At 43.9% G+C, this 71,582-nt stretch overlaps 3 long non-coding RNA genes across 4 annotated transcripts; 1 reads left to right on the plus strand and 2 right to left on the minus strand.

Moving 5' to 3' along the window:
• Positions 1 to 28,412: 28,412 nt before the first annotated feature.
• LOC135176819 (uncharacterized) lies at positions 28,413 to 41,379 on the plus strand. 2 transcript variants are annotated; one of them, XR_010302833.1, is made up of 3 exons: positions 28,413 to 28,515; positions 35,144 to 35,341; positions 41,237 to 41,379. It is a non-coding gene; the product is annotated as an uncharacterized LOC135176819 (long non-coding RNA). The 2 variants fall into 2 exon arrangements; XR_010302832.1 differs by lacking the exon at positions 41,237 to 41,379 and adding an exon at positions 36,397 to 36,666.
• LOC135176818 (uncharacterized) lies at positions 31,765 to 35,798 on the minus strand. Its single transcript, XR_010302831.1, has 3 exons — positions 35,702 to 35,798; positions 33,769 to 33,885; positions 31,765 to 31,991 (listed from the first exon to the last, which is right to left on the minus strand). It is a non-coding gene; the product is annotated as an uncharacterized LOC135176818 (long non-coding RNA).
• A 1,844-nt stretch (positions 41,380 to 43,223) lies between the features above and the next one.
• On the minus strand, positions 43,224 to 49,029 carry LOC135176817 (uncharacterized). The gene is made up of 4 exons (XR_010302830.1): positions 48,954 to 49,029; positions 45,879 to 46,061; positions 45,442 to 45,494; positions 43,224 to 43,242 (listed from the first exon to the last, which is right to left on the minus strand). It is a non-coding gene; the product is annotated as an uncharacterized LOC135176817 (long non-coding RNA).
• Positions 49,030 to 71,582: the final 22,553 nt, after the last annotated feature.

Consider the following 71,582-nt stretch of genomic DNA (forward strand, 5'->3'; position numbering starts at 1 on the left):
ATGATATTTTACTAATTGCTCCAAAATCTGACTTGTAGCAAATAAACAAATGAGGGGGAGAATGAACCAGCAGAAAGATTAGCCCCAGGCCTCTATTTTTAAGTTCTCTGAATCTTTTTGCAACCACTTCACTTTTTGGCTCTGGCAGCCTAGGGTTGTGTCCCAGTCTCCCCATCACTCTTCTCAGGCCTGTTCTCTACCTGCAGACCCCTAATTTTTCCTAGTAAGTGGGTTTCTTCTGAAAGGAGCCTCTCTTGGAGTCCTAGTGCCCTTCTTTAGTCTACAGTTCTGCTTTGTCCACTTTCTTCTATCTTGCTGGATCATAGAATAGAATCATAGAATCAAGCAGATTGGAAGAGACCTCCAAGATCATCCAGTCCAACCTATCATCCAGCCCTAGCCAGTCAACTAGACCATGGCACTGAGTGCCTCATCCAGGCTTTTCTTGAACACCTCCAGGGACGATGACTCCACCACCTCCCTGGGCAGCCCATTCCAATGCCAATCACTCTCTCTGGGAAGAATTCTCTCTCCTAACATCCAGCCTATACTTCCCCTGGCACAACTTGAGACTGTGTCCTCTTGTTCTGTTGCTGGTTGCCTGGGAGAAGAGACCAACCCCACCTGGCTACGACCTCCCTTCAGGTAGTTGTAGACAGCAATGAGGTCCTCCCTGGGCCTCCTCTTCTCCAGGCTAAACAACCCCAGCTCCTTCATCCTCTCCTCATAGGATTTGTGTTCCAGGCCCCTCACTAGCTGTAGTCAACAAGCTGAATTTCCTATCATTCACTAGATGATCCTTGAAGTCCCTTCCAACCCAAACCATTCTATTCTACAAATTTCCTTAAGCGTTCTGGGGAAATACTTTGCTATTTACCTAGCTCAAGTGGTGTTTTTTTCTGTAGCCAGGAACACAGGCTTGGGTTCTTTCAACCTTCTCTTACGCATTTTGAGTTACAGCAGTGAGACTCGAGTTGTAGTTGCTGATTGTTATGACATTATTTGATGTCAAGTCTATTTATTTGCCCTCCTGGAAAAGAGTCTCTGTTTTGAGATGTCAAAATATTTTGTTTGCCTTCATTGGATTGCAAGAGGTAAGAAAAGTGTGTTTATCAAAATCTGGATGCATGGTGGATGGTTACACGCTTGTATATTTCTTACTCCCATATTGAAGGAATGCTGAGGGTGCAAAAAAGCAGTGGGAAGTTAGCAAAGGTCAGAATTAAAACTGATACATCTTATACAGCAGTCCCATTGACTACAGGAGGAAGTGAGCTGCAGCCCTGGAAAGAGAAGTCATTGGTTTCACACTATAGCTGCTTTTTGCCCAAGGTACTGAAGGATATAGACACAGAGAGTGCCTCTTAATGCGCCTCCTGTCAGTCACAGTAGGTGGATATGAAATGTACTTTTTTACATGGCCTCTAGAAGCAAAAGGAAATTTTTTAAGCATCTGAGCCTTTAAAATTCCAAATCACATTTGAAGTCCTATCCTCAACTCTGAAAATATTCTCTGTTACAAATTGGATTATAGAGGAGAATCTGGTAGGCTTGGAGGGAGAATGTACAGCCACTGTTTGGACAATTCATTGCCTAAGCAGGTCAGTGAGGGTTACCAAAACTCAAATGCTCACTCACTGGTGATGCAAACCTTGCTTTCTTCCAGTGCAAAGCCAGGGCAGAGGGTTTAAACCTGCAAATTAAGTTGCTGGGCTTTGCTCAAGTGTTGCTGTCCCTAGGGAAGCAGGGAGCTACAATCCGCCCATCACCACCGCTTATGCATGGACAGCAGGCTGATTTGGTTGGGGCATTCCTCAAGTCCTGGTATCCACCCTGCTGTGGGATGCACACCTCCTCTTAGCTCATATAATATGCGCTTGCAGGATCCTGCTTTTCATCTGGTCAGCATTTGTATTTTAGCCATCATTTTCCTGGTGGTTGTGAGGTGTAGGTAGATGGGAACACTGAACTAAATGCACAAGCAGACACTGAGGACTCCATATATAATGGATCCCAAGTTATCCACCAAGCTTTTGATCAAGTAATTCCATTGAGACAGTTATTCTCTAACCTGAGTTTTTCTGACTTGGAGCAATCAAGGTAAAGCAACCTGTATGTTAGCTGTTTGAACAGTAAAAACAAAGGAGTGAGCAGGACATCGTTGTCATTGTTATTATTTTGTTGTTTGTTGTTTGGTGATTGTTATGATTATTATTATAAGAGGGGATTTCCATCCCTGAAGTTTAGATTTTAACCTCATTAAAATCACAGAATCATAGAATCAGAATCAACCAGGTTGGAAGATACCTCCAAGATCATCCAGTCCAACCTAGCACCCAGCCCTAGCCAGTCATCTAGACCATGGCACTAAGTGCCTCATCCAGGCTTTTCTTGAACACTTCCAGGGACAGAGACTCCACCACCTCTCTGGGCAGCCCATTCCAATGTCAATCACTCTCTCTGGCAAGAACTTCCTCTTAACATCCGACCTATACCTCCCCTGGCACAACTTAAGACTGTGTCCCCTTGTTCTATTGCTGGTTGCCTGGCAGAAGAGACCAACCCCACCCGGCTACAGCCTCCCTTTAGGTAGTTGTAGAAAGCAATGAGGTCACCCCTGAGCCTTCTCTTCTCCAGGCTAAACAACCCCAGCTCCCTCAGCCTCTCCGCACAGGGCTGTGCCACAGGCCCCTCACCAGCTTCGTCACCCTTCTCTGGATATGTTCCAGTACCTCAAAATGTCTCTTGAATTGAGGGAGCCAGAACATGACCCAGTAATTAGATAGAATGCTGGTGAAGGTCTCTTCCAACCTGCTTGATTCTATGATTCTATGATAAGAATAGAATGGCATGGGTTGAAAGAAACCTCTGGAAATTGAGTCAGATCTCCCTGGAAAGGCACCTAAAGGAGGTCACACAGGAGCACATACAGGTGGGTTTTGAATGTCTCCAGAGATGGAGACTCCACCACCTCTCTGGGCAGCCTAATTCCAGTGCTCCATCACTAAGAAATTCCTCCTCATGTGTAGATGGAACTTCTTATGTTCAAGTTTGTGTCCATTACCACTTGTCCTGTTGCTGGGTGCCTCTGAAAAAAAGACTGGTCCCATCCTCCTGACGCCCACCCTTTAAGTACTGAAGTCTTTCTTCAGCAGCTCCCACCTGCAGGTGAGGTCAGGAATATGTAAAAAAAAAAACCTGTTTATTTAACTGAGCTGAACAAATTAGATGGAACACATCCATGCCATTATATAACATTTCTTAAATTAAATTACAGAACCCAGCATCACTTTTTTTTTTTTTCCTCCACCCTCCTTGGTCTTTTATTTCACTGGAAAGAGCCCAAAGTATAATATTATTGCAGGAAGTATAAATTGTATTGCTGGAAGTAATAGCCTTCTCCTCAGCAAAATCCCATAGGACTCACGCTCCTCTGCTTTCTGAGAAGCTGCATTCAGGCACAGCCAGTGCCGCCTCTTACCGGCAGGCATCCCAAGCACTGTGCTCATGGTTGTGCATGGGGAGCTGTGGATGATGCCAAAGCAATTGGATATTTTTGCATTAAATTGTTTGGTTTTTTTTCCCTGGTGTTTTGACCTTTATGGGCAGTCCAACCATCCTATTTTTGCACCCTCTTCTCCATATGAGTGTGTAACTCCCACGAATGCAAAAGTTATGTACGTTGATGGAGAGCAAAATAGATGCATTTATCTTGGCTCAAGACAAGCAGCATCTCCCCAGGGAGCTACTTAAGGGGGTTATTGAGAAGCCAAACAAGCAAAGTGCAGTGGGCTTGATACCTTCCTCCATGTGTGTCTCAGAAATTATTGGCACGTCGCTGGTGTTTATGGCAAACAAATAGTTATTTCTGGGCTAAGAAAGACTCCAGTGCAAATATTCAACTGGCAGCTAGCTGGATGCTTGCCACTTGAAGTTAAAAGGCCCGGACCATTGGTGTCAGATTAACATTTCAAGTTGGACAATGTACAAATGGTGTTCTTGGACTGGAATAGAAATTAGATGAAAGTGGTCTACTGCGATTGCAAATAACAAACTGGCAACCAGCTGGTCATGGAAAGAGAACATGCTATGGAATATGCTTTTTGCAGAAATACCTTTAGTTTGGAGATAAGCAGTGAACATTGGGAAGGATGAGGCTCGTTTAACAAGAACCATAATGGTTTCATCCTGCTTTTATTCCGCTCCATGGCCGAAGCCCTGGTCGTCTTTTCGTGGGTGCAGATGTGGATTACTGATAGTTAAATAGAAGTACAACAAGTTGCCTGATCCATAGTTGCCCTTCAAGAGGTGTAACCAGATTATTTTTAACCCGTGCGTTGATATTTCCGCAGGAGATTGCTGAAAGGAAGCAGAATTTAAAGGTGCTTGTTGAAAAACAACTTCTTCTGACAAAATAAGCCAAGACAAAGAGCCATTCAAGGCAAAGTTATCAGACTGTGTGAACCCAGTGGAGCAGCATTTCCAAGCGATAAGTGGAGAAGTAGTGGATGGGTTCATTCAAGAAAAAAAAAAGCAGCAGCTGGATTTTTGTGGTGAGAAAACAATGGCCTGTAAAAATGAGCTTACGTGCATATGGGGGAGCAAGGCAAGGGCTTTGCCGAGGTTTAAGCAGCTACACAATTTCTGCTGTTAGCAATGTAGTTAAAGGTAACAGAATTTACCATTGCGGTTTCAGTGGAGTCTCAAAATTGGTTGTGCTACAATTAAAAAAATAAAAAGGAAAATAAAAGGAAAATGCAAGGCAAGGGAGTTGCAGTGGAAAATCCTCTTTGGGGGACTTTGCAAGGATGCAAAACATCCGTCTGAATTGTTTACTTTTATGGGTAAGAAGTGAAAAGAACTGGAGAGTGAAATGACATTTTTTACCACAGCTGGAAAGTAAACCCAATACAACTCAGCATTGCAAACTTGTTCTTGGTTGGGCTCTTCTCTTTCTTTCTTTTTTTTTTCTTTCTTCTCTTTCTCTTTCTTTCTTCTTTTTCTTTTCTTTCCTTTCTTTCTTTCTTTCTTTCTTTCTTCTTTCTTTCTTTCTTTCTTTCTTTCTCCTTCTCTCCCTCTTTCTCTCTTTCTCTCTTTCTCCCCCTCTTTCTCTCTTTCTCCTCCCTCTCTTTCTCTTTCTCTCTTCTCTCCTCTTTCTCTCTTTCTCCTCTTCTCTCTTCTCTCTTTCTTCTCTCTTTCTCTCTTTCTCTCTTTCTTCTCTCTCTTCTTCTTTCTTCTCTCGTTCTCTCTTTCTCTCTTTCTCTTTCTCTCTTTCTCTTTTCCTCTCTCTTTCTTTCTATTTCTTTCTTTCATTCTTTCTTTAACTCTCTCTCTTTCTCTCTTTCTTTTTCTTTCTCTTTCCTTCCTTCCTTCCTTCCTTCCTTCCTTCCTTCCTTCCTTCCTTCCTTCCTTCCTTCCTTCCTTCCTTCCTTCCTTCCTTCCTTCCTTCCTTCCTTCCTTCCTTCCTTCCTTCCTTCCTTCTCTCTTCTCTTCTCTCTTTCTCTCTCTCTTTCTTTTTCTCTTTTCTCCTTTCCCTCTCTCTTTTTCTTTCTTTATCTTCTCTCTTTCTCTCTTTCTTTCTCTTTCTCTTTCTCTTTTTCTTTCTCTCTCTTTCTCTCTCTCCTTTCTGTCTTTTCTTTTTCTCCCATTTATCCTTTCTTCCTTTCCTTCTTCCTTCTTCTCTTTCTTCCCCTTCTTTTTTTTTTTTTCTTCCTTTCTTTTCTTTCTCCTTTTAATTTTTTTTACAGTGGCTAAGATACGTTATTTTGGTCACAAAAAGACCCTACTGGAAACTCTCTCCATCATCAAGAAAAAGTATCAAGATTTGGACTTGAAAAACTATGGATTGTGTGTAGGGAGGGTTGTGTCTGCCTTTGAGTGTAGGTGAGGTCTCCTCCACCTTTACTCTGCCTGGTGAGGCTACATCTGGAATATTGTGCCCAGTTCTTGGCCCTCCAGTTCAAGAGGGCAGGAAACTATTGGAAGAGTTCAATAGAAGCTATGAGGATGATGAAGGGACTGGAATATCTGTTTTATGAGGAAAAGATGAGAGACCTAGTCTGGAAGCGAGAAGACTGAGAGGAGATCTTATGAATGTTTCTAAATATCTGACTGGTGGATGTCAAGAAGGTACCAGCCTCCTTTCAGGACAATGGCAACAAACCAGAACACAGAAAGTTCCACCTCAACATAAGGAAAAAAAGTCTTTCCTGTAAGGGTGACAGAAACCCCAGACCAGGCGTGTTGCCCAGAGAACTTGTGGACTCTCATTCTCTGGAGACCATCCCAAGATCTGCCCATGTGCATTCTCATATACCCTGCCCTAGGTGATCCTGCTTTGGCAGTGGGGTTTGAACCGATGATCCTTGGGGCTTCCTTTCTACCCCTAAAATTCTTCAATTCTCAGTCCCATTGGTTCCCATGTCTGGTGCATGCTTTGTCACAGTTATTTTTCTATACAATCTGAGGTTTCAGAATGTGCTTGCTCTACTTCTTGCTTGCCTGTTTTTCCCCACTGCTTCTCTCCCATTTTTTAGGCTATTGGTAAGGACTGAGAGCAAGAAAGAGATAATATTGTCTTAGCTGTTGACAGCCCTCTAGACTTTTGTCCCAGAGGAGTCTGGTTTGTCAGAGGAGGTCCCCTGATGCTTTGTGCTGGAAGTAGACTGTGCTTGTTGTCTAATTGTATATGTATCTAGCATTTGCATATGTTTATTACTTTTATCTTTAGCCAACTTTGTAAATAATAATTTCATTTGACTTCCAAAATTCTCAGTAGTGTGGTAATAGACCTTTAGAGGGGGTAAATCCTGAACCCTTAGTGGTGTAAACCCACCACATAAACAATTTTGACACCCCTCATTGGGATAAAAAGCCTGGGGGGGATCAGTTGGGCTACTGTTTGATAATATATATATATATACACACATATATATATATATATTTAACCTTTTTTTTAATTATTTATTTATTTGCTTATTTATTTGTATGTGGTTATTACTTTTTGTATTTAACCAACTTTGTAAACAGTAATTTCATTTTATGTCAGAAGTTCTCAGTAGTGTGAAAATTTACTTCTGGGAGCATAAATTCCATACTCTAAGTGGATTATCAAAGTAATTGTCTTAAATATTTAAACACATCACTTTTGTAACTTTGCTAGTTTGCTCCCAAAGTTTCTTTTTCCTCTTGAATTTTTGCTTTAAAGAGAGCAAATATTAGAAGTGGAGGGAAGTGATACGAATTTGGAAGTGTGTGAAGATTTGGGTGCGGCCATTCAGAGAGACCTGACAGACTGGAGAGCTGGTGCAGAGGAACCAGATGAAGTTCAACAAGGATAAGTGCAGAGCTCTGCATCTGGAGAAGAATAATAAAACTCCATCAGTACAGGCTGGGAGGTCATCTGCTGGAAAGCAGCCCTGTGAAGAGGAGACCCGGGGGTCCTGGTGGATAACAAGGTTAACCATGGCACAGCAATGTGCCCTTGTGGCCAAGAAGGCCAATGGGATCCTGGGATGTATTAGGAGGAGTGTGTCCAGCAGATCGAAGGAGATTCTCCTCCCCCTCTACTCTGTCCTGGTGAGACCTCATCTCGATATACTGTGTTCAATTTTGAGCTCCCCATTTTAAGAGGGACAGGGATCTGCTGGAGAGGGTCCAACAAAGGGCTACGAGGGACGATTAGGGGACTGGAGGGCATGGCTGATGACGAGAGGCTGAGTGACCTGGGCTGTTTAGTCTGGGAGAAAAGAAGACTTAGAGGGGGATTTGATAAATGTTTATAAGTATCTGAAGGCTGGCCAGGAGCGGGGGTACAGGCTCTGCTCACTTGCTCCCTGGGATAGGACAAGAGCAATGGGTGCAAGTTGCAGCAAAAGAGATTCCACCTCAACACAAGGGAGAACTTTTTTACTGCAGGGTCCCAGAGCACTGGAACAGGCTCCCCAGGGAGGTCACCTGAGTCCAACCTCTCTGCCAGAGCAGGACAATAGAATCTAGTGCAGCATACACAGAAATGCATCCAGATGGATCTTGAAAATCTCCAGAGAAGAAGACTCTACAACTTCTCTGGGCAGCCTGTAACATTAACAGTGTTCTGGTACCCTTACAGTGAAAAAGTTCTTCCTCATAGAATCACAGAGTCATAGAATGGTTAGGTTGGAAGGGACCTCAAAGATCCTCTAGTTCCAACCCTCTGCCATAGGCAGGGACACCTCCCACTAGAACACGTTGAAGTGGAACTTCCTGTGCTGTAGTTTTATATCCATTATCCTTTGTCCTATCACAGGGCACAACTGAGAAGAGTTTATCCCCTTCCTCTTGACCCTCAGCCTTCAGATATTTATAGACATTGATTCTATCTCCTCTAAGTCTTCTCTTCACCAGACCAAACAGCCCCAGGTCCTTCAGCCTCTCCTCACAGGGCAATCCCCTAACTAAAGAGTGGGACTGCACCGCCTCACCATCCAGCTCCCCCTAAGCTGGTGAGAACCCTCTAATTCCATCCTACTTATTCCTTGGCTTTTCTTTTCCCTCAAGCAGTGAGGATCACTGAAGAATGCCATCGTGCTTGATTGCTGTTTCTAATAAACACATATGGTGAGGCATATACCAAGAACAACAGCGAGTAGCTATGTTCAGCGCAACAGCCATATGTTGGCTGTCCAGCGGCTTCAGCAGCTGGCAGCACGAGTTGCTCAGGAATGTTGATAGCCCAGAGAGAAAGGAAATTCTCTTTTCTTTTAATTCTTTTTTTTTTTTTCCTTTGCAAGGGCTCTGAGCCTCCCAAATAGCGTATCTGTTCTACATACTGCTGTTGCTAAAACAACTTCTGACCGTGGTGTGCCAAAAAGCATAGATGTGGTGTTAGTCACCAGAGAAGTTTATAAGGTGATTAAAGTTGTTAGGCAATTGCAGGGCTGAGACTGAGACATTAACTGAGCTGCGACCATGTTGAAGGGAACTTTTGCAACTGAAAAAAAACCCAACCAAATAAAACCTGCCATAATGAGAAAGGCTGAGGGAGCTGGGCTTGTTTCTGCCTTGAGAAGAGAGGGCTATAGGGGAGACCTTATTACTGTGGAACTGTATACAAAGAGTGACTACCAAGAGAAATGAAGACAAGGAGTAAATAGAGAGTTCTGGCTCCTCAGTTCAAGAGAGATGTTGAGGTACTGGAACATGTCCAGAGAAGGCAGCAAATCTGGTGAAAGGGCCTGGAACACAAACCCTATGAAGAGAGGCTGAGAGCTGGGGTTGTGCAGCCTGGAGAAGAGGAAGGTCAGGGGGGACCTCACTGCTGTCTACAACTACCTGAAGGGAGGTCCGTAGCCAGGTGGGGTGGTGTCTTCTCCCAGGCAACCAGCAACAGAACAAGGGGACACAGTCTCAAGTTGCGCCGGGGGAGATATAGGCTGGATGTTAGGAGGAAGTTGTTGGCAGAGAGAGTGATTGGCATTGGAATGGGCTGCCCAGGGAGGTGGTGGTGGCACCGTCCCTGGAGGTGTTCAAGAAAAGCCTGGGATGTGGCACTTAGTGCCAGGTCTAGTTTGACTGGCTAGGGCTGGGTGCTAGGTTGGCCTGGCTGATCTTGGAGGTCTCTTCCAACCTGGTTGATTCTATGATTCTAAGGAGTCCCATGGAAAAGACAAAGGGTAATGGGTATAAGTTGTTCCTGGCAAGATTGTGATTGGACTCCAAAAGAAAATTGTTCACACAAGAACAATTAGACATTGGAGTCATCTCCCAGGGGGAAGCCCCTACATTGACCCAGTTTCTCAGATTTGGTTTGACAGGGTGCTGAACATCTCATTTCAACTCCACTATTACCTAGAACCTACGTGTTCCTTGAGGTCCCTACCAACCTGGCATTGTCTGATTCTGTGATACATATAGATAAATATTTGGTGTATCCATACATCTATATGCATCTGTATGTGTGTGCTTGTACAGCTAGTGCTTTTTTTTTCTCCTTAACATAGGAACTCGGGCACTCCTTGCACATGGAGTTCTCCACGTACTGAAATCCTTGACCCCAGCACTAATCCATATTTATTTAGTCCCGTGGCGCCAGGTTGGAAGGCCTGCGAGTTACCAACAGTTGTTCTCGTTAGCGACATTTCCCTCTGGTCTCCTACAGCTCTCTGCTTGGGCTGCAGGATGCATACTTGAGTGATTGCAGAGGCAGCCCAAACGCCCTGGTTGGGATGCCTTGTATACATCTGTGTTTCTATAACACTCTTTGCCTGATTCCATATTTACAGAGCAACCTGACTGAAAATGAACAGCCCATCTGGACATCTTCATTCTCCATCAGCATGCTTTGTGGCAAAAGAGAGAAACACAGAGAGAGAGCCGTTACTGAAGGAGGAAAGAAATGAAACTTAAAAGAAAGCAACATTTTCACAAATTTGGACAAACACAGGCAGGTAACCATTTCTTTGATGGGAGTTGATCATGACCCCAGCAATGTGCTCTTGTGGCCAGGAGGGCAAATGCCATTCTGAGGTGTATTAGAAGGGTTGTGGCTAGTAGGTCAAGAGAGATTCTCCCGCCCCTCTACTCTGCCCTGGTGAGGCCACATCTGGAGTACTGTGTTCAATTCTGGGCCTCCCACTTCAAGAGGGACATAGAACTGCTTGAGAGTGTCCAGTGCAGAGCCACAAAGCTGATGAAAGGGATGGAACATCTCTCTTATGAGGAGCGCCTGAGGGAGCTGGGGCTCTGTGCTTGGAGATGAGGAGACTGAGAGGTGATTCTCCTCAATGTTTATAAAGAGTAAAGGTGAGTGCCAGGAGGCTGGAGCCAGGCTCTGCTGACTGATGCTCGATGACAAGACAAGGGGGCAATGGGTGGGAGCTGAAGCATAGGAAGTTTGTGTAAACGTGAGGAGGATTTTTTTTCCCTGTGAGGGTGACAGGACACAGGAACAGGCTGCCCGGGGAGAGATGTGGAGTCTCCCCCTCTGGAGATATTCAAAACCTGCCTGGACGTGTTCTTGTGTGATCTGGGATAGGTGATTCTGCTCTGGCAGGGGTGTTGGACTGGATGATCTTTTGAGGTCACTTCCAGCCCCTGACATTCTATGATTCTTATTTAAGCACTTGAATAATTTAACTGATTTTGTGTGTGTGAGAGAGAGATGTTGAGGACTTGCTGTGAATAAGAGAAATGAGAGAGGAAAATTGTAAGGATCCAAAAATCAACGACTTGCACATGTCTCAGAGCATGGATCTTAGAAGTCTGATTTAAATATCAAAGTGTGAATGGTTTGAGTTGGTGTTTTTAACACATGTCGAGAAGTCCTGGGTCTTGTACTCCGTTTGCTAACATATCCCTCACACACACCATCCTCACAGCACACAGAATATCTGTGGAGTGACTCTTGATTTGAGTAACTCTGAAAGGAGGTTGTAGTGAGGTGGATGTTAGTCTTTTTGCCCAAGTAACTAGCAACAGAATGAGAGAAAATAGCCTCAAGTCGCAGCAGGGAAGGTTTAGGCTGGGTATTAAAAGAAACTTCTCACTGAAAGGGTTCTCAAACCTTGGAATAGGCTCCCCAGGGAGGTGGCTGAATCTCCATCCCAGCAGGAGTTTAAAAGATGTGTAGAAATGGCACTTTGGGACATGATTTAGTGAGCATGGTGGTATCGGATTGACAGCTGCATGTTGACCTTCAAGATCATCAAGTCCAACCATTCTCTAATTCTACCAAGTCTGATGCTAAACCATATTCCTCAACACCACATCTGCCAAACACAGGCATGGGAAACTTCTAGAGGGCAAGATTTTCCACCTCTCCAGGGAAGATCAGCTGAAATGGAATTAAAAATGGAGTTCAATTTCTCATACTCTTCCAGTATTTTTATCTGCTTTTATGCACTTCAGTGCATTTACAGATAATGGTGAAAAAATTCTTCAGGATGCTGCCTTCAGGGTGAAGCAAGGTGCTGGAGGGTGCAAACTGAAGCAGCCATCCTTGGTGCTTGAAGATGTGCAACAGTAAGTGGGATCCACCAAATTAGTGTCCTCTTTTCTTACTGATTTTACATGAAAAATCTTATCTTCTGGAAGGGCCATGGGTAAAACAGATGTCGGGGGAAGGGAAGGGAAGGGAAGGGAAGGGAAGAGAAGGGAAGGGAAGGGAAGGGAAGGGAAGGGAAAGGGAAGGGAAGGGAAGGGAAGGGAAGGGAAGGGAAGGGAAGGGAAGGGAAGGGAAGGGAAGGGAAGGGAAGGGAAGGGAAGGGAAGGGAAGGGAAGGGAAGGGAAGGGAAGGGAAGGAAGGGAAGGGAAGGGAAGGGAAGGGAAGGGAAGGGAAGGGAAGGGAAGGGAAGGGAAGGGAAGGGAAGGGAAGGGAAGGGAAGGGAAGGGAAGGGAGGAAGGAAGGGAGGGAAGGGAAGGGAAGGGAAGGGAAGGGAAGGGAAGGGAAGGGAAGGGAAGAAGCAGGAAAGCATCTTGCCCATTTGGAATGGAGATGAAATTTCTCCAGCCCAGCTTTCTTCCAGCCTTGGTCCCCACAATGCCTGGGAGAAGCATGCCAAGGCCCTGAAAACACCCATGTGTAGGGTGAGAATCCTGTTGCACCACAACCAGAGAACCAAAGTTGACAGCTGTGAGGATGAAGAATTTGAGGTTGGCTGTCAGAGTGCTCCAAGCTCAGGAGGGGTTTGTAGGAATGCAAACTGGGGTTACATAAAAACACTGACTCATGCTGAGAAATCATGAGTTTTGAAAGATTCAGCTGCATATTGCTCATGAGTCAACAGGAACTGGGAGATTCTGGGGACCTCTGAAAAACAGGTCTTGGCATGGAGCTTTTTTCTTTACATGTGGCTCTTTGTTATTGTAAGGAAAGTTGTTGTGGGCATTTTGTAGAATCATAGAATTTTTAAGGTTAGAGAAGAGCTCGAAGATCATCAACTGTCAACCCAACACCGCTACACCAGCTAAGCCAGTCCAGGCTCTTTGAAAACCTCCAGGGATGGTGAATCCACCACCTCCCTGGGCAGCCTGGTCCACTGCTTGACCAAATGCTTTATAACATTTAGAGAAACTACACAGAAAGTTGAAGATCAAGGTCCCTCCCTGCAGAGGGACCTGGACAGGCTGGATAGGTGAGCAGAGGCCAATGGCATGAGATTTAACAAGGCCAAGATCAGGGTTCTACGCTTTGGCCACAGCAACCCCAAGCAGCACTACAGGCTGGGGACAGAGTGGATGAAAAGTAGCCAGGAGGAAAGGGACCTGGGCGTACTGATAGATAGCAGGCTGAAGATGAGCCAGCAGTGTGCCCAGGTGGCCAAGGGAGCCAATGGCATCCTGGCCTGCATCAGGAACAGTGTGGCTAGTAGGACAAGGGAGGTTATTCTTCCCCTGTACTCAATACTGGTCAGGCCACACCTTGAGTGCTGTGTCCAGTTCTGGGCTCCCCAATTCAAGAGAGATGTTGAGGTGCTGGAATGTGTCCAGAGAAGGGCAACAAAGCTGGTGAGGGTCCTGGAACACAGCCCTGTGAGGAGAGGCTGAGGGAGCTGGGGATGTGTAGCCTGGAGAAGAGGAGGCTCAGGGGTGACCTCATTGCTGTCTACAACTACCTGAAGGGAGGTTGTATACAGGTGGGGGTGGCCTCTTCTGCCAGGCAACCAGCAATAGAACAAGGGGACACAGTCTCAAGTTGTGCCAGGGAAAGAATAGGCTGGATGTTAGGAGGAAGTTCTTGCCAGAGAGAGTGATTGGCATTGGAATGGGCTGCCCAGGGAGGTGGTGGAGTCACCGTCCCTGGAGGCGTTCAAGAAAAGCCTGGATGAGGCACTTAGTGCCATGGTCTAGTTGACTGGCTAGGGCTGGGGGATGGGTTGAACTGGCTGATCTTGGAGGTCTCTTCCAACCTGTTTGATTCTATGATTCTATGAAGAGGGCACACCTGCCAGCCTGCTGCACTTAGATGCATCTTGATAACAACAAAATAAGTTATCTGCTGCTTTGGCTTCTATAACTGTGTGCTGACACTGCAGACCCTGGGCACGGCAACCCTTTCTTTCTTAGCAAAATGATGGGATGCTTCTTGTCCTCACTGGCTCATGCATTTTAAATATATCTGTAGGTTGACAGCCAAGTTTTGCACTTGTCATGGTTGCAGAACGTGAGGAACGTGCACCACAACTCTGAGATTCAACTCTTCTCCTTGGCCACCAAACAAACCAGCACCTTTCCCATGATGAGGGTGTTGACAGCTTCATTCCTCCAGGAAGAGACTGTGTTGATTTTCCCAACTATGTCAGTTGGCATTATAAAAGATGTGTAACCTCTGCATAAGCTGTGCCTGGTCTGGACCAGTGTGTAACATTCCAGTGCTGGCAGCCTACCTTGCGCTTGAGCAGGAGCTAATGAATTGGCTAGGGGTTTTGTTGAAAAATTAGGGCTTGCTTTGCCCATAGCCTGCTTTTGCCTTTCTTTTTTTGTCTGTTTGTTTGGGTTTTATTCCCTTTCTGTTTTCTGTTTGCTTGGTTCTGTATTTTTTTCCACTGCAGAGCTCAAAAGCAATCCCTTTGGATGCAGTTGTGTGTATTTCACTAGAAGTGAAAGAGAGCAAAACAAATAAAAACACACAGCAGGGCTTTTTCTCCAAGCTGGTACTTCCTCCAGACTTTCTGTTGAGGATTTCCAGCTGCATTTACCATTGTCTGGTAAAGTCTCTGAATTAATTTATTCATGCTAGTTAGGAAAAAAAGAGGAAAAAATGATGGGAGGGGGAGGAAAGAAACCCTATGAGATAGAAGGTATGTCATAAAATTCCCCAAGTTACTTGCAGAAATTTCTGCCAGCATCCATAAATCCCTCAAATTTCAGGCTTGGCTCCACTAATTGCACAGAATCACAGAATCACAGAATGGTAGGGGTTGGGGTGAACCTCTGGAGATCATCAAGTCCAACCTCCTTGCCAAGGCATTTAATCTTAAAAAGGTCACACAGGAAGATGTGCAGGTGGGCTTTGAATGTCTCCATATATGGGAACACCACCAACTCTTTGGGCAGCCTGGGCCAGTGCTCCATCAACCTTAAATAAAGGAAGTTCCTCCTCATGTTTAGATGGAACTTCCTGTGTTCAAGTTTGTACCTGTTACCTTTCATACTGTCACTGGACACCAATGGAAGAAGACTGTCCCAGTCCTCTTGACACAAATCCTTCAAGTATTTATAAGCATAAATGAGATCTCAATCTTCTCTTTTCCTGACTAAAAAGCCCCAGTTCTCTCTGTCTTTCCTCATAAGGGAGATGCCCTAGTCTTCTCACCGTCTTTGTAGCCCTTTTCTGTACCCTCTCCTCTGCCTATCTCATTTTTTCACCAGGGAGCTTAGAAATGGATGCAGTACTTCAGATGTGGCCTCAGTAGGACAGAGTAAAGGGGAGGACAACTTCCTTCAGCCTTCTGGCCACACTCATTACAGGAGATGGTATGATGTATCTAAAGGTTGCTGAAGTTTTTATATGTGATCAGTCATGTTGGAACTGCATGATCACATTAAATACTTGTTATTCTTGATCTAGTTGGGGATGTTCCCACTTACTGCGGGTTGGTTGGACCAGATGACCACTGAAATCCCTTCCAGTGCAGTGCATTCTATGATCACAGAATCACAGAACGTCAGGAGCTGGAAGGGACCTCAAGAGATCATCCAGTCCAACACCTCTGCCAGAGCAGGATCACCTATCCCAGATCACACAAGAACACGTCCAGGCAGGTTTTGAATATCTCCAGAGGGTGACACTCCACAACCCCCACCCCGGGCAGCCTGTTCCTGTGTCCTGTCACCCTCACAGGGAAAAAAATCCTCCTCACATTTACACAAAACTTCCTATGCCTCAGCTCCCACCCATTGCCCCTTGTCTTGTCATCGAGCATCAGCCAGCAGAGCCTGGCTCCAGCCTCCTGGCACTCACCTTTACATCTTTATAAACATTGAGGAGATCACCTCTCAGTCTCCTCTTCTCCAAGCAGCAGTGCCCCAGCTCCCTCAGGCGCTCCTCATAAGAGAGATGTTCCATTCCCTTCATCAGCTTTGTGGCTCTGCACTGGACACTCTCAAGCAGTTCTATGTCCCTCTTGAAGTGGGAGGCCCAGAATTGAACACAGTACTCCAGATGTGGCCTCACCAGGGCAGAGTAGAGGGGCGGGAGAATCTCTCTTGACCTACTAGCCACAACCCTTCTAATACACCTCAGAATGGCATTTGCCCTCCTGGCCACAAGAGCACATTGCTGGCTCATAGACAACCTTCTATCAACTAGGACCCTCGGATCCTTTTCCCCTTTACTGCCTTCCAGCAGGTCAGTCCTCAACCTATACTGATCCCTGGGGTTGTTCGTTCTCAGATGCAAGACTCTATACTTGCCCTTGTTGAATTTCATTACATTTCTCCCTGCCCAGCTCTCAGCCTGTCCAAGTCTCTTCTGGTGTGGCAGCCACTCCACACAGTTTGGTGTACCCAGCAAACTTGCTCACTCTGTGGCCTCATCCAGGTCACTGATGAATATATTGCATGGAACTGGTCCCAGTGCTGACCCCTATGGGACTCCACTACTTATAGACCTCCAACTAGACTCCATCCCATTGACCCCAACTCTCTGACTTAGTGATTCTATGAGTCTTTGAACCTATGAGTCTGTGACTCTAGCTTAATAGGTAGGCATGCATGAGAGCAGCAAGAGGACTTGATCTTCAAGGTCTTTTCCAAATTAAACAATTCTATGGTTCTATGTAGAGCATCCATGATGTTTTAATAGGCTTTTATTAGTTCCTACTTTCCTGGTGATCTTGTTTTACAGTATGTGCATTCGCTGTGTTTGTGTCTGTGCTCTTCATATGCACATCACAGGATGCCAAAACATCCTTCTGCTTCCTTCTTCCCAACCACTTAGGCAGCCACTTGAATGCTTTCCAAGTCTTGTTAAAAACCAGAAGCAGAGCTATCACTGCTGTTTCTTCTCGTCTGAGTGCATAGAAAGGGAGAGGCCAGTGGAAAGGAGCCCGAATGGCTGGGAGATGTGTAGGATCTTCGTGGATGAGTTCAGAAGAGTGTTGCAAGGCCCAGACCTGATCTGAGGCTTCCCACTGCTTTGCTGTGAAAGGCAGGGTGGGTTGGCTTCACTTGCTGGATGAAAAAGCACTGATGTTCCTTGTACATGTTACCTCCAATTTAAAAGGTTTGTGATGCAAAAAATTCCCTACCCAAAAATCACAGGAGCTGACATGGATTCGTTTATATTTTTAGCTATCTTGGTTGTTTTTTTTCATACAATCATAGAGTGATTTGGATTGGAAGGGATCTTGAGGATCATCTAGTTCCAACACCTGTCCCATCTAGTTCTGACACCTTCCACTACATCAGGGTGCTCAAGGCCATACAGGAAAATTTGAAGTAACTTTCAACTAGTTGGGGTTTTCATAGAATCATAGAATCTGTCAGGGTTGGAAGGGACCACAAGGATCATACAGTTCCAACCCTCTGCCATGGGCAGGGACACCCTACCCTAGATCAGGCTGACCACAGCCTCATCCAGCCTGGCCTTAAACACCTCCAGGGATGGGGCCTCAACGACCTCCCTGGGCAACTCATTCCAGCCTCTCACCACTCTCATGCTGAACAACTTCCTCCTCACGTCCAATCTGAATCTCCTCACCTCTAGCTTTGCTCCATTCCCCCTAGTCTTGATAGCCTAGAAAGTCCCTCCTCAGCTTTTTTGTAGGCCCCCTTCAGATACTGAAATAAGGTCACCTGAGAGCCTCCTCTTCTCCAGACTGAACAGCCCCAACTCTTTCAGTCTGTCCTCATAGCAGAGCTGCTCCAGCCCTCTGAGCATCCTCGTGGCCCTTCTCTGGACATGCTCCAGCATGTAATAGAATCCTAGAATTAACCAGGTTGGAAGAGACCTCCAAGATCATCCAGGCCAACCTAGCACCCAGCCCTAGCCAGTCATCTAGACCATGGCACTAAGTGCCTCATCCAGGCTTTTCTTGAACACCTCCAGGGACGGTGCCTCCACCTCCTCCCTGGGCAGCCTATTCCAATGCCAATCACTCTCTCTGCCAACAACTTCCTCCTAACATCCAGCCTGTACTTCCCCCAGCACAACTTGAGACTGTGTCCCCTTGTTCTGTTGCTGGTTGCCTGGGAGAAGAGACCAACCCCCACGTGGCTACAACCTCCCTTCAGGTAGTTGTAGACAGCAACGAAGTCCCCCCTGAGCCTCCTATTCTCCAGGCTGCACAACCCCTGCCCAGTAGGACTGCAGTCCCATGGGTTTAAAAGTGTGCGCTGAGGCAGGCGTGCACCCACACACCCGCACCTCCAACGCAGCTCGTGATGAGAAGCCAATCTTGTAGCCTTAAGAAACCCAGATAAAAATAACGTTGCCTTTGGAGGCTTATGCTCTGCGTGAGTAAAATGTCTGCAAGGCTCCCACTACCTCCTGAGGTGGGTTGGGATTTCAGACTGGATTATGGAACTTGCCAAGGAGTCGTGACTCAGCCAATGCTGGCTGCCTGTGTGAGAGCCCACACTTGTTCATGGTCAGCAAGAAAGCTGGACTGATCACACTGATCAGATTGCTTACTTGGCATAGCCCCCCACCATCTGAAGAACTTGTTTTACAGGGTGGGTTTGTCTGTTGTTTTTTTTTTTTCCAGATGACAGGCTAGACATACCACTTAAAATCTAATTACAGAAGTGGTCCTTTGATGGGTCTTAGGAGAAAGTTTAAAGTCAAATGCCAAATATCTCAGTGGAGAAACATCTCTTGCCCAAACCAGCTACGTACTGAGGAGAACATGGCCATGTGCCAAGACCTCTGCTCATAGTATCTCCTTGCAGACATGGCCTCACAGCAGGTAAGAGCTATCCAAACCGAGTTTAGTGGCAGGAATACATCTCTAGGAGGGGTTTGATGATGTGTCAGACCACAGAGCCTTCCACCCTGTTGCCAGACTGCAGTAGAAGAGCCATTTAACATAGAGAATAAAGCAAGTGAGGAGCTGTTTTGGACCAGTCTCTCCTAGAGGTACCAAGCCTCAGCTCGAGCCCTTTGCTTTTGTAGAGGGTATGGCTGGTTTGACATCATGTGTTTTGTCTTGCTTCCTTCAAAAGCAAAGGCTGCCATTATCAGCCTGTGCTCAGTGCAGGCAGGATGGAGGACAGATCATGCAGGCTCATGTTTCAGTTGCACAGAAACATCCAGGTTTGCAAAGCCCCTCAGAATCACCAAGTCCAACCTATAACCTTGCTCTACAAGATTAACCTTAAACCATACCCCTAAGCACCATATCCAAAGGACCCTTAAACACCACTGGGGTTGATGACTCCACCACCTACCTGGGCAGCTCATTTTCAAATGAGTGATGTCTTTTTATTTCATGGGAGAGCAGTGAACCTCTTTGCCTTAAGGCTGAAGTACTCTTGAAAAGTGAACTATATATAGGTTGGACTAGATGATCTTGGAGGTCTCTTCCAACCTGGTTGGTTCTATGATTCTATGATATAATAGTGATGGCAGGTGAGAAAAAAAAATGTCTTTCATGTGAAAACATGGTGCATAAGCACACAAGACAGTTCAGGGCCCGTCTTCCTTTCACCCACAAGATATTTATGCAAGTGCAGAAAAGTCCAGGTTATTCTCTGCCTCCCCAAAAGAAACATAATCCAGACTTTATATCGGATGGTTTATGGAAGTTTATTGGAATATCCAACAGGGTTCATGTAGTGTGTCATAAGGTAAAGCCTGTTCATTGGTGATTTACAAGCAGTGTGTGCTGGTGTTACTGTAATTTATAGACCACAGATGGTCAGGGGGTGCCCCTGCTGACTTGTAGCTGAATAAGAAGCTGAGCCCTGTGTGTCATCTGCTACGGGTACCTCCAGCTCACTTCCCCAGGTTAGTGCTTATCAAGACCTGCCTTTAAACCCAGGTCCCAAGACCTCTGCCTTGCAAACCAGGGCTGTTTTGGGAGGGGTCAGGCTGCAAATGATTCAGGTGGAGTGGAGAAAAGAAAAACCAACTGGAATAACAGATGACAAAAAGCAGTGCTACTTCAGTGCCATTCCAAGTTTTCTTTTTCCCCTTTTCAAGGGAACTTCACTTGATAGGTTTTTGTTGCTTGCTAAATAGAGAAAGAAGATGCCAGTCCCCCCCTTTCATACACTGGTTTAAGACAAACATCTACTCTACAGAAAAAATCTTATCTGTATTCATAAATCTCCTTTGTAATGACTCTTAAGATAGATCCTATCATTCTACTCTTTTAAGTAATTACTCTTTTACTGTGATTTTCTTTCCTGCACCACATTGGTCAGGCATTGGAACAGGCTGCCCAGGAAGGTGCTGGGGTCACCATCCCAAGGAGGTGTTCAAAAACCCCTGTAGACATGGAATCTCACAGCGTGATGTAGTGGCCATAGTGGTGTTGGGTTGCTGGTTGGATACAATGATCTTAGAAGTCTTATCCAACTGAGATTCTATAAATTCTGTGGTTCTATACATTTACTTAAATCTTTCCTTCGATAAACCTTGTTAATGAGTTCCCTTTCTTCTGGCACCACTTTCTGATCCCCAAGGATTTTCCCCCTAATGAATATACAAAGCAGAGGGAGGACCAGGGCTGACAGCATGCCCTACCCACATCTGCAGGAGATTTATCATTTTAGCCAGAGAACTAGACCTTTTTTTGCTTCTAATTCATCTGTTTTGTCACATCATTGCCTCGTATTTCTTCCAGACATGTTTTTATCTTCCAGCATATGACCTTGTCCTGCCTGTGAAAGTACCACGGTGGTCTCCAACGGGATCTGGCAGCCTTTGGAGGGACGTGCTGGACCCAGGGACGCCCAGTACTTGGCTTTCCCCTCTGCAGCAAGGTCATGCATTTTAACAAGGCACTGCCAATCCCTTTTTTAAAGGGCATTGATTATGTTTTGTTAAACTGGGCTTTTGAACTCAGATGACCCTTCCCCAGTAGAACATTTTAGTGGTGGGGTTTTTTTTCTGCTTGGACCAATCTTGACACCTGTTGGCAAACACCGCTGCAAAAGCTACTGTGAGAAACCTGCATCTGAGCTCAAACCTAAGTGGATTTGATTTGGTTTGGTTGGGGTTTATTTTTCCTGAGAGCAGAGGTAGAAGAGAATTTGGTGGCTTCTTTAGTTAATAAAAAGAAGCAGCGAGGAGAGAGAAAAAGGCAAACAAAACCCAATTTTGTTTTTCCTTATGATGATGGTGGGGGAGGGAAGGGGAATTCCACTCTACAGACAAAAGAAGCACAAGGAGAGCTGTAATGGAAATAAAATTGACAGCCTCTCAAAACTCAGGTGGCACTTTCCTTTTCCAGTTAATTACAGTTTTAATTACATGGCTTCTTGTGACTCCTTGATACCTAATAAACTAGACTCTGTGGGGCGGCAAAGTTGAGTTTTGCTTGAACTGCAGGTGTAAGGCTCAGCATGAAACATAAATCAACTTCTTAAACACGTTCCCAGGGTGTGTTCAGGCTTTTGCTTCTTATTTGCTTGCGAAAACCACATCTTTTCACTGTTCTTGGATCAGGGGGAAAAGACAGAAAAGGGTAGGAAAAAAGAAAAGAGTGAAGCTACAATGCAGTGAGTATTACCTTTGTGCCTTTGGATATTAAACAATCCTTTTTAGTAGGGAAAATAAAAAGTTGACTTTTTTTTTATTAACCTCAGATTCTTATACATTCTAAAGGAGTGGTGCCTTAGACTCTGCATCATAGATCCCCTTTCATTTGTTATTTGGTTCTTGTTTTTAGTAGGGATGCACAAGATAGAAGAGGAAAGTACTTTGGGAACACAAAAATGGGGGAGAGGTAGGTCTGTGGAAAATAGAGACATTCAGCCTATAGGAGCTGCCTCTTCTGAAGGCTTCAAAAGAGTGAGGGACTCTCTATTCTTTGTTTGCTGTGCCATGGAAATCTGTGTTCCAGTCAGGTTCAAGTGCATTAAGATTATGGCCAGCAAGTCCTCTGACTCTCTCCTATGCCTTGGTGAAACCACATCTAGAGTATTATATCCAATTATCAGCTTCCCAGTTCAAGAGGGACAGGAAACTATTGGAGAGAGTCCATGAAGTGGAGGTCCATGAAGATGCTGAGGGGACTGGAGCATCTCTCTGACAAGGAGATGGGACTTTCTAGCCTGAAGAGGAGAAGACTGAGAGGGGCTCTTCTCAACCCATATATGAATACCTAGAGGGTGGAAGTCAAAAGGATGGGTCTGGGCTCTTCTCAGGGGTGCCCATTTATAGGACAAGGTGCAGTGAGTGCAAACCAGAACACAGAGGGGTTCACTCGAGCTTAAGGAAAAACTTTTTCTCACTGTGAGGGTGCCAGAGCACTGGACCAGGCTGCCCAGAGTGCAATCCCAAGCACAAGCACAGGCTGGGCAGTGACTGGCTGGAGAGCAGCCCTGAGGAGAGGAACTTGGGGGGTGCTGGTGGATGAGAGGCTCAACTTGGGCCAGCAGTGTGCACTCGCAGCCCAGAGGGCCAACCAGAGCCTGGGCTGCATCAGGAGAAGTGTGGCCAGCAGGTTGAGGAAGGTGATTCTCCCCCTCCACTCCACTCTGAACTACTGTGTCTGGAATGGGTTGCCCAGGGAGGTGGTTGATGCCCCATCCCTGGAGGTGTTTAAGGCTAGGCTGGATGAGGCTGTGGTCAGCCTGACCTAGGGTAGGGTGTCCCTGCCCATGGCATGGGGGTTGGAACTAGACAATCCTTGTGGTCCCTTCCAATTCTGACCGATTCTATGATTCTATGAGTGGTTGCTGCAGATTAAATGCAAAACCAGAGAGTAGATACTTAACGTGCAGCTTCTCTAGATCTTTAGCAGGTATCAGTGGTTTGTTGGTGTTTTTCTTCTAGATTCTGACATCTTGTAATTAAAGGAGAAAAGCAGTTTCCAGGAAAATGAAAAATAGTCTCTAATCTATTGGTTAAATATACAGACAGATAAATGAATCCCAATAATTATAAAATTCAAGAGGAACAGCATACCCCAGAGCTGTCCTGCATCTTGCTCTCCTTTAATCTCATGGAATAAGTTGCCCAGGAAGATGGTGGAGTCACCATCCCTGGAAATGTTCAAGAAATATGTGGAGATGGCAGCTCTGGATGTGTTTTAAGGGCCATGGTGGTGTCTCACTGAAGGTTGGACTCAATGATCTGAGAGGTATTTTCTGACCAAAACAACTATATGATTCTGTGATTCTGTGATTTTATAATCCTATGATTCTGTGATTCTATGATTCTATGATTTGGAGAGACCTTTGTGATTCTTGAAGGTCCCACTTCATGGCCTACTTAAAATCGGGCTGGAAGAGGCATCACAGTAATGGAAAAAACACTCTGAATGATGCTCTGGCCAAAACAATTCTATGATTCTATGATTTGGAGAGAGCTTTGTGGTTTTTGAAGGTCTCACTTTGTGGCCTACGTAAAACTGGGCTGGAAGAGGCATCACAGCAATGGGAAAGTGCTCTGAATGATGTTCACATAACCCACCTCAGAGCAACTGAAGAGCACAGCAAGAATAGGCCCATGCAGCAGTGCTTCTACCAGTGTAAATGCTGCAGAACTGGTGCCTTAGGGGATCTATCATTTTCTGTCTGATGTTTTCACCAACTTAACATTTTTTCTTTTTTTGAGCTGGTCCCTCACAAACTCAATCTGAGCTCACCTTAACAGTCCTGGGGTTTAATTTTTAGGGGAAATGTGATTTACTGGATAGCTATGGTGAGCCTAATGTAATGAAAGTCTGACCCATGTGATACATATGGGCTACTGCATTATAAATATTTAACTAGGTACATGGAAAAAGAAAGGCTTTGGGTTACAGAAACCATTTAAAAGCAACTAAGAAAATACAAAGAAGGTTAAAGTGTCTATCCCTATATGGCATAAAGGCTAAAGCAAACTAGATCTCTTTTCTAGATCCATTTCCCATGTATAGCACTAACTGGGCTGCATGAAAATAAGGGAAGTGTTTAAAGACAGGCAAAAAAAAAAGAAAAAATAAAGAGATCCAAAGCATTTGGTTGGCATTGATAGCAATCATTTCAAAAAGCCCTGGAACATTTAGAGAGAATTAGAAAGGATTTTGCTGGAATCAAAGGGAGAGCACTTTCCATGGCTGGGCACACGTATTTGGGTATCTGCAAACTGATTACATCAGAGTGAGCAGAACAGCCTTGATCATCCAGGACTTTTAAAATTCAGAAGAAAGGGGTTTTCCTGTTTGGGCTCTTTTTTTTCTCGCTCACACATCTTATGGCTTTCATTCTTCTGCCTGCTTGATGGTGAAGGAACATTTATTTTGGCACAGAGGCTTGCGGGAGCGCTTTGAAGGGCCCTCTGGGTCAAGCAGCTACAGCGTTTGCTGAACCCACAGGGCTGAGTAAACCTGGAAATATTTAGGTTTACCTTGGGAATCACTCCGGGAGTTGGTTTGGGGTATTTTTTTTTTCCCTTCATCCTAACCAAAGTCTTGTGTGGAAAGAAGTGGATCCCTCCCAGCTTAACCACCATGTCCGCTGTGCTGCAGCCGGAGCTCCTGGCTCGCCGCGTCACCAGCCCACCATTCCTTCAGCGCTGCCAATCCCATAACCAACTCTCCTGCTGGGCCAGCCAAAAAAAAAAAGATTCTCATGAGGATTTTACCATTGCAGGTGATCTACTTATGGTGTCAGCCAAAAGAGAGAGGGCAATCAAGCCCAGCTACACCCTGACTTGCCCTGTCCTCCTTAATGGTGGTGGTGCTGCCTGTCTTGACTCTTTGCTCCCATGACTTGGTCAGCTGGGAGTGAGCTGGGAGTGTGCTTTGCTCAATCATTCTGTCTTAAGGGTGTGTTTCTGCTTGGGGGAATAATAAGTATGAGAAGGGGAGTGTGGCAAAACTTTGGAGATAACCTTAAGCCCCTGCCCCGATGTTATGAAGTTCATCCCCCATGCTTCCACCCCAGGAGGACATTCCCCAGTCACCCAGGAGCTTGTTTGGCTTGTGAAGCCTGCTGAAAACAATTTCCACTGTAAGTGGGAGTGAAGGGGGTGCTCCTTTTTCCTTTTCTTCTCCTTCGGGTGTTTGGTTTTTTTTAGCTTTCTCCTGGCCTAGGCAATGGATTTGGCCAGCAGGAAGTGCGGGAGCAAGGGAGAGGGGACTGTGTCAGAGGGGAGTGGGAGGGAGACCCTCCCCTCATGCAAGACTGCGCATTGGTAGAGCTCGCCCGAGCAGCCTCACTCCATGCTCCTCCTACCCAGTGATGAACAGAGAAGAGCAACAAGGGATGATGGGATGAGATCAACCAGATGGTGAGAACTGGGGGTGGGGAGCGTTGAGGGGGCAGATTTTTTTCCCTGTTAAGTCCCAACATACGGTCAATAGAAATTTTAAAGCTGGAAATCTTTTCAAACCAAAAGTGTTAGAGTCTCCATCTCTGGAGACACTCAAAACCTGCCTGGAATCTTTCCAGTGTGACCTTCTTGAGGTGAACATGCCTTGGCAGGAAAGTTGGACTCATGATCTCCAGAGGTCCCTTCCAAATCCTTCCATACTGTGATTCTGTAATTATCTGGGACGAGAGTGAGAGCAACGCGCAGCAAATGCAATGCAAACAGACAAAAATGAAAATGAAATTACATTCATCTCCTTTCCCTACCATTTCTACACTGTCAGATTCAACAAACAAGTGTAGGAGGTAAGACAGCTGTCAAGAGTGTTTCTTTTCTGTTTTATAGAACGTTTAAGCTGGTCTTAGATCAGAGAATGTCTTTTCTTGTTTCCCTTAGTGGTCTTTATGAGTCATGCACAGGATCTCCACCACATAAGAACTGTTCTGGTTTTACACCTTTATGGTTACTCCCACTGTGGCCCACAGAAGAAGAAGGAACGTTGTGTGGGTGTCATCAGGATGCTGTGTTACCTGGAGCAGTGTTTCCCTGCCTGTGCCCAGAGCACCGAGGGCACTTGGCCTTGATGTATTCTCACATGAGAATGTCTCAGGCCCAGTCTGCAGTCATAGAATTACAGAATTGTTTCAGTTGGAAAAGACTTCTAAGTTCAAGTCCAACCATCACCCTAAAACCACCATGCCCGCTAAACCATGTCCAAAAGTGCCATGTCCACAGGTTTCTTGAACACCTCCAGAGGTGGTGACTCCAGCACCTCCCTAGTCAACCTGGGCCAGTGCATGACTCCTCTTTCAGTAAAGAGATTTTTTTTTCCTAGTATCCAATCTAAACCTCCCCTGGCGCAATAGAAGCCTGTTTGTGTGGAAGTAGAGAGGTAGGAAAATTCACTTGCCACTGCTCATGGAAAGCAAATAGCAGTGTGGAGAGGGCTGACTCACCTACTAAAATACACAACCTTTTTTTTTTTTTCACAGATGACCTTTTTTGGGGCAGCATTTTCCCTACCACAATTATCATCCAAATAACATGAGCCCATCTCACTGCTACCAACAGGGGCTTTACAGTGCTATGGAGAACGATTCTGAAGGTACAAATCACTTGACCTAAAGACTCTCCCTGGAGTGCTGGTGCTGTATGCTACATTTTCACTCTGCCAAACCCTTTATTTAGCACATGCTAAAGAACATTTAACATTTAAAGATCCCTCCTCTGTACAGCCTCTAAATGTCTCCATCCTTTGCTTTTAGATTAATATGTCTTCTGTGAAAATGAGCTAATTGATTACACAGCCATATTATTTACAAATGAAGTGTTGTTCATGTATTGACCTTTCATTTCTGTAGCTCAATACTAGTCCTTGTATAGCATTTTTAATTAATGAAATGGCAACAGGATCAGAAGAAAAGGGGAAAGAAAAGAACTTCTATGGATGCTTTCAGTAAAAGGAAACACTAAGATGACTTGCTCATTTAAAACTACACAAAGTAACATTTGGTCAGATTCTATATCCCAAGTTTCTGTCTGGAGAAAGAAATTTTCTTCCGCTTCCAAAAGCACTGCAAATGGAAAACACAGGGGGAAGGAGCTGATCTATAGACACGAATGAACAATTGCCCTTCACCCTGCTCTGGTAGCTCTTTCCCATCAGGGGATTCATTTCAGCCCGGTCTCCTTGACGAGCTATCAGCAAAGTCTGCCGTGGCGTATCAAGAGATAAAGAGGAGGCACCTGGGCATATACAGAAAAACAGAGTTCCCCATACCAGTGTCTATGGAGCATCCAACACTGTTGCCAAAATGCCAGAGATGCCAAAGAGGCAAAATGTAGCAGATTCAACCTCCTAAGGGAAGAAAGGGCTACCTGGCCAGTGGAACCAGACTGAATTGCAGCTCAGAAACTGGATGGGCTGGGGAATGAAAGATCCGGGAAACCTTTCTGAACCCCATCCCCAGCCTTGCACTCAACAGCCATGAGCTCATGATGAGTCAAATCCAGCTAAAAAAGGGATAAAGAGTAAGCAAGAAAATATTAAATATGGCATAAATAGAGTCCATGGGTGTTTGAGATTTAAAAAGAAGTGTATTCTGCTTGAGAAAGCCTGTAGCGCTGCTTGGGGTTGTTGTGGCCAAAGTGTAGAACCCTGCACTTAGCCTTGTTAAATCTCATCCCATTGGCCTCTGCCCACCTATCCAGCTGGTCAAGGTCCCTCTGCAGGGCTCTCCTACCCTCCAACAGACCCACACCTGCTCCTAGCTTGGTGTCATCTACAAATTTACTGATGCTGGACTCAATCCCCTCGTCCAGATCATCAAAAAAAATATTGAACAGGACTGGGCCCAGCACTGATCCCTGGGGCACACTACTAGTGACAGCTGCCAACTGGATGTGGCACCATTCACCACCACTCTCTGGGCTCTGCCATCCAGCCAATTCTTGACCCATATCACAGTGAATCTATCGAAGCCACAAGCTGCCAGTTTTGCCAGGAACTGCTTATGGCAGACAGTGTCAAAGGCTTTACTGAAGTTCAGGTAGACTACATCCACAGCCTTCCTCACATTCACTAGGTGAGTAAATCACTCTTGTCCTATCAAATGATAGGACAAGAGTGAATGGCCACAAGTTGTGCCAGGAGAGATTTAGGTTGGATATTAGAAGAAAATTCTTTACTGCAAGAGTGGTCAGGCATTGAAACAGGCTGTCCGAAGAGGTAGTGCAGTCACCATCCCTGCAGGGATGCAAAAGAACCTATAGACATGGCACTTTGGGCCATGGTTTAGTGGGCATGGTGGTGTTGAGTTCAAAGTATTCTGTAATCCTATAAAGCAAAAAATTTCTTTTCCCAGAAAAGAAGGTGTTTGTTAATACCCTTACAGCTACGAAGGCATTCTTGTGAGTGCAGAAAAGGAGGTTATATTCATGTATATCTGTCTCTTTATTAGTGCAACAGAAGCATATTAAAAGAAGTCTCTCATCATGAGTCTGGAGAACAAAGCTCAAACAAGGTCATCGAGGAAGGATGGAGGAAAGTAACAGAGGGAAGGCTTTAAGTAAGTTCTCAGCATTTTATGCATGCAGACAAAAAGAGTCTTTAAAGGGTCTGGTTTGGGAGGGGTTTGTCCCAGTACACATGGTGTCATTTACAGCATCCCTCTGAGCCCTTTGGGGAACAGGAAAGTGCAGCTTTGCTAGCTAAATTGTTTGCAGCAGGTGCTTTGTCCAAGGCATCTCAGCTACTGTTGTCTTGCTTGGTGACTGATTCTGGTCCTCTCTCAATATCATCACCTGCTGTCCCTGGCAGTGACACCTAGTCACAGAATCATAGAATTGTCAGAGCTGGAAGAGACCTCAAGGATCATCCAGTTCCAACTCCCCTGCCACAGGCAGGGACACCTCACACTAGATCAGGTTGCTCAGAGCCACATCCAGCCTGGCCTTAAAAGCCTCTAGGGCTGAGGCTTCCACCACCTCCCTGAGCAACTTGTTCCAGTGTCTCACACCCTCATGGTGAAGTCCTTACTGAACGGTCACTCCTAGTCAATGACATTACAAAGAACTAAATTCAAGGCAGCTGAGGTAGTTCTGCTGTTTATGGTCAAGTGTCCCATGCAAGTTAAGCATTTAGGATAGAACCCATGGTAGAATTTTGCAGGAGGCAACAAGTTCCTGGCATTCCCAAATTGTGGCTGTCCCCATGTCTGTGCAGAAAAGTCCTTAAATGTGCTCTGGCCACTTCAAATGACCAAATTTCAGCCCTCACTGTGGCCAACAATAGGAGATGGAGGGGTCTGCTGCCTGCAGACAGTATGTCCCATGCATGTAGCTTGCTGGGCTAAGCAGGACACGGGGACTTCTCAGATGTGGAGCCAATAAGGAGCACTCCAGCTACCTGGGATTTTATAAATCTTTCAGCTATCAGTTCTTCAGAGCTCCAAATGCAAAATCCAGCAGCCTGGGATATCATGTGGATTTATGGCTTGGGATTTATGAACTGGTCTGGATAAAATAAGAACTGCCTTGACATGTCTGGGGGTTTCTTTTTGAGGTTTGTGGGGGAAAAAAAAAATCCACAAAATGAAGACCTGGTTTATTTTTTTCTTATTTTGCTTTCTATTCAAAGCTTGCTTTTGATAGAAATGCAGATGTTTAGTATATTGTTGGTTTGATTTTAGTATTTTTTTCTGCTTCTTACCTATGTGCTTCCTGGGGCTGGAGGTGGAGCGGTGCAAGCAACATTGCTCTCACAAAGTTTCCTGCCTGGCAGGAATCGCTCAAGGAAACATGACCTCAAGGCATTCCCAGCCCTGTTTCTGGAGTAGAGGAAAACACTGATAAATATTTAGGGAGATTTATGGATGATTCCAAATAGTAAGTAGCTCCCCACAACAACCACTGCCCCAGACCTGACCTGCTTTTATCACTTTTTTCTTTAGATGATTCTGTGGCCCTGGTTATTCTTCATTTACTGCAGCTCACAGAACCAGAGAATCACAGAATGCCAGGTTAGAAGGCACCCCAAAGATCACCTGGTCCAACCTTTCTAGGTAATAGTAGACTTGAAATGAGCTGGCCTAGCACCCTGTCAAGCTGAGTCTGAAAACTGTCCATTGTAGGGGAACTCACCACCTCTCTTGGGAGATGATTCTAATGTCTAACTATTCTCATGGTGAAAAAAAATTTCTTCTGGAGTCCAATTGAAATCTCCCCAGGAGTAACTTGTACCCATGTTTTTTACCATGGGAATCCTTGTAAATAGGGAGTCTCCATGTATTGGTACATGGTAAGCCTTCTCTTCTTAAGGCTGAACAAAGCCATGGTCCCCACAGTCATGTTATGGAAAAGAGGTAAGATGGGATATACCTTGGTCAGGAGGAAAAACTGTTTGATATATTTTTGCCACCTTTTCTGACCAACCCTTTCTTACCTCTGTGTGATTTTCTTTCTGAGGACCTTGAGTTTTATGCATCAATGTACCTCTCAGGAAACAACCAAATATGTAACTCCAGCCTTTCAGCCTACCATCTTTCCCATCCCCTTAAACAAAGACTTGCCCATGTGCTAACATTGCCAACCTCTTCAGCCCAGGTTGCTGAAACCTTTGCATGCTCCGTTTTGAGCTGGTACCATGTAGATGCTGCCAATGTTGTGTTTAACGTCCATGCACCCAGTGGTGTCTCCTGGGGCTTCTGCCAGCCTGTTAAGAAGCAAAAAGAGAAAAGGCAAGGGAGGATGGCTTGATGAAGGATGTCTTCACCCCTTCTCCTGTTGGTGTCCCCCAGCCACATGGGTGATGCCACACCAGCACTAGAGGAATGAGGATGGTGCTCCCAGAGCAGCTCAGCTTTGTTCCATGCAGGAAGAACAAACTTTTACATCACCTCTGATGCCTGAATAACCTAAGGAGGATGTGCTTGTGGCAGTCAAGGAATGCAAACCAACCAACTCCTCCCAGACTTAGTCCTGTGAACCATGGCCTGGAAACACAACAGACTTAGTCCAAGAAATGTCACAGAATCATTCGGTTTGGAAAAAATCCTCAGGATCACCAAGTCCAACCAACAACCGTACTCTACAAGGTTCAGCAGGTTCTTCTTTATGGGTCTGAATGAAATAGTTTGCTTTGATTTTAATTACCACAGAATGAGAGAGTGTCACAGCATGATTTGCTGTGAAATAATTTAGGAATAATTTAATTTAGAGATTTTGTTTTAAATAAAATTGAGGTGTCCAAGCCACGTTCTAGAGCTAGGTAAAATCGCTCCTTAAAAGGGAGACAAATCCAGTTTTACTCTGTCTTAATTATCCAGTGTGGATTTTCCAATTGTCAGCTCATTTTAAACTTAGAAATGAGGCATGGAGTCACCAGGCTTGAAGCGAGGAGGCCAGCAGACTGGTCCCTGCGTCAGCACCTCCCTAACCTCAGGTTCAGGTAAGAAAGTTTGCTGAGAATTTAATTCAAATTAATGAAGTTTATCATAGAATCACATAATTGTCAGGGCTGAAAGAGACCTCAAGGATCATTTAGCTCCAACCCCTCTGACATGGGCAGACACACATCACACTAGATCAGGTTGCTCAGAGTCCCATCCAGCCTGGTCTTAACAACTTCCACCACTTCCCTGGGCAACCTGTTTCAGTGTCTCACCACCCTCAATGGCAAGGGAAGGGTTGGATGGAAATCTCTATTTCCAGTGTTCAGCCCACTCAGCATCTGTACCTCTGGCCTGTATCTGGGGACAGACTCTGGCAGTTACTCTATCACCCAGGGGTATCAGGAAAAGGAGAAAAGACCCACAGGCTGAAATAAAAATGGATTTAATGAAATAGCCAAACTGGCACCAATGTCAATGAAAGAAATATAAAGTTATACCCGGTCCAGCAAAGGTGCAGCAGTCACAGCGCCCAGGAATTCAATCCTCCAGAGCAGGAGAAAGAAGAGCAGGCTGAGAAGGAAGTCCAGGCAGGAAGCTCTAGCAGAAACTCCTCTCTCCTCAGCAAACTGTACACTGATTGTGGTGCCTATGGTCTGAGATAGTTTTAGCCAGGTCAGGTCAGCTGTGCTGGCCAGTTCAGAACTGCTGATGGCCTCCAGCCCATGGCTGCCCTGGGATTCTGTCCCAGCAAAACCAGGACATGCTTGTACCTTAGGTATTCACTGCAGTTCCCATTCAAGCACTGAAGGCATTTGGGGAGCAGAACAGGGGAAATGTGAAAAAAAATATTTCTTCTCCACAAGCCTTTTTCTGTCGACTTTTCACACTGCTGGCAGCTGGAGAAGGTGACCAGGGATGCCAGCACCGGTGAAGGCCAGGGAGGGCAGTGGGACAGTCACTGTGCTGTTGGAACATTGTGAACCTTTTATGCCTCTTTCTGCAGCACCCAGCACTAACAAACCCCATCAAACCGGCTTGTCAAAACATCTTTACTTGGCTGCTTGGTGCTGGTACGTGGCTCCTGCTCTTCCTGGTACCATCTCTGGCATGGTCCTGCCATTAAAAGAATTATCTTTCCATCCCAGGGTGAGGGAGGGGGTCTGGGGGCAGGCACTAAGTGTCTGGACCCTGCTAAGTTCAAAGGCACCCTCCCTCCCACCCCGAGGAGGGATGTAGCTGGCCAGGGGATAGCTGGAGGCCACACAGACGGGAAGGTATGTAACAATCCATTTATCACTTTGCAAATATTAGTGCTGCTCGCATTTGCTGCAGCAATATTTCTTCTTGGAAATTGGTGAAGTGAGTAATAACGATGTTATTTATTCTAAGACCTTGGAACTGAGAAGCAATAACGGGGGGGTGGGGGGGGACACGGACGACAACTGTTCCCTTGAAAGCTTCGGAGGTGCTGGAAATAAAATGGGGGGGATGTGGTGGGGGGGAGGATAAAATAGATCAACAAAGGTCTGGAGGAGAGAAAGCCATCGAAATCTCTTGTTTAATTTTCTTGCCCCAAAGGTAATAAAATGCATTTCGTAGTGATTGATATATAAACAAGAAGCAGTGGGAGAAGGGCGAGCATTTCAGATTCATCTCTCACCAGCATATCCTGTGAGATAGCCAGAGCTCCCATCCCACTTCCCCACAGGACTTCACCCCCAGTGCCTGCTGGCACCTCTCATTTTGTCTCCAGTGAAACACCTCCTTCACCACAGTCTGCCTATTCTATTATTTTGATTTTTTCCCTTTTTTTTCCCTCCCTTTCTTTCTTCCTCCCCTTCTTTTTTTGCATCCCTTATCTGAATATATAAGGCTGCCCTTTGCTCAGATTTATGGGTTGGGGCAGCGCTGTGTGTATTTACAGTCTCCTGACCTGCAGACCTACAGCTGAACAAGAGCAGGAGGAAACCAGGGCCCGTTCCATAAACAGAGACAGATACGAGGGGGAGGCAGCAGGAACTGCAAGCAGCACTTAACATTTTTAACTATTTGGCCAAGCTGAAGAATTAGCGATTAGATTAGAGGCAAAGAAAAATGAGACACAGGGTTAAAGATTTGGGAGAAGGAGGGGAGGTTGGCAATGGCCAAAAGCAGCCCCCCCCCCTCCCCACAGGTTTGGCATGGGGAGAAATTTAAAGTTATAGGAATTTTATAGAAGGTTTTTCTGGGGCAAAAGGGAATAGAGATGAAAGCGAATCTCCAAAGCGTTTTAATCAGAGCTGCGCTTTCCTTGGGTAGAGCTGAACAGCGCTTTTCAAGTCTAATTACCTTTTGAGGAGGTAGATTACTTAGTCTGTGTTTATTCAGGTACTAATTGCCTCAGATTAAGTAAAAAGAAAACCTGACTCAAGGATAATAAATATTTCTTACGTCCGTATCTATCGGTTGGTGCGTTGGCAGAAACTCAGCGCGGGCGAGCCATATTTCAAAGGGGCCGGAGAGTGACTCGACTTCTCCCAGGCAAAGGCAGCAAAAGTGGCAAGCAACCTGAAAAATAAATAAATGAAATGCAACGTATGTAGGGGTCACAATATAGCACAAGTATATCAACATGATGAACAGCTCTGATGAAAATGGTAAACAAAACCACCCTCTCTTCCTGTGGCTTGTTTTACATTGCAATAAACCACTGACTCTATAACCTATCAGAACATGCTGAGATTTTATGCATCATTTCCAACTACTATTTGAACATTTGGTTTAGAGTAGTCATGAACTATAATTAATGGGATTTTTGTCTTTTTTTTTTTTTTTTTTTTGTGTGTGTGTGTGTATGTTTGGGTTTTTTTTCTTTTGGTCCTGATAAAAAGCACACTTTATTGTATTTTATTACCTGTTGGTCCAAAGCTCCATACAGATGAAGCAAATTCGTTTTAGGTTTTAGGATGGGGATAAAGGGAGTGTGTGTGTATGTGTGCACGTATGATTATGATGAATTAACATTTACCATCTGTAATCAGACCCAGAAGTTTAGCTTGCAATGCCCCATCCAAATTTTCTCTCCTTCTATGAGCAAGCTGGTAGCGCTGGGACACAGATTTCGGCCCAGCTCAGATTGCCAGCAGGAGGAAGGGGGAAAGCAGGGGGGTGGAAAAAAAAAAAAAGAACCACAACAAAACACAACAACCCAGGCACCACAAAGACCATTGAGATGAATGGCTCTATTTTATGAGCCATAAAAGTTTTATTCATCTTGACACCGAAACAGGTTTAGGCAGCGAGTTGACACGCCTTAAATAAATAAGTGGAATTAATTCCCTGGCTCTTGAAACAATAGCGCTGTGCCTATAACACCAAGAGCTGCCCTGTTGTTTCTCATGGCTGCTCGATATTGATATTATTTGTGGGGTTGGTTTTCCTTTTTTTGTTGTTTTCTTTTTCTTTTTTTTTTTTTTTTTCCTCTGGGGCCTGGTTGCTCCACTTCAGATTCTTCCCCTGTTTTATTAGAGGTTGAAAAAGGTTCAAGACCTGGTTGTACCGCTGCTCCCACCGACAGCTAAGGAACCAGTTTGGCGTCTGGTTTGTCTGTTGTTTTACTGCTGACCTTCAAATCAACTTTCCCCCCTGACCCCAGGAGGCATCTATCATGACAAGAGGCTGTTTAACACAAATGGTGCCCATTTATAGGGGAAGAGAGTCAGAAGATTTCCTTGGTTGTTGGTTTTGGAGGGGGGGGGCGGTGTTGGGGTTTTTGTTTTGTTTTGTTTTTATGAAGAATTTGGTTTTTTCACCCTTCTTTTCTCAGTCACCACAGGTGAAATCCCTCCTAGCAGCTGGCTTATGAAATAATGCGAGGGGAGGCCGTAATGAGCTGAAAGCACCCTCAGCTGGAGATAAATATATGCAAATGAGATGCACAAACAAAGGAGCCCGGACAGAGAAATATCTGCAATTCCAGCAAAATGCTGCCTGCAGCTAGAAGATGAACAGCTTTGATAAAATGGTAACAAAAAGCACCTTTTTCTCCTCCAGCTTGTTTTACATTGCAATAGCGCATTGTTATTGTAACCCATCGGAGCATGCAGAGGTTTTTTTCTGCCGCCCTGCTTCAAAAAAAAAAAAAAAGGGGGGGGGGGGAGGAAGAAAAAAAAAAAAAAGAGAGAAAAAAAAAAGATAAGTTAAAAAAAAAAAAAAAAGACCCTAAAAGAACCCTGTTTAAACATTTGTTTTTAAAACACGGGCAATGTGATGACTTGGGTGTTTTGGTGGCTCGCTGTGTGTGTGTTTCTGTGGGTACTTATTTTATTATTTGTTCATTATTTTATTAGCTTTTTTCTTTTCGATGGTTTTTTTTCTTTTTTACCTGTTGGTCTCTCTCTGGCTCTGGTTGCTGGTGATTTTTTTTTTTCGTGTGTCATGATAGCTTGCAACGAAGTGTGTGCGCTGGAGTGGCTGTTGGTTTTCTGGGGAGAAAAATAAAACCCACCAAATGAACGAAATCGGAGTACTGCTTTCAAATTTGGGGGTGAAATCCAAGTAGCAAGAAGCAGCTCAGGGCAGGAGGCTGTTGTGGGGGTAAGGAAGGGGCGGGGGGGAAGCAGACTTGAACATTCACCAAGCAGCACCCAAACAGGCAGCTTTAATGAAAGCAATCAAGCCTCTGAGCTAATTCAAAGACAGACATCTAACATGCTGATTTTAATAAGCTTTTAAAAGGCAATCTCTAACTTTTAAAAGTCACTCTTTTTAATTTAATTGAGAGTGTTGGGGTTGGTGGGGTTTTTTTGGTTCATATATTGCCAAAACAAACACAGCCACTATAATATGTTTTCAATATGTATAAGTAGCATATCTAGACAATGGTTTAAATTAGTCCTGCATTTGGAGAGGGGGGTGGGTGGTGTGGGAATTTGGGGAGGAAAAAAAAGAGTCTTACTTTGGATGAGTCGAAGACATTTTCCAAGCAGGGCTCATCACGTCAAAATAACACCTTTATATTCTCATCCTCGCCTTTATGAATCCTCCAGTGTTAATGTCTGGATGTCTCTTTCCCTGTAGGCTTCTTCAGAAAACAACCTTGATCCTCTCTCAGAGAGAACCCAGGTTGCTGTCGAAGAGGCAGTGGAGAAAAAGGCAGAGAAAATAGATTGCTGTTTAACTTTTAACCTTATGGATATCATTAAATAGATCGTTGCAGATTTATAAACGGAGGATAAACACTATAAAGTTTAGAGGGGCTTTTACTCAAGGCACTAACTGCAGGGGTTTTATGTCTGGCAAGAAAAAGAAAAATAGACTTACCTTTTTCATAAAAAACCAAAAATAAAAAGAAGGTCCCCTCCTTGCTAGGTTGCTCGGCTTTGGCACTTAGAGATGTTAGAGCAGACAAGTGTCGGATTTCCCGGTGTCAAGCAGATCTCCTAATTTTTCATAGCCCCTACTCCTGTTGCATTTTTTGGCCCGGTGTGAGAGTCATCAATTTAATTCATTGGGGCTAAGCGCGCTGGAAATCAGGCTTGCTGTGGACATGTTGCTTTAACGAACCCTAAAACCTGACCGGCAGCTCTCTGCCTGCAGTTACCACCACCCCCAACCCCGCCAAGCTCAGGATTTCAAGAGTTAATAAAAACTTGGTTAGGTTATAGGAAGGCTTCCTTTTTTTTGCAGCCCAGGTTTGTAGCGGCATAATTATGTTCAACTGCTGTTATTTGAAAAGGGCAAACAGCATCTTAGGCACAGAACAATGAAATTACAGCTGAGATTTAGGTTAGCAAAAGCCGTCTTCTGCAGGCTTTTATGATTCATTATTTCCCATTAAATACAGTATTAGAAGTGTACACCAGATAGCTCATGGTTGCTGCGCTCAGAGCACATTATCTATATTACACAGGTCTGGGGAGCAGAATTAGAAAACTTTGGGGGAATGAGCAATATGTGTTTGCTGATAGAAGTACCATATGGCTCATCTTCCTCAATTGCTTTCATTGCGACTCTGATGCTGGAGAAATTAAAGTTTTATTTGATGTGGCACAGCTTAATGAACTGTCTTCTGTTAGGAAAATTGAATATGTTTCCTGTTATTTGAGCACAGAGCCCTCATGGTTTTGGCTGATGAGGGATGCATTATGTATTGTTTATTTAGCATTTTGAAAACAAAAGCAGATATTGGAGGTAAAATTGATTACTGCAGGCTGCCTTATATAATCCCATGTTTCTTGCTTTAAATCACAGCCCTGACTATTATTTTTATGACAGCATTTTTCTGGGGTTCCCCCATAAAAAGAAAAAAATACTTTTAGGAAAAAATCATTTAAAAAAAAAAAAAAAAGAGGGTGTGTTGGGGCAAAGTATATAATCTCTGCTTTGTTCAAAAGAAGCACTGTAGTTTTTAAAGGTTAGAGAAGGGCACGAAATCAAAACGTGCACTTACACACGGATTAACCTGCAGGCCTAGTGGCTGCCGTGCCATCAGTCTGGGGATGCTCGAGGAGCACGCATGCACCGGGCTGTGTCCTTAGAGGAAGGCTTGGCTTCCTGGCTGGAGGACACAAAGAGAAAGAAACATCCAGGCGTCAGGAACCAAATATCCCAAAACCTCACACCGCTAAATATGCTGGAGAGAGTTAATTGCAATATATTAAAGTGCGAAGGGGAAGGATTGGCTAGAAATGAGGATACAGGAAAGCGTCTAGGGGGAGCAGGGCGCATGTTACCTGCTGCTGCAACAGCATCAGACATCTACCCATGGCAGGAAAGAAGTTATTGATGGAAAGATGGCTCAGATCAAAGGCAACGTGTGGGTTTTGGCTTTGTTTTATAGGAATCACATGCACACCAAGGCACATGTGGCCTATATGTACCGTGAGAGCGGCTGGCAGCAGTAGGTCCAGCAATAGATGGGGCTGTGTGCGTGTGCTAACCACCCCCTTTGCCTGAAATTTAGGAGCAGGCAACTATATTTAAACTCTGAAACTTAAAAATAATACCTTTGAAGGCAGGTTTTCATTTCACTTCTGTGTGTTAGAAATCCTACTTTGTGACATCCTCTGCCTCCCTCCCCTTCTCCCCCCCTCAAATAAAAAAAAGAGGTAGTGGGGAGCAGGGAGCAAAAGGTAAAAACTAGCTTAGGTAGCTCAGTGCCTTTTCTTCCTGCCCTCCACGCTGCTCTGACAAAAAGGCAATTTGTCTTGCATGCCCTGCTATGTTTGAGGACTCTGGCAAAGGCACAGGTTAAACAAGCCCCACGCAGAATCTAAATACCATCCATTAGAAGAGAAAGTCCCAAGGTGTTTATAGCAGCCGGGCCAAGGCGCGCCGGCCTCGCTCCGCCAAAACTCCCATTGACGTCAGCGAGCCTTGTGCTTATGCAAAGAGTGTGGGATGCTGCCCTGTACCTTATGGAGGGGATAGAGGAAACAAAAAAAAAAAAAAAAAAAAAAAAAAAAAAAAAAAAAAGAAAGAAGAAAGAAAAATAATAATAAAAATTTAAAAAAGTAGTATTGGAAGGAGGATGTTGCTCTTGAAAACGTCTTGGAGCAAAGTGGTTAAGCAAAGCCTGTACAAACAGTGACTATAAATATTTTCTGTTCTGTATAGCTCTTCAAACAGTTCCCTGCCATAATTCCAGATGAGCTGAAAAAAATAAATAAATTGTGGCATGAGGGGAAGAGAAGGAAAAAAAAAAAAGAGAGAGAGAGAGAGAGAGAGAAAAGGAACAACAACAACAAAAATAATCACATTGCAACCGATGCCGAAACCACAAAAACTTTTTTTTGTCCTCTCTTTTTCAGCCAGATCTATTTCCCAGAGACTGGTGGGGTTTTTATGAAAGGCTGCTCCATGACAGGAGCCTCCTTTGAGGAAGACCATTATGCATTGTTATCAGCATGGCGTAATTTGACTGTTGACAAAGTATCTGTGGCAGTAAGAATGAAAGCAGTTAGAAGTGTGGCGGGTTGTAATCAAGAAGATGCTTAGCTGTGCAACGCTGCATCTTGAGCAGATTTGAATCAGCATTGCCTTGAGGGGACGGACACACACACACACACACGGAGTGAGAGAGATAGAGCCATACACACATACCAAAAAAGAAAAAAAAAGGGAAAAAAAAAAAGTCCATTAATTTTTAGTGGGAAAATTAGAGTGGCACTTGATGAAGTGAAATTTGACATGCGTTAATTGCTCCACAGCTCTCCTAATTAGAGATTTTCAAATTCTTTTACTGCCGTCAGCCTGATGCCACATTGTCTTGCTGGACAAACAGTAAAATTGCAAATTGGGTTGATCGAGAAGTTGGACTTGGAGATATTGGACTCTGGCTCGTGTTGCTGCTGATCATCATTTTCAACAGCAGGGTTGAGGGGATTGTGGTCATTTAGGGAGAGAAAAAAGTGGAATGAAATCCTTCTGCTTGATAAATAAGAATCAATGATTTTTAACAAGGCTTGTTTAAAAAGAGATTAAAGGAATGCAAGAAGTGAACAATAAAGCAAGGGAGTTGCAAATAAACCTTTAACCTTGGCTAAATCTACATCTCGCATAACATTTCAAATCTGATTCTGTTTATAAGCAAGCCATTAAATCCCGTTTATTTTGTTCACTGTGTGGTGACTTGGAGGCAAGGGGTGGGATTCAGGTTCCTGCATGCATTTTGCCCTGATCTGAGATGCAGCAGAGCAAGACCATGGTTTATATCAAAACCTGGTTATAAGCTTGTAGGAACACAAGTATTGTGTTCTGAAAGGATCATTTTTGTCTCTTTTGCTTTTGTTTTTAGCCTTTTGCTTGCCCCACTCATGCCCCAGATTAGTCCTCCCCTCCACTGGCCTTTGAACTCCTCTTAATTCATTAACATATTGAATTTTTTCAATTTTCCATTTTCTTGCAATAACAATATTAATGCCAGGGCCAAGGCCTGATTAGAGCTAAATTACTTGTTACCTGCTGGCATTTATTTATATGGCATTGAATTATAAAGCTTTGTTATTGTCATGCCTTGGGCGAATTGTTTATGACACCAGTAATAGGAGTAATTGTTATTGTTGAAATTACCTGTCAGCTACCCATAGCAGTGGCCCTTGTCCCACTGACAAATAGTGACAGGGGAGAGGGATCCTCCGCACGTCCTCCTGATGACTTCTCCTCTGATAATAAGGAGTGCAGGGCCTCTGATAATTTGCCTGTCACTGTTGAGTGCAGCTCAGAGAGAGTTGGCCAAATTGTTGTCATTCACTTTGACAAAGACAGCAAAACGCTCTGGAGCAGGAGGAGGATTATCAAAATAAATGAAAGCAGTTGCATGTCCTTTGTTTTGGGTTTTTTGGGTTGGTTTCTGTTTGAGCTCCCCCCCCCCCCCCCCCCCCCCCAAGTCTCCATCCCCACTTGCCTGCCAGAACTGTGAAAATAGGAACACGTTCCTTAGCGGCACGACTTCAGAGATAGCATGGAGCAGGGAGACAACAACAACACAAGAGCTTCTGCAGTTGTTTGCTGTTTGCATGAAATGTTTTGTTTTCTAAGGGTATTTTTTTTATCTGTGCAATTTATATATATATAATATGTATAAGTCTGTGCATGTGAGAGAGCTTCCGTGATACGGAGGATTTTTTTTCCCCCTAAGCCTGTCGGTGCTTTGGCAACTACCAACTGCCGCTGCAAAAGGAAGGGTGGTGTGTCTGAGGAGTGGATTTGCTTTTTTATTTTCTTGTGTTTTCATCGTCAACAGCATTTCTTTCAACTCTCTTTTTCCATGCTCTCCTGAAACCTCTCTCTGGTGTAGCAGTTGGTGGTGCCCCGTGCATGAGGTTGCTAAAGATATGCCTCCCTGCCTGCTTTTTGCCCCCTTGAGCTATTGCAATATCAGCCAAATTATCTTCACCAAAAATGTTGTTTCCTCTAGGAAAGGAGGTTCTGCCACTGATAAAGCAAGTGGAGGTTTGTTTGCTGCTGCAAAGGACGGCGGCTAGCAAGGCTTTGGGAAGACAGCATTATTTGTCAGAGCCTATTGAGGAGAAAAAAAAATAAAGACAAAATAATTCCCAAAACTCCCCCTTCACGTCCTGTTAACTGTTTCACATGGGAGGATGCCCATGCTTGGTGGAGACTTGCTGCCAATCACACCCTGACACTAGTGAGGAAGAGGGATAATTTCCACTATGACAGCAGCCAGGCTGCAGCAGGAATGCTCCAAGTGCAGGTTTGGGGTGAGCACATCACACCCTGCCTGATTCAGCATCATCCACCCTGCATCCTTCACAATGCATCTTACAATAGCAGTAACTTCCCTTGCACTGGTCTTTATGCTCAGGTAAGGACTACCTGGGACATCAAGCACTTCGGGTACTGCTCTTAGGCTTTTGGCCCCCTATAGCTAGTCCCTATCTGATCAAGAAAGCCTCCAACCCAGTCACCAATGCATCATTTTATTAGCTGTAACGCTGTGGTTTGGTCCATGTAAAATACCTGTGGGCGCTGCCTCGCCCCTTGATTTGCTCCCTGAAGGAACTGATCCAAATCGTCGCCACTGAGAAATTTCAGCAGCAGTGAATAAATCTGCCGAATTCGGAGTCTTTCATTTGTAACCATTGGGCTCAAACGCATAATTTAGCCAAATTATCAGCTGCCTCCATCTTCCCAGGGAAACGAGTGCAAACAATGTTTTAGGAACAGACATCTAAATTTAGTAGGGTTCTGAATAATTGATAGGCTGGTGTGACAGAAGATAGAAACTTATGTTTCTAATCATCCCGAAGCATTTCTCCTCCCTCCCGCCCTCCGAAATGAAGTCACTTTGTTTGCAGTTAAATATACGGAAGATGTCCACTTAACAAGTATAAAATTGTGATAGCATTAAGAGGTTATCCGTGGTAATAAAAAGCAGGGAACATGCCTGGGAATGTGATCTGTAAGGCAGATAATTTTTAAGGATGGGGCTTGTCTTTGCTTTGTCTGGGGAGAGACATGTTAGTGATCTCAGGAGGGAGGGGAAAGAAAAAACAACCCAACACCTCTAAACCGAAAAAACAACAGCACGAGTTTCCAAATGAAGGTATTTAAGGTGTGTGATGTATTTCAGTGTGTTACTAGAAGTTGCTGCTTGATTTTTTTTTTCGTATTAAAGCCTAAATTAAGCCTTCTGAAAACAGCCCTGCATTGAAAATCAAAATACATTTCAAATGGCTCTATCACCAACACTCCCGTAGCCTTCAACGCAGGGGTGTAATCATCCTCTCGCTCTCTCTTTTCCCCTTCCATTCCTAAGTGCAGCCTCAGACCTGAGCTAACCCACCTTGAAATTCCAAGCTCATTTGAAACATAAACTTTTAGCAAATAAGCGATGGCTCATGGAGCTGGATGACCACAGTGACTGGCAGCAAATTCCTTTTTCTCCCTCCCTCCCCTTGGCATAAGGGGTTTGAAAAACCCATCAGTGTCAAAAGAAACCACGCTGATCGCTGCTGCTCTAAAAAGGCAGAGCAACGTTCTGGGGGAGAAGAAGAAAAGAAGAAGAAGAAGAAGAAAATCTCTGCTGGATTAAAATGACATTTCTGAACCATGTCAGTAGGGATGACAAAGCGTCATGTTTTGCATCACTTTGAAAAAGATATTCTTCAAACATAATTTCTATGTATAAACAGGCAGTCAGCTTTTGTTTGAAACGTTGGAGATCAAAAATTAGGGGCAGGACAATTAATATCACCTATTAAAATCCCCTGTTATTGTTAGAGATACGTTTTGTGGTTACTGCCTATAAATAAAAGCAAAGGAACGGAGCCACGGTTTCTCACCGCTGCAGATATTAAGGGGGGGTGGGAGGGGGAAATAATAAGGTAGTTTCCAGACTTCTTTTTTTTTTTCCCTCCTCCAAGTTGCTCTTAGATGTGTTTGCTGAATAAACGGGATTAACTGTATTTAAAACAAGAGATAAAGAACAGCTTTTTATTACACTGAACAGTCTGCAGGGCTTCCGTGCTCCTCTCAATGAACTTGATGCCTACAACTAAATATGCAGGTCTTACCTTTGTTTTGTTTTGTTTTTTTTTTTAACTGACACTTCATAGAATAAGGAAAACATTCTTGGAGTAATACAACTACAGAATCAATAAGATATGGTTCAAAACAAAAGCCCCCAAAAAACAAGCAAGCAAGCAAACAAACAAAAAAAGAGCAGCTTTATAATTTCTGTTTCTGGCCAAACACCGGAGTGCTTCTTTTGGGGCTTTTGTTGCTCTTGTTGTTGCTTGCAGTTTTGCAGCCAGGTGAGGAGCCAGGGAGAAAAGTGCTCCTTTTGCTAAAGGAGCTTTTCCCTTTTCTTTTGGCTGAAAAAAAACAAAAAAAAAAAAAAAACAACCCTCACTGAGTGCTGTTAATATAAAACTAATGGGGAGAGTGCCATCCAAAGAGCCAGCCCTGCTATCAGCTGAATTTCAATGGAGGCTTTCTCCAAAAATAGGTACAAAGAAAAGAATTTAGACAAATTTGCCTCTTAACCTTTAAAGATTTCCTGCCTATTCCACTATGTCCTTTATTACATTAATTTTTTATTTAAATTACACCATTAACTGGATATGAATTTATCAAGAATACATATATTGATTTATAAAACAGTATCATTAATTATTATAATAGCTAGATGTAGCTGATATTACAAAGCCATTTAAAGGTTTTTAATATAACTTGGACATACATAGACAGATAGGCATTATGGACAAGACTACAATTTAAACTGGCTACCAGCAGTTAATGAAATCCTTGATTTATCTTCTCATTTAGAGATTGATTATATTGTTGCTTTGTAAAACTATTTACTTTATGCCATTTTTCAAAGGATGTCTCAATAAAAGAAAAAAATAGATAAATAAAATATCCAGCCAAGGCTCAAAGCAGGTTTTGCTTTATGCTTTCTTTTTCTTAATGCTGCTTGCTGCTAATTTATTGCAAGTTTGGAGACTTGCCACCTTTCACAAAGAATTTGCTTCCTTGCTAGTAGCTCTTTTTGCAAATGCACAATTTCAGATATTGGTATATAAAAATAAATAAGTAAAAATAAAAAGAGGGAAACAGAAAGAAAAAGAAGGAAAAGAAAGTGAAAAGAAGGAGAGGAAAAAAAAAGAAGGAAAACAAAACTGAAAGAAGGAAAAGAAAGGGGAAAAGCAAAAAGGAAAAGAAGGGAGTAAGGAGAGAAAGATAAAGAAGAGAAAGGAAAGAAAGAGAGGAAAGAAAGAAAGAGAGGAAAGAGAGAAAAGAGAGGAAAGAGAGGAAAGAGGAAAGAGAGGAAAGAGAGGAAAGAGAGGAAAGAGAGGAAAGAGAGGAAAGAGAGGAAAGAGAGGAAAGAGAGGAAAGAGAGGAAAGAGAGGAAAGAGAGGAAGAGAGAAAGAGAGGAAGAGAGGAAGAGAGGAAGAGAGAAAGAGAGAAAGAGAGAAAGAGAGAGAGAGAGGAAGAGAGAGAGAGAGAAAGAGAGAGCGCGAGAAAGAGAGAGAGAGAAAGAGAGAGAGAGAGAAAGAGAGAGAGAGAGAGAAAGAAAGAAAGAAAGAAAGAAAGAAAGAAAGAAAGAAAGAAAGAAAGAAAGAAAGAAAGAAAGAAAGAAAGAAAGAAGAAAGAAAGAAAGAAAGAAAGAAAGAAAGAAAGAAAGAAGAAAGAAAGAAAGAAAGAAAGAAAGAGAAAGAAAGAAAGAAAGAAAGAAAGAAAGAAAGAAAGAAAGAAAGAAAGAAAGAAAGAAAGAAAGAAAGAAAGAAAGAAAGAAAGAAAGAAAGAGAGGGTGGAAAGAGAGGGAAGAGGGGGGAAAGAAAGAGAGGAAAGAGAGGGGAAAAACAGAAGAAAAAAATAAAAGGGAAAAAAGTCTAAAAAGAAAGCAATCAAAAGAAAGAAACACAGAAGGAAAAAAAAAAGAAAGGAAAGGAAAAAGCAGAAGAAAAACAATAATTATAAGAAAAAATAAAAAGAAAGAAAAAGGAAGAGGGGAAAAAAAAAAGAAAGAAAAGAGGTTGTCTTGTCCACATTGTGTTTATTTCCTAAACCAAAACCCAACAAAATGCCTTTCTGGCATAGATTTCTACAGGTATTTTTGTTTCTTTTTTGCTTAAGTTGTGGAAAAATGGAACTTACCCTAGTGCTGCAAAGCAGTCAGTCATGGAGCACATTTTGATTTAAAATGCAATCTGAAGAGAAGGAGAGAAAAAAAACCACACAAAGAAACAAAACAACAGAAAAACAAAGGAAAAGAAGGAATGATCTAAACAAACAGCACACTGCTTTCAAGTTACACCTAAAATGTTCCTAGCTAAACTAATACATTGAAAGTTTAAATCTTTACACATTGTTCTTAAGGGGCTATGTCTCTTGGCTCTTTATTTATATCACTTATTCTTGTCTGGCAACATATGTTCCCGATTTATTATAGTATTCCTCTTCTTTTTTTTTTACTGTTAGCCAGACAAATGTAAGGGCTAGCTGAGGAGGGGTAGTTGCATCTGATGAGTTTAACAATTGCAGGGCATCCTTTAAGGGTAGCCAATGGGCTCTTTTGAAGCTATAATACTCACCATTAACCATTTTCATGCTGACATATTTTTCTTGTCCAAGTTGGGGCTTCCCCTGTCGTCAGGCTCTTTTGTTTTCAGTGGCTTCGCAAGCAAATCGATGGGGATGGGTCAGAGCTGTTCATCCAGCAAAGGCTTTCCTGGGGAGGTATCTTCAGACACCCTCTTTTCGCTTTATAGAGAATTCTGCACAGATAATGCTATGTAGTTTAGTGTAAAATTCTGCATAGTGTGCGTCCCTTGCCAAGGAATAAAGGAAAAGGCATGTGGAAAATACTACAAGACCCCAAATTCTATCATGCGTGACAAACACAAACAAATACTAACCGTAGGCAGTCAGATTTCGCAGTGCCATTACTGACACCAAAAGGTAGCAGGCAGGAAGAATTTTCCCCTAAACCTAGTAGCCCCCTCCTAATCCTTCTTTAAAACAGACTTACCACAGTGGAGGGAGAATTTGCAAGGACAGATGGATGTCACATTTTTATGTCATAGATTCATAGGAAAGACCTCTAAGATCATTGCTTCCAACGATCAGTGTAACACCAGCATAGCCATTAAACCACATCCTGAAGTGGCATGTCCCCGTGTTTCTCAAGCACCTTAAGGATGGTGATTCCACCACCTCCCTGGGCAGCATATTCCAATGCCTGACCATTCTTTCTGTAACGGATTTTTTTTCCTAACATCCAACCTAAGCATTCCTGGCACAATTTCAGGCCATTTCCTCTTGTTCTATTGCCTGATACTAGAGAGGAGGAACAGATCCCCACCTCACTACAACCTATAGAGCAAGAACCTAATCTCTGCCCACCTTCTACATCCTACTCATTTTCCATCCTGTCTGCTTGTTCAATGCCAACAAGTTCCTGCAGCTCCACTGGAAACTGCTGATTGCCTGCTGGAGCCTGAGCTCAAGCTTCAGTGAACCAATAGGTTCCTACAAACCATGGAGGTGTAATTCCTAGCAGCACCACAATCACAATTTCTGATCTCTTGGTGCTAAATCAGATCCTTGCACCTATTTGCACATCCTACTGTATATGAGATGCCCAACATGGGACGCTCTAGAGACCTGCTCACTGATGACTACTGAAGCAGAGTGTAGGGCATGCTCCAAATTTCCTGCTGTTAGGAATTCAGTCATCTTTAGGATAAGAGACAGCTCCAGAATGTCGAGTTTCATTTCCCTTCCATATTAAAGAAACAGAAGGAAGAGCTTGCCTGTGCCAAGCCAACACAAGGCTACAGATCCAATACAGTGATCTTCTACTAGGGGAAAAGATACATCAGGCAGTGCTTTGGGTGAAATTTGAGATGTTTCAGGTAGAATAAATATAGAAATTTTAACTAAATTCATCAGCTTCCCTCAAAGGAGGATGTTTTGTCAGGGGATTGAGGTTTGTCTCCCAATATGACTAAGGGGTCCATGCAGTATTTTTTTTAACTGGGAGAAGAACAAGAGTGTTCCTGTGTTGTTTTGTGTTTGCTTGCTCGGTGGGTTTTATCTATTGTGACTCCCTAAGAGTCCACTTACCCTGGGCTGACCTGTTTGGCTTTTACATTTGAAAACTGACCAAACATTCTGACTATTTATTTTGAAAGAGGGCTGAGAAGAAACTAACCTTCCTAAAGTAGGTCTGGATTCAGCAGTGTGCAAAAGCCCTGCATGAAAATGCAGTTTTTCCTTTCTGTTTGCTTTTTTTATCACAAAAAGCTACTCTACCTTTTATTTCTTTAGTTTGTTGGAGTTTTTTTTTTTCAAATTACAATTTGAAATTTTACTTTGGTTGCTCTTCTGCAAAAGTTAGCAGCCCCGAAGTGGTCTAGTAGAAAATGTCCTTGCCAGTGGTGGACAGGTTGGAACTAGGTGATCTCAAAGGTCTTTTCCAACCCAAACCATTCTATCATTTTATGATTCTATTGATTCTATTCTATGATGGTTTGGAGGTAAGCTGTACCCTCCTGAATGTCAAAGGTGGTGGAAAGGCTGAAGACTCAACAGGCACACCAGGACTGTGACAACTGAGGGTTTGGAGCCTTGACTTTTCCCATTTCTTCTGAAAGGTTTTATTTAGTCAGATGCCACTAGCATCCAGTATAAATATCAAGCATTCAGTGGCATTAAGCTTGGAAGGTATTACTATCTATTTAATTTCCTACTCTAAGGACGTTGCTGGGAGTTTCATAATTAAGCTAATAGCCTCCCTTGAATTTCTTTATTCCCTTTAAACCTATCATCTTTTTGGCTAGAGAAGGAGGAAGAAGGAGCACAGCTCGGTCCCTCGATCTCTCTATTTCTGTTTTGTCCATCACTTTGCTTTCTTTCCCCTGTTTTTGACCTGCACTTTTTCTGGATCAGACACTGGCAGGTTGAGAAGTAATAAGAACCAGATGGACATAGTGCAGAAATTGCCCAAATGGGTACGAGAATGTGGGGAGCTGTCAGGCATGGAGAGAAGCTGGAATTTTTCAGCAATAAAATGGGATTTATCGCCACTCTACCACAGTCATTGCCGACAACCGTTTACCTTGACAGAAACCCCATTCCAACAGGGCCATGCCGATGCAGATTTCTTCTTTTCTTTGGGTTTTTTTTTCCCCTTTCTCCTCTTCCCCCCACCCCAAAGAGTGATGATTGGTATTTGTTCTAAGGCTCAAATGGCCTGCACTAAAGGTGAAGCATTAGGCCAAAGTCCTGTATTCCCTACTGAGGCAAATGAACCTGCTAAAATAAGTTCCTTCCACAATAGCTGTGTAATTGAAACCAGAAAGTGAGAGAATTTGATAAATTACTTGACCCTGAAGGAATGTTAAGGTCATAAATTTTCATTGCTTTTTTTTTTTCCTCCTTTTTTTAGGAAAAAAAAAAAAAGAAAACACACTCTTTTTCTTTAGATATATATATATTGATTATGTTGAGTATTTGTCTTTGAATCCCATCTTGCTTCCAGATCATTAGCCGTTTCGTTGCCATCCTCTCCATGTAGGCAACTATGATAAGGTTTAAAGCATTCCTACCTACACCATCCTAGGAGGGCTGAAGGCCACAAAATGTTCACAAATGGCAGTACTTACATACTCCTGCTGAGGAATCCACCGCATAAAGCGCAATCAACCCGAAATGGGGGAGTTTAGCAAGTGCAATCCCTTTAGTAAGACAAAATAAATATGTAAAGAAAAAAAAAATCAACCAACAGTACTGTAGTTGAAGAATGATGGAGTAAAAAAAGGGTCTGCAAATCATTTGCAGGAAATCAAGCATTTATTGCTATTCTTACCTTTTTTTTTCCTCTCTCTCCTTTTTTTTTTTCTTGTTCTCCTTGCTTAGAAGTGGCATTGCCTTTTACTTGAAACAAAAATAAAAGAACTAAAATTAGTATTTTATGGAATCATCAGTACAGATGTCTTTCCAAGATGAAAAGAAACAAATGAACCTCAAACCTTGCAGTATACTACTGTGGTGATACACACCTCAAGAATAAAATAAAACCTAAAAAAAAAAAGAAGAAAAAAAACCACAAAGAAGAGAAAAAGGCGAGGAGAAGAGAAAAAGGCGAGGAGAAGAGAAAAAGGCGAGGAGAAGAGAAAAAGGCGAGGAGAAGAGAAAAGGGTGAGGAAAATTTAAAAGTCAAGGAAGAGAGAGAGAAGAGAGAGAGAAGAGAGAGAGAAGAGAGAGAGAAGAGAGAGAGAAGAGAGAGAGAAGAGAGAGAGAAGAGAGAGAGAGAAGAGAGAGAGAGAAGAGAGAGAGAGAGAAGAGAGAGAGAGAAGAGAGAGAGAGAAGAGAGAGAGAGAAGAGAGAGAGAGAAGAGAGAGAGAGAAGAGAGAGAGAGAAGAGAGAGAGAGAAGAGAGAGAGAGAAGAGAGAGAGAGAAGAGAGAGAGAGAAGAGAGAGAGAGAAGAGAGAGAGAGGAACAGAGAGAGGAACAGAGAGAGGGGAACAGAGAGAGGGGAACAGAGAGAGGGGAACAGAGAGAGGGGAACAGAGAGAGGGGAACAGAGAGAGGGGAACAGAGAGAGGGGAACAGAGAGAGGGGAACAGAGAGAGGGGAACAGAGAGAGGGGAACAATAATAGAGAAAGAATAATCACATTTAAAAGTCAAATAAAGTAAAAGGGAAAAAAAGGCTATACCGTGAAATAATATACTGTAGTGTAACATAAAATAAAATAATAAAATGAAATAAGATGGTAACAAAATTCGATGATAATAAAATAATAAACCTAATCATAATTAAAAAAAAAAAAAACATAATCAAGATAAAAGATGAAAAGCATTAGTAGAATAACCAATAAGGTAAAAACACGGAGCCATACACCCCTTCCTCTGCTTGCAACTGTCAGTAAATAGAAGCATACTAAAACAGCTCCTGAGAAGGAGTGGAGGGGAAATATAGAAGTATTTGGGGGTTGTGTATGTTTATTGTTGTTTTCTTTTCCTGCAGCACCAAAATACACTTTTTGAACTGCAGGAGCTTCTTCTTCACAACTGCTTGAAACGTGCTGTCATGCAATAACTGCTGTTTTATAATCTCCCTGATTTCATGTCTCCCACACTCCAACTTTGGATAGAACATTTCAGAGGCAAAAAGCCTCTTGTTGCATTTCGAGAAGGAGCCGCACTTTACATGGCCGTAGATACTTAACCCAACATGAAGCGAGTTAAATAATCATTAGCACAGTAACCCACCGCTATCAAAAACTTATTGGCCCCCTAAATTTTAAATTAATGGCCTGTCTCCCTTGTTCTGCCTGTCTGTGTGTGTTGGGTTTTCAGTTACTTCAGTGCAAAGCCACTGATGTTTTATTAGCACCTATTAGATGATTTGCATTATTGACATTTCCATTTCTTTTTTTTTTTTGTTTTAATTACAAAACAACCAAAACAAGCCCCAAACAAATAAAAGCCACAGGGAAAAAAAAAATATATATAGTTTCTGCTGGGTTGGTTTATCCCTAAACTGTTGATTCTTAAATAACTCTTCCGAGTGTTAATTAGCAGCCGATATTTGACAAGCCAACTAAAAGGAAATGCACTCTGCTCCTATCCAGCCAGATTCTTCCAGCTCAAGTAAGTTTCTTTAAGGGAAAAAAAGAAAATTATGGAAAAGAGAAGCTACTGAAATAGAAGCTAAAGAAAAAAATCTAATTGAACAATGTCCCAAGAAAAAATAAAAATCAATACTTCATACTCTTGCCACAAGTCAAATAAAACTACGGTGAGGCGCTTTGTTTTATTTTCCTGTTTAAGCGCCTTTACCCACCTCCCCCCCCCCACCTCCCCATCCCATAAACTTTCTGGCCCAAATCTCTTCTTTCCTTTTTTTTTTTTTCCCCTTTGAATCCCAAAGTAATTGCTGGTCGTTTTAAGGTGGTTACTTATCCAGAGAATGAAGGAGTATCGGCTGCGCTTCAATTAGCAAAGGGGAACAAAAAAAGAGAGGAGAGGAGAGAGAGAGATAAAGACTTGGAACGGAACTGAAAAATGCAAAGTGACATATTAGGATGAGAATTTTCATCTGTTGCTGTATAAATATTTTAATAAAAATTCTAAAATAATGTGTCTGCCTCCTGCTTTATAAAAGAGAGGAGATTATGAAGTGCAAATTATGAGGCTTAGATGTATATATCCGACTGGGATTTTTCAGCCGTTAAAGAGTCTTTTCGTGCCTCTCCTCCCCAAGTTGGGTTTAGAGGCATTTCAGACCCCCAAAAAGGATAAATCTCCTCAGCATAAATAAAAGATGACCAACAACTGCCTTCAATCACTAATATTTTTTTGCAAACTAACGTTCAGCTGATGCAACTCAATTTTGTTTTGCATCACATTAGTGTCACAGCAGCAGTGACTGGCCTTTATTCAACAACCCTTTGAGTCAGCACTTTGAGACATCTTTCAAATTAGGTCATACTGCAAATTTGCCACCGATACAAAGGTTGATTAAGAGAGCTTCACAATTTTAAAGGGATGTCATGTGAGGAGAATTAAGGTCTGGATGATAGTTCCAGGAAATGCAAGGCTCTGTAACTACATGGAAATAATGTATGGGCTCTATGGGAAAAGGACATATTTCCTAGGGACACTTGAAGTAATACTCATTTACAATTTAACAAAGCCCTCCCCCCCTTCACCCCCATCATGGAAGAAATCGTATGATAGGGCTCAAAAACAAGCTATGAATTACAGCACAGAGGCAGCAAGATAAGCCCTGGTCGAAAGTCAGTCCCCTCCTCTCCACTCTTTTGATCTTCTGAGGAAAGACCTATTCCTCCCCGCTCCACCACTGAAGTATCTCGGCTCCTGCTTTTCCGCTGTAAAAGCAGCTCTGTGTGGCAATGGGACCCTTTGTCCACCACGCAGCAACTTCAAGGCAAAGCTGAATTGCTGTGTAAACCTCCCCAAAGAACTGGACAGGGAATCATCAGAAGTGACAGTCAACCTCGGTGGCCAGGGCTAGGCTTGCACATGAGCCCAAACATGATTTAGGCATTCTAATGAACTAGTCCATTTCACCCCCCCACAAAACCTCATAAAGCACAAAAGAGGCAGCAAAAACTCTTGCTCCAGAACGTGAGCATGCAGGAGAAAGGATCTCCAAGGGAGCTGTTGGGAGCTTCTGAAAATCTGACTGCTTCATTTTTGATGGCTAAGTGGGAAGCAAGATGAATAATCTCTTTGAAGGGGAGCTGCCGACTAGGAGGTTGGACCCAAACCTAACATTTTTGTGGCTCTTTGGGACTTTTTTTTCCTCCTTATTTTCCAAACTTTCTCTCATTGCAGGGAATAACAACTCATGAGGAGTTGAGAGTTCCTCTTAATTGAATGTAAGTGGATAAAAGTCAACTGCCAGCTTTGTTTTGGTTTAACTCTTTGGGCCACTTGACAAGGCAAAATAAGCTGCTATTGAGGTTGAGTTTGCTGCTATTGAGGTTGAGTTTGCCTAATGCATTAATACTCAAGATGGGGGAAAAAAGAAACACAAAGGATTTTCGCTGCAGCTACGCTGAAAGTAGTGTTTAACTCTCCTGCCACTGAAACTAGAGTCCCCCAAGTTATCTTTTCCATACTCAGGGATATTACCGTGATTTAAGGCTATAGCAGCAGTGAAATAAAGCATAAACTATTTAAAGCCAGCGCCTAAAGAGACATTTCTCACAGTATGAAAAGCCAGGAAAGCCAGAAAAAATGTTTCACATTGTCTTTTTTGTGTTTCCCATCGCTTCTTTGCAGCAGAGCCCCCAAACTTGCATTTCTGCTGTGGACAGCTGACTTTATTTAATGGTTTTGATGTTACGATCACCCACAGACCTTTCCATTCCCTGTAAGTTTCTGGACTCAGTCACTTCACTCGCAGCCCTCTCTGACAGTACAACACCTCAAATCCCACCGCATAGCCAAGTCTATTTTATTCCCAGTCACTTTTAATTTGCCTCCTGTGTTTTTCTGAAGGGTTTAGTTGAAAGTGATTTCTAGGACCAAAAGCAAAGTGGCAGGCCAGAAATGAGAATGTGGCCTGTGCCGCTACCAGGCGTCACTGGAAGGGGGAGTTTTGAAGAGAGCTGAAATAGGACCACCAAAGCCTCGATTTTAGTATTCTAAGCTATGTTCACACTTCAATTCCTTTGACCCTGCTCTACCAGGTAAGAGGAAAAAATGAGATTAAATCCCAAATCCATAAGTGGTAAATTAAATTTAAGGGCAAGAATAACAACAGCAAAAAGTGTATATCTACTGCATCAGCCCAAACCCCTCTGAAGACCTAATTCAGTAGCTGTCCTCTGCCTCCTGCCCTGCAGAGCTCAGCAGGAGCTGAACAGAGGTAGCTGCTGCTGCTTCTGGTGCTACTGCCCATCTCCAACGTCCATGAATCAGGCGAGAAAGGAAATGAACTCATTCCAGACTGACTTAAACCAATTGTGAGAAAACAAATTGGGGGTTCCTTTGAAAATAAAAAATAAATTTAAAAAAAATCCTGCCTTTTGAGTCTTTGTGGGGACACTGAAAACATGCTTTCAAGCTCTTTTGTTCTGCCCTAAGGGATGGAAAGCTGCTCTTAATACAAGAAAACAAAGCCCTCCACTGCCACCACCACCAACAACAACGACAGGGAAAAAAAAAAAGGCTGAAACGCTTCTGAACACTTTGCTCCAGGCGTTGTGGCAGTAAGGAAAAATCATTGCAACCATCACAAGACTTGGCAACACCAGGGCCATGCCAGCAGAGTGCTCTTCCCCATTACTGTAAATCACAGGCTGAGCCCAGTTTGTTGCGAAACATCCAATTGTGGCTCCTTGAATGCGATAAATAAAAGCACTGTCCCTCGATGCACTTGACTAGCGTTTATGGAAGCAAGGGGAAAATTCACTCTTCTCAGGACAGGGGCCAGGTGATGTTTCAGTGGAGGTTGGTGGGGACAGTTCAGAAAGAGGAGCTGTAAACATGGGGCTTCCTATGTCTCCATTCCCATTTACACAGCTGGCAAGCCTGAAAAAACGCTTTTCATTTTGAGCACTGCAGTATCAAGTATGTTTGAGAGACTTGGCTCGAGCTCATTTTGGGTTGGTTTTGGGTTGTTTTGATTGCAGGGTCCCCACTTTGACCAAACCTGAACACACACAATCAAAGCAATGCTGAAGTAGTCTCTGGGCTGGGGTCATGCTGAGGAAAGTTGTGAAGGGTAACATTTACTTTAAGGCAAGGAGTCAAGAGCACATATTACAGTGCCTAGCCCTTGGACACATCCCCTCAGTGCTCCAAGGCCTCGTGGAGTTGCAGGTGAGTGAGGATGATATTACTCAAGCATTTTCTCTGGGAATATAGGATTGTTTTGTTTGGAAAAGATCTTTAAGACCATGAAGTCCAACCACTATCTAACTCTACCAGGTCAGTGTTAAATCATGTGCCTCAACACCAAGTCTCTTTGTCTATTAAAGACCTCCAGGGATAGAGATTCAGCTATGCCCCTGGGGACCCTGTTTCAGTGTTTGAGAACTTTTTCAGAAGCCTCTTCTACTATCCAATCTAAACCTCACCTGGTGCAACTTGAGGCCATTTCCTCCTACCCTATCGCTTGTTACTAGGGAGAACAGAGCAACACGCACCTGGCCCCAACCTCCTTTCAGGGAGCTGCAGAGAGCAAGGTCTTTCCTCAAACTCCCTTTCTCCAGGCTAAAGAACTCCCAGTTTACTCAGGCACTCCTCACAGGACCTGGTCTTTAGAACTGTCATCCGCTTTATTGCCCTACTTCAACAGGTACGTTTAAAATCCAATTCCTGCAATCTGTCCTCCACTGGTTCTCATCCTGGGAAAATTCACAGGGAAGCTAATGGACATGGGACACAACCAGAGAGCAGAGTTGTGTGGGTTTAGCTCTAACTGTGTGTGTATTTCACAGGATTCCTCCTGCCCTATTCCTGCTTTGCCTCTATTTGCTGCAACACAGAGACCCAGCGTGATGGAGCCCAAGGCAAAACAGCTCTGTAAATAAGACCAGCTCTGAAACCTGCCAAAAGTGCTCCAGTGTGCCACAGAGCTCATTTCTGACAGGACACAGCCAAAAGATAATCCAAAATAGCTGATTTGAGGTCTTCTTCTTGCTTAGAGCTGCTCTCCTTTTGTGAGTTCTGGTCCAGCTGAATATGTATGGGAAAGGTTGGAGGTCAGACCTCTCCATTTGCAGTGCTGGTCCCCTCAGCTGGCTTTCCTCACAGCCAGGTCACCAGCTGGCGGGCAGCACCTCTCCCCACCATGCTGGGAGCACAGCATCCTCTGAGCACCAGCTGGCTTTCGGGGACACCAGTAGTGACAGAGCCATGGTAAACCAAGTCAGCCTGACCCCCTGACTCACTGAACTGAAACTAGAATGGGCCCTCGCAGAGTGATATTTAGGCAGAACTTTTCTCTGCAGGGGACACAATTCAGAATTTAAGTCCTTCGTCCTCATCTCTTTTCTCCTCCCTACAAGATACACAACACAATGCCCCCTTTGACATGATTGCTTCCAGCAAGCCATACAGTCCAAAACCCCATACATTACTCTGTACTATAAGGCCTATATAGAATCACAGAATCAACCAGGTTGGAAGAGACCTCCAAGCTCATCCAGTACAACCTAGCACCCAGCCCTATCCAATCAACTAGACCATGGCACTAAGTGCCCCACCCAGTCTCTTCTTCAACACCTCCAGGGAAGGTGACTTCACCATCTCCCTGGGTAGCCCATTACATCTTCACCAGTAGGTCTTGTTACAAATAACTTAAACTTCACATAAGGTGAGGAAGTGGTTAGGGGCAACCAGTTTGCTTCCCCCAACTGTGTTGAGCACATGAGAAAAAGTACCTAATTAGCTTAATTTATTAATATGCTGCTGTTTTGTTTTTTTTAAGAGGATACATCTACATTATAGAGGTGAAACATGACTTTTGATGATCAAGCAAGCAGTGATTAAATAAGGTTAATCCTCATTTTATATGCTAATAGGATATTTATAATCTCCACTGCATATCTAATTTAGCTATTTTATTTTCTGTTGTTAAGAAAGTATTTCTTATTAGTGAAAGAGAATACCCCTACACTCACTGCAGATGCTGTTTTAATTGGGCTCAAGTGCATTGTGTGTAATTAGTCCACTTCTCTAATATTTCATCTATAATTGCACTATGAACAATGTGCTCAAATTTCAGCAGGGCTGCCAGTGTAGTTTATTTATTTATTTACCTACTTACTTACTGAAAAATAAGGGCCACAAGGATGAGCAGAGGGCTGGAGCAGCTCTGCTGTGAGGACAGACTGAAAGAGTTGGGGCTGTTCAGTCTGGAGAAGAGGAGGCTCCCAGGTGACCTTATTGTGGCCTTCCAGTATCTGAAGGGGGCCTACAAAAAAACTGGGGACTGACTTCTTAGGCTATCAGAGAGTGACAGGACTAAGGGGAATGGAACAAAGCTGGAGGTGTGGAGATTCAGATTGGATGTGAGGAGGAAGTTGTTCAGCATGAGAGTGGTGAGAGCCTGGAATGGATTGCCCAGGGAGGCAGTTGAGACCTTGTCCCTGGAGATGTTAAGACCAGGCTGGATGGGGCCCTGGCCAGCCTGATCTAGGGTAGAGTGTCCCTGCCCCTGGCAAGGGAGGGGGGGTTGGAACTAGACAATCCTTGTGATCCCTTCCAACCCTGACTGATTCTATGATAATTGCTAATTAATTGGTGACCCTTCATATGGACAAAGAATTCCTATCACAGCCCAGCCTGAGTGCTCTCAAAGGAGCACCTTTTTTCAGAAGTTTGAACACCTTGTTTTGACATGCAGTTTCTGAGTCCCTAAAAAACCCCCAATGACACCCACCTGGCTTCATTGGCACCACCATTACGAACCTCCTCCTGAGGTACCGCAGGGGCAGGCTTGACTTTAGCAGTGATTTTAGACACCACCACCTACCGAGAACAAGCAAAAAGAAACAACTGGATGTCGTTGGCTTCAGTGGCAATTTTAAGCAACATCAGCCATTGAGAACGACCAAAAACAATGAAACAACAGGATGCTGTTGACCTCAGCAATGATTTAGACAACAGTAGTTATTGAGAGCCACCAAAAAGAATGAAGCAACTGGATATCGTTGGCTTCAGTCATCATTTTAGGCAACATCAGCTATTGAGGAGAACCAAAAAGAATGAAACAACTGGATGTTGCTTCATAGCATCCTGCTAATAAATTGTCCCCATAGTTTAAGAAAGGACAGCTATGGGGCAGAAAAGGGTGGGGGACGGGGGGCTCCCATCCTCCATCACAGTTGCCTCAGCTCAGGGGAGACCTTATTGCTCTCTACAGCTACCTGAAGGGAGGTTATAGCCAGGTGAGGTTGGTCTCTTCTCCCAGGCAACCAGTGACAGAACAAGAGGACACAGCCTCAAGCTGCACCAGGGCAGGTTTAGGCTGGGTGGTAGGCAGTTCTTCACAACAAGAGTGATTGTCATTGAAATGGGCTGCCCAGGGAAGTGGTGGAGTCACCATCCCTGAAGGTGTTTAAAAGGAGACTGGATGAGGCATTTAGTGCCATGGTTTACTTAATTAGAAGGTGTTAGGTTGGACTTGATGATCTGGAAGGACTTTTCCAATCTGGTTAACTCTGTGATAGAGAAACAAAAAAGAAACAGCACCAAACACGGCATCGATGGATGTGTCAGTCCTATCAGCAGGACTGAAAGGTCAACTCAAAAATACATCCTCCTGCAAATGTCAGGGCAAGGTGCTGTTTGGAGGGTGGAGACTAAGCTGAGCTCTCTCAGAGGAAAGTAACACAATGTGCAAGACACTGAGTGGAGAAATGTTTTCCTCTGTACAATACCTGCATTCATTTCACTGGCTGTACACTGTGCCACCAAACTTAGTTTGTCTTCCATGGAAGATCAAAAGGAACACTAAAGGTACAACACTAGGACAACATTGGTGGTTCTAAAAATAGTAGACTCTTCCCCTTACTGCTCTTTTACTTCCCCTAAATGGCAGCAGGTGACCCAGGAGCAAACTCACCTGCATATATCCTTCCATATCTGCACAAAGCCACAACTGATCATGCTGAGCATGAAGGATTTTCATTTCATACTTCTCAGACAACCATTTTTCACATGATGCTTCACAGCTTTGCTCAGGCTCTCCTCTAACTCAGGTAAGAATAGGACACCCTTTGAGGTGTCCCAGGACCACATTACAGGGGTGCTGCACCCCCAGGAAAAGCCAGGACTTTAGCTTCAGGCTTTTCTTCTCCATGGGAGGGTGTGAAATCCTAGCTGTTATTTGGGGAAGGGTGACTTTTTTCCACTGTTCTCCCTACAAAAAAAAAAGGAAGCCTGACCTCTTCCCATCTGCTGGGGAACTCCAAATTGCTACCAATCTGGCTCTGATGTGAACTAGCTCCTTCTGCCCAAAGTTTATTTTTCAAAACAAGCGTGCCTGCAAAACACTGTTTATTTAAAAAGCAGCCTAAGTGCCAGTAAGCCAACATGCACCAGGAGCAGCACCCGGAGGTCTTTTGCTTGGTGCTTGAGAGCTATTTAGAAAATCAGGGAGAAATTCCTCAGGAAATGATGGGGTTAGGCCTGGTGGGCATCCCCCGTGTGATTAAATGCAACTTAATGAGGTCACAGGTGACAGGTTTGGATGCAGAACTGTTTAAACAGCATGCAAAACAAGAAAAGAAGGGAAAAAAGGGACATTCATAGCACACATAGGTAGGGAATCAAGGCTGGATCTGTTATATTGTGCTGCAAAAGAGCCCCAAAAAGGGCATACCTCCATCCTGACAAGTGCCTGCTCTAACAGCAAGGCAAGAGGGGAACATGCAAAATGGGCATGAGTGAGGCACAAGCTCACCTTGGCCAACAGAGGAAAAGTGGTACCTTAAAAGTGCATCATTTTAGCCTTCCAGGATTTATTTCTTTTTAGTTCAGAAAACAACGGCAAAACCATGATGATGTGCTGGCACAGACCAGAAGGGACTGACATAAACACATCAGATTCCAGTACAGAGGAGTTTTTCACATCCTTCTCAAACAACGTATGCCACAAAGCAAACATTGAAGGGGCTCTCAGCTAAGAATGGTCTGGATAGTACTGAGAGTCCAAAGATGGCCCAGCATCACTTTGATTTCTTTGAGGTTAAAGAGGAGGATTTAGGTCACAGGGCTTCATTTCCACCACACACACACCACCACCCCCAACATCTCTAATAGAAAATGGTTGCCTTGATTGAAGGAGCTAAATTCTGCTGTCATTCTGCAGGACTGCAGGATAATTACATTGACTTCATCTGAGCACGTCGGGTTTGCTGATACATCTGTCAAGGACAGGAGGGGATTCTTGGTGTCTTACAGCCCCTGCAGCACTTGCTCAAGTAATCCTTCATTATTCACAGGAGAGTGTTTTCTTACAGTCCCCCCCTCCCACGACTGAATTGCCAGGGAAAGAGGATCCTGGCTGACATCCCACCTGGAATGGTGCATCTTTGTGGAGCAACGAAAGCGAAATTTTGCTTTGCTCAGCACTAGTTCATGGCCAAAAAGGTTTTCCAGTGTGCTCTGTTGGCCAAGAGTGACCCACTGTTCCTTCCTAAACAGTACATGGATGCCTACAGGTTTTCATGGGTGGTCACGGATGCAATATATCCTTCCAGATGCCAGCACCCCTCCTTCTCTATTTATTGTGCTACATTATTAGTCAAACAATTCACCTGGTGACTTGCATTCCCTTGTGAAGAATGAAGATTTTACCAGTTGACTATTAAAAAAAAAAAAAAGAAAAGAAAAGAAAAAACTTGAACACATATTAGTTGGAAAGGGAAAGGCCAAAGGGAAATTATTGCTATTTTAGACAGCAGCATAAATTTTCTTCCTATTTTTAACCTAGCTTTTAATTTAATAAGTTTTATGACCCTTATATTAAGTACATATGTTTTACAAGACATTGTGTCCCTTGAGTCACCCTGAATTTGCTCTCCTATAGCAGAGTTAAATGAATGAATACTGTGTTTCTGATTTCAGCTTACCCCTTATTTGATCCTTATATAGTCAATAAACCTTCATAGATGCATGGAGCAACCGAATTAAGCAGTGTGCCAAAGCTGTGTTTGGGAACTCTCTGTTAGTCTTTAAAAGGGAATTAGTAAATTGCTATTCTCTTACTCAGAGCCTACTACATCTCTGCCAGGTTTCCCATGCTGCTTAAAAGGAATAAATGGTGATAGCAGTAAGACTCTTGAATTTATATATTGCCAATCTGATTTTCCACATGATAATTTCAAAAGGTTCTTTTTTTCCCCCCTGTTTTTTTTTATACTGCTTTCTGGAAACATGGAAGAGAAAAAAAAAATAACTAAACAAAACCATTTAATAATTCCTGCACAGTTTATGGACTATTCCCAAAGAGAAGCAATTTTGAAAGGAAGATAGGAGATCTTTTCAGGATATAAACACTTCAAGAAAAGCCAACCCTGCTTTCTCAACATAAGTAATCCTTTTACCAACACTGGGGTGTGTAGCTTAGTAAGCAACTGAAGAACCACGTAATAAATAATGTTCATGCCTGCTACAAACAGAATGCAAACAAATTGAAGGACCAGTTGAATCACCCAGATAGATCCCTTTACAAAATTAACACACACACACACACACACACCCCTCTCCACCTCAGCTCCTGCAGAGAAAATAAGCATGCACCAAGATTATTCTTGTTTGGGTGGATTCACAACGTTGATTTAAGTAATGCACCAGGGCAGCTTTTTCACAACAGGTTTGTGATGGTGGCAGAAAATCAGAAAGGGCTAGCTGATATTTGCTCTGCAGCGGGAAGCATGAGTTATTGATTGGCTTTGTAGCAGCCTAGAATTCCCTTTTCATATAATAAGATTAGTTTAGAAGGGTGTTTTATAAATTGGGTGGTTCTAATTTGATTTGAGTACTGGCTCTTAGTGACTTGCCAAAGTTCAGTAAATATGCAGAGCATAGTATATGCACTTTATCTTTGTATATTAGCTATGACATAAACACAGAGGGGAAAAGTCAAATTTTATACATCAGAAAATGGGTTTGTTGCCAGACATTATAACATTGCATATTTAATTTAACTGATGTATGTTAAAACGGGAAACCAAATTCAATGAGCTGTTTGTTTCTTTCTACAAATACACTTACATCAATGACCTCTGAGGACACGACCTTAAAACGTAACTAGATGTTTAAAAGAACCTCAAAGATCTACATGAGACATTAATGTTTGTGTCAGAGGGCAGTATACAAGCATGTATATACTCAGCTGTCTATATGTCGACTGCTACAGTTTTTATTGTTACAGGAAACCAGCCAAAGTCCCAAACAGGAAAATTATCGGCTCTTTGGCATGGTCCTGTTTAAGACTAAAGGCATGACCTTAAGTTAGAACATATTTTAGCCCTATTCAGTAACCATTTTGGCACCTTGTGTGTGTTTTTAAATGTTAACCCTTCTCAGGGAGCGTAAGGTCCCCCACAGAGACCCACAGCTGCTTGGCATGGTGGGTGCTGGAGAATTGGTATGGGGCTCCTAAAAAAGAAGGAATGACTGTTTCAGGCAGTCATGGGGAACTCGTGGTCACATCTCCAGGGACAAATTGATGTCAAGTTCTGCTGTCTGTCAGGATTAAGTGCCTGTTTGCTTTTTCACTAACATGTGGTTTGAGAACAAAGCAGCTCAAATCTCCTCCATTCTTAACAAAGCATCTCCAATTGCTGAGTAAAATTCCCTAATCCTCCCATCTTAATCTGAAAACACCAGTGCCACATGGCAACACTGAGGTCTCACTTCGTCCCACACAGAGCACCTTTGACATCGATGTTAGATGTGGAGCTCACTTGCAGCAACCTATCATCAAAGAGAACCCCCAGGGGCTTTCTTTTCAGGGCAGGTCTGTCTCAGTAGCGTTTCATAGAACTACAGAATGCCTTGGTTTGGAAGAGACAATCACAGAGTGCCTTGGCTTGGAAAAGACCTTAAAGATTACTTAGTTCCCACCACCCTGCTATGGGCAGAGACACCTTCCACTAGACTAGGGTTGCTCAAGGCTCCAAGCAACCTGGCCTTGGGCACCTCCATAGAGGGAGCATCCACAATCTCCTTGGGCAGCCTGTTCCAGTGTCTCTCCTCCCTCTACTGTCAAGAATTTCTTCCTAATCTCTAGTCTAAAGCTGCATCTCCTCAAGCTTCAATCCATTCTCTCTATCCTATCACTACAACGCCTGGTAAAAGGTCCCTCCACGACATTCCTGTAGCCCCTTTCAGGTCCTGGAAGGTTGCTGTAAAGTTCTTCCCAGAGCCTTATCTTCTCCAGGTTAAACAGTCCCAACTCCTTCAGCCTGTCCCCATAGGGGAGGCATTCCAGCCATCTGATCATTTTCACAGCCTCCTCTAGACCCACGCCAACAGTTCAAATAAGAAACTAAATGCAAAGCAAGAAGAGAATAAGCTGGCATAGCTTTTCATCTCCACAAATATGGGTGGCAAAACATAAAGTGGGTTTTGCCACTATGAGAACCATGAGGAGGGAAGCAGCAGTTCTTTGCCTGAATTGACTGCACACTCTGGAGTTTCAAGCAAGAAGAGGCAGCAGCTTCAAGTTAACTGCAACATTTGCTAGCTTGTGCTGGTGGGAGTAATCTGGGGGTTGAAAGTAAGGAAGCAAAACACCTGATCTGAAGATGATTGCTCCGTTATAACCTGGCACATTAAAGAAGTCTAAACACCAGGTGGTTTGACAATGATGCACATCTGTAGGCATCATTCTTTCATCAAACTCAGCTCTTTAGTGGGCAGAACTTTCTTGCTATCATTCAATCAATGGCAACCATCGAGTCTCAATTTCTCCTAGAAAAGGTATAGAAATTGCTGCTTACTTCCTCTTCAACCATTCCTCCTACCGTTACTACTGCTTTCCTACTACTGTATTTTCCTACTGTACTGCCAGTATGATCCCAACTTCAGTCAACAGTAAAAACAGCCATGAGGAGGTGAGATCAAAAGTCTGCCTGGCCAGAAGCGATCAGAAATGGTTAGCCAGGGAAGAGCAGACATGTAAGATAGCAACAAGTATTTCCCCACACACTCTTCCAGTTGACTCTCCCTGTGGGAGATGAGATGTGAGCAAAGATCTCCTTAAGACATTGGCAAAAGACACAGAAGTGCACCATATGAAACTCCAGAAGATGAGGAAAACAAGAGGTAGTTTTCATTCTAGTAGACTATTCCTTTCTTTCTTGCTGATTGCAATCAGTTCCTTTGAGGTTTGGCTGGATAGGTCCATGAACTGAAGTGTAAGCACTACGTCTTAGTCCTGCTTTGATCTATATTTGCCAAAAATTAGTTTGTGGTCTGTGTTTTCCTCCATTTCTGACCTCAGCAATGTGTGTGCCTTCATTCAAACATTTCTCCCTGAAAGTACTCCAGAGGATGCAGAGTAGCCCCTCTAATCAGGCCCAGGTCAGCAGCACAGTCAGGACTTTTATCCTAAAAGCCATAAGGGCTCCATAAGGAGCTGCAACTGGCTCCCTGTGAGGAAACTTCTAATATGTTTTCTTCCTCCCATCATCAAGTAAGATACCAAGGGCAGCTTCAGAAGGTTTGGCCATGAAAAATAACTCCAGTTTTATAACTAGCAGTAGTCAGCTGGAGAGCATAACTCATTGCTAATCTGTTGTTTACATGCAGCTGGAGCAGAGTGGTGTGGAAGAGAGCATGCAGAGCAGGTAAGCACAGAGATGCACAATATCCATTTCCACCTACCCTTCTGGTTGACTGTGTGAGGTAGAAAAAAAAAGAATGCCCTTCAAGATGCCAAGACATGACGTCACAAACATACAAAGGAAATAGTAAACTCCACCAGTGCAGGTTGGGAAGTGATCTGCTGGAAAGCAGCCCTGTGGAGAAGGACTTGGGTGCCCTGGTAGCCAACAAGCTATCCATGGAACAGCAATGTGCCATGGTGGCCAAGAATGCCAATGGGATCCTTGGGGGCATTAAGAGAACGGTGGCCAGCGGATCAAGGGAGGTTCTCCTCCCCTTCTACTCTGCCCTGGTCAGACCTCATCTCAAATATTGTGTTCAGTTTTGGGCTCCCCAGTTCAGGAGGGACAGGGATCTGGTGGAGAGAGTCCAAGGGAGAGCTATGAAAAGGATTAAGGGGCTGGAGCACTGCTCTGTGAGGAGAGGCTGAGCAAGCTGGAGCTATCTGGTCTGGTGAAGAGAAGACTTAAAGGGGATCTGATCAGTGTTTAAAAATATCTGAGGGCTGGGAGTCAAGAGAGAGGGGACAAACTCTTCTCAGTTGTGCTCTGTGATAGGACAGGGGGCAATGGGTATAAACTCCAGCATAGGAAGTTCCACCTCAACATGAGGGTCACAAAGCACTGGAACAGGTTGTGAAGAGAGGTTGTGGAGTCTCCTTCTCTGAAGACTTTCAAGCCCTGTCCGGATGTGTTGCTGTGTGACCTGTGCTAGATTCTATGGTCTTGCTCTGGCAGGGAGGTTGGACTCAATGATCTATGGAGGTCCTTTCCAACCCCTAACATCCTGTGATCCTGTGAAAATCACTTTCAGTGCTGCAGTGTTTGAGAAAAGAACATGCAGACCTTCAGAGACTCACGATACAAAGCTTGGTCATATAAGAGGTTTTCTAGGCATAAGAAATGAGTCTTGAGACCAGAGAAGAAAGGGCTGAGGAGTGTTTTCCTCAATCCATTTAGCCTGTCCCTGGGGATAAACTCCAGCAGTTACTCTGTCACCCAGTGTTTGGGGTTGCTTAGCCTAGAGAAGAGGCTGTGTACAACTACCTGAAAGCAGACTGTAGCCAGATAGGGACTGATCTCTTCTCCTAGTGACAAAAGGAGGGGACACAGTCTCAAGCTGTGCTGGGGCACATTTAGGCTGGATGTTAGGATGAACTTATTCACAGAAAGAGGAATTGACATTGGAATGGGCTGCCTGGTGGAGTCACCATCCCTGGAAGTGTTTAAAAAGAGACTGGCTGAAGCACTTGGTGCCATGGTTTAGTTGATTAGATGGTATTGGGTGATAAGTTGGACTTGATGATCTCAAAGGTCTTTTCTAACTTGATTAATTCTGTGCCTCTGTGACTCCTCAGCAGAGAAAGGTGATCAGGAAAAGGAGAGAGCATCCAGAGGTTTAAATGAAAGCAGATTAAATGGATTAGCCAAAGCGCTAGCAGTGTCAGTACAAGATCTATAAAGTTATGATACTCAGCCTAGTGAAGGTGCAGCAGTCACAACATCCAGAAAGGCAGCCCCCAAGAGCAGGAAAAGGGAGAGAAGGAGCCTGAGGAAGAAGCCCAAGCAGGAGGCTCCACTCTCCTCAGCAAACGTCCTCCTTTATGTGTGGTGTTCATGGTCTGGGATACACTTTGAGAGCCAGCTCAAGTCAACTCAACTGTCCTGGCTGACTCAGAACTGCTAATCCCAGCCCATAGCCAGCCTGGGATTCTGTCCCAGCAAAACCAGGACACTCATCTACCACTTCTCCAAAAACCCCATTGTTTGAACTGCCTTTCCTACTTGCAGGAGACAGCAAGTGAAAAAAATACTTAAAGCCTCTGAGGAATAAAACATGTGGATACATAAATCCCTGAGGGATGCTAGGAAAGATCCCCACACTTCTCTCGTGGTAAGGATCATAGAATAATGGATGTTAGATGGGACCTCTGGAGATCATATACTCCACCTGCTAAAGCAAGTAAAACTTGAGAATCTGATTTTCTGGATTAAATGATAGGAACTTTGAAGGCAAATGGGGAGGGGGGGAAGACTCAAGCGAACAACAACAACAAAGAAAACCAAACAAAAAACCCCAACACACAAACAAAACACAAAGCCAACCCCAAAATAGGACAGCCTTTTCCACTGCAAAATCACAAGTGGAGAGTTACAGCAGCATCATTTCTGAAGCTAACCTGAAGAGATAAATAAAGCAACAGTAAGGCTAGAAGCAGGGAGCAAGTTGTGTCCACACAGATGGAGCTCAGGGGCTGGAAGGGATGGGAGCCAACAGAGCTCAGGGAGAACCAATGACTCTTTAGTGCGGATGGTTAGGACTAATTTTACACAGAATAAGAGCAGGTCAAAGTCTTGAAAGAAACCCAGATTACTGGGGAAGAGAATCCTTCAGAAATATTTCCACGTTCCTCCTTGCAGGCAATGAGATTGCACACTTGAACTGTGAGCTAATGGCAGGACCTTAATCAAACCATTCCCCACAGAAAAGCTAAGACGTTCAAAACACAACTCATTAGCCCAAATTCTTCCACACCAAGGCAGAAAATGAGCCTTGAAAGACACAGCCACAAAGCAAACATTTCTCAGCCGATGAAAAAGAGGCAGCCGTGGTGGCTGCGTGCCGCTCTGAACCCGAGTGGTAATAGCTAGTGGTCTGAAGAACTAGTTAGCTCTCATTTATATCAGTGGAAAGCAGTGTCTCCACCGAAGTCAATATCATTTCACTGGGGTAAGTGCGATCAAATTAGGCTTGATATCCACAGACCTGAGTGTATTACTTGCCTTAGGGCAGGGGAATGAGAACAAAGGGCTCATATACTGGTATCTGTGTTTGGTCTGTAAAGTATTGCTCTCTCTTGCCCACCACATCTTTCAACAACAGGCTATGTGGAGTCATACAATTAAAAAGTCATTTGTGTTCAAGATTCCCCCGTCTCTGATATATGCCTTGTCACAGCAGAAGAGTTTAGCTCTACACCAGAGACATTTGAGTGTTGTGGGGGGAAAAAAATGGCTACCAGCAAAAATCACTCTAAGGTGATAAAGAGAAGGAAAAATAGAGACAGAGAGCAACCTGAAGATACTGCAAGAGCTCCCTCAGAGCTGGCTCAGGGTACAAGCAAAACAAGTAGCAGCCCAAAAAAGCAGGGGAACAAAAGCAGAAAAGCATTTTCCCAGGTGTTTTTTCCCCTGCATGGCAGGACATCCCTCAGCACATCCTTCCCCCTGCCTGACAGCCCTATTGGAGGCAGGTGGATTCAGGGATGTGAAGTGCCAACCTTCAAAGGCACCTCCAGGGTCCATATTGGTAGCCAGTCTGCTACAACCTGGACTTTTAAACCTCCCACAAGAACCTGGTGCTGGAGGCAGAATCCCAGAAAGAGTTTGGTAAGCCTGCAAGAGGACAACAACCACCCACAGGGACCTTGCTTCAGGGCCTTGGGGAAAGCCAATCTTCTGCTGGAGCCAGATGGTTGCCACTTTCTACTTTTCCCCACTCTGAAATTCACACAACAAGCATCACACCATCCCCACCAGCTTTGGGGCGAAGCACATCAGGTGGATTTGTAACTGGACACAGACACACGTGTTACAAACATGCCCCCCTTTTGTCAGCCACAGCGATTCAGAGCCCACGAGTGAGCGATACGCCAGGGCTCACCATCCACCTCGTGCTACGATACAACTTTCAATCACATTAATTAAATTAGCATGGCCTGTGCTGATAAAAACCACAAAAGACTATTTTGGTGTCTGTGAGCGTACACATTTTGATAACATCGACTTGTCATCCTGATGTTCCTTTCTACACCAAATGCAAGCAATGTAAACAGATCTCGCAACGCTTTCATCACAACAAAGGAAATGTCTGCATCAGCAGCAGACTCAGCGCAGCCAGGCTTGTCTAAGCAGCAAGCTCCAGAAACATTCACCCATCCCAGAGCTTCCCCAAGTCTTCTAAAAATGCTTCTCTCCTCCTAGCTAATCTTTTTTTTTCCCTTCATACATAATATGCTTTTAAGGTATGGGGTTGGATCATGTTTTGTTTTAGGTTGGGGGTTGTTTTTATGATTATGCTTTCCCCTGCGTGATTAGCCATCCAGGAAATGTTTAAATTACAGAATCATAAGGTTTAAAAGATTTATAGATCAAATTATATTAACCTAATGCAGTAGGCCAGCCATACGGAAATGAGAAGTCTTTATATTATATTTTGGTTATTAAATTGCTCCCTTTATGCTGTTTAGTTTGTTTGGAACAGCGAGGTTTTGCTGTTTGATGTCAGAACCTGCAGAGTAACCAAGCAAAAACAAATGACTTAGTCCTTGGTTCAAAGAAATAATAGGTTACTAGCATAATTAATTTTATGTTTAATTACTGCAGAATGAACCAATTCAACAATATCCAATCAATCCTCGGGGTGACAGAACAGAAGGTCAGCAGTTGCTAAGTCAATTGTTTTGAAAGAGAAATTTATGTTGGGTTCTCTTTTATGTGCTGGAGAAAGAAATTGGATAAAAGTGGTCAAGCAAATGTTAATTAATTGTATAAATGTAATCCTGTTGTCATGCAAAAAAATCACAGAGGCTCCAGGCACGTCCAGAGCACTGGGTAAGCATCAGTCAAGAACATCTAGAAATGGCATCCTCAACTTAAAACAGTAATGTTGAAAGAAAGCAGAGCAAAGAGGAAGGTTTGAAAACCAGGCTGGGTTTCAAAACTGGCATTCAGAAATATGTTTGTAGCAGCTGATGGGCTGAGTCCAGTGCCTGTAGAGGCAGGTCCACATCACCACAAAGTCTTTGGCTCCTTGGTGGCATGTCTCAGATGTGGCACCTTCTGCTCTCTCTGTCTTTACTCAGATCAGGGAGCAAAGCCATTGAAAAGGAAATTTGGTGCAAAGCAAGCTCATAAGTGTCAGAATTGCTAATGCCTGTGATTAGTTTTTCTCTGAGCCTCCAGATATTCAGCAAGGTTTTCTTTTCCTGTGGCACAAGTTTTTATTGTGATGTCCCTACACATTTCTGTTCCACCTTGAACTATCCAATCCTGCTCCCTCACTCCTAGAGAAGTTTTGCATTTCAGGGGCCTCACCTGCAGTTTTGATCATTTTCCAGGTACTGCTGATCAGACATAGCCAAGACAAGGACTGCCTGCTGAGATCAGCCACCCTCTGACCCCAGGTTTCGTTTTTTGCTCTATGGTCTTCTCTTCAAGGGCTCTCCCCTGTGCTCTGCTCATATGAAACCCCACCTCTAATACTCTGTCCAGTTCTGGTGTCCCCATCATAAAAGGACACAAAAGCTGTTGGAGTAAGTCCAGAGGAGGGCTGAAAAGATGATCCAAGAGCTGGAACACCTCTGCTATTAGTATAGGTAGAGGCAACTGGGGTTGTTCAGCCTAGAGAAGAGAAGACTCCAGGATAACCTTCCATCCACTAGGACCCTCAGGTCCTTTTCCCCTTCACTGCTCTCCAGCAGGTCAGTTCCCAACCTATACTCTTCCATGGGATTACTCTCTCCCAGGCGCAAGACTCTAAACTTGCCCCTGTGGAACTTTGTCCAGTTTCTCCCTGCCCAACCCTCCAGCCTGTCCAAGCTTGGCTGAATGGCAGCACAGCCTTCTGGTGTGGCAGCCACTCCACCTAGTTTAGTGTCATCAGCAAACTTGCTGACAGCGCACTCTGTGCCCTCATCCAGGTCGTTGATGAATATATTGATCAGCACTGGACCCAGTACTGATGCCTGTATCTACAAGCCTCCAATTAGACTCCATCCCATTGACCACAACTCTGGACAGTACTGAAAGGATCCTGCAAGAAGCCTTCGGGGCAACTTTTCATAAGGGTGTCTAGCAACAGGACATGGGGGAATGATTTGAAGCTGAGTGAAAATAGGTTCAGACTGGATCTTAGGAAGAAGTTCTTCAGCATGATGGTGGTGGGACCCTAGAACAGACTGTCCAGGGAAGTTGTGGATGCCTCCCCTCTGGGCATGTTCAGAGCCAGGCTGGACAAGGCCTTGGGCAGCCAAATCTAGTTGAAAGGTGTCCCTGCCCATGGCAGGGTGGTGAAAGGATCACTGAGGTCATTTCCAATCTAAGCCAGTCTATGCAGCCTTGCTGATGTCAACAGAGGACACCGTCTATGAACACATCATTCTTCCTTCAGAACTATCTTGTGAAACAGTATTTAAACAGCTTATTTTGTATGTGGTTTAGTGGTGGACTTGTCTGTGATTGATTAATCACAGAATGGTTTAGGTCAAAAGGGACCTTAAAGATCATCTAATTGCACCCACCTGACAGATGCAGAGAAACCTTCCCCTAGACCACAGGCTCTGTCCAACCTGGCCTTGAACATCTCTAGAGAGGGATCCTCAACTACCTTCCTGGGCAACCTGTTCCAGTGTCTCACCACCCTCTCTGTAAAGAATTTCTTCCTAATCTCCAGTCTAAATCTACCCTCTTCTAGATTAAAGCTCCCTCATTACTCCTCAGCCTGTGGTTGGACTCAATGACCTTAAAGGTCTTTTCCAACCTAGGCAATTCTGTCAGTCTCTTATTTTAAGCCTTTGAAATCATCTAGCAGCTGGAGGCTGCAGGGCAAAGACTCAGTGATCCAGACACTAGTGTCATAACTGGACCTGGTTATGAGTGCCATCAAAGTTTGCCATGTTGGCTCTGATGTCCTGTCCAGACAGGTCTGTAGAAGATCTGGTGTTTCTTATTCTAGTTCTTACTGCACTAACAGGATGGCCCCACCTCAGTGATAATTAATGCAATGCCCTAGCATAGTTAGCGCAATAGAAGCATGAGGAATAACTGACCTATTTCTCACCATGCCATTTAAGTTCCTCCATTTCGTACTCTTGTAAGCCATTCTTGCACAAAATCCAGCCACATGCAGGGTGTGGGAACACCATGCTGTCTCCCTGCAGGAGACCTTCTTCAACCCATAGGCCAGGGACAAGTTACTGCTGGCCCTCAGGGAAGGGCAGTGCTTTATTGTGGAGTGTGGAAGATGTAACCTTCCACATAGACTAGACTAAGGTGTATTATTAAATCATTTTGTCATTTAAAAAAGGCCAATCCCAGGGCATTCTGGATAGCCCAGCACTGATCTCTACAGCTTACCAAACAAACCTCCCAGTGAATGTGCATATTGCATATCTGCAATACTTTGAGAGCTTCTTTCTGAAACACTTAGGTGGTACCAGAAGAGGAGGAACAGCTAATGCCATTCTCCATCCTGTTCCATGGCTTAGCCCAATTCAGTGATGAGAAGACAGACAGAATCATAGAATTGTTTTGGTTACAAAACACCTCTAAGATCATCAAGTCCAACCACCAAACTGACGTCACCATGGCCACTAAGCCATGTCCCCACCTGACACATGCACACAGTT

The sequence above is a fragment of the Pogoniulus pusillus genome, chromosome 7 (genome assembly GCF_015220805.1).
Source record: "Pogoniulus pusillus isolate bPogPus1 chromosome 7, bPogPus1.pri, whole genome shotgun sequence".
Lineage (NCBI taxonomy): Eukaryota > Metazoa > Chordata > Aves > Piciformes > Lybiidae > Pogoniulus > Pogoniulus pusillus.